General features: G+C 47.6%; 1 protein-coding gene and 1 pseudogene across 1 annotated transcript; both read right to left on the reverse strand.

The window, feature by feature from the left end:
- Positions 1–15008: 15008 nt before the first annotated feature.
- LOC130478232 (uncharacterized protein K02A2.6-like) lies at positions 15009–17721 on the reverse strand (annotated as a pseudogene).
- A 9935-nt stretch (positions 17722–27656) lies between these two features.
- TIPARP (TCDD inducible poly(ADP-ribose) polymerase) lies at positions 27657–51918 on the reverse strand. Its single transcript, XM_056849569.1, has 5 exons — positions 51007–51918; positions 33675–33849; positions 32099–32280; positions 29419–29697; positions 27657–28143 (listed from the first exon to the last, which is right to left on the reverse strand). The coding sequence occupies exons 1-5, from the start codon at positions 51903–51905 to the stop codon at positions 27696–27698; spliced, it is 1983 nt and encodes a 660-aa protein (XP_056705547.1). The 5' UTR covers positions 51906–51918; the 3' UTR covers positions 27657–27695.
- Positions 51919–71909: the final 19991 nt, after the last annotated feature.

Genomic DNA, 71909 nt, shown 5'->3' on the forward strand with positions numbered 1-71909 from the left:
TCTGCATTAATGCCTTAATCCTTTTTGCCAAGTTAATGAGGAAGTGGATGCCAGCCCTTTAGAGGAAGTGAGTGGTTGGAGGCTGGAAACGGAGAGAGCTGTAATTCTGGTATCCCTATGGGGTCTTTTCCCCATAATACTGAAGAGTTCTGTTACTCTATAATCCAGTTTGAAGTAGCAACTATTTCTGGATTGTTTCAGGATGGCTTTATCCCAGTGGTAAAATTGGAGCAACTAGGGACCTCCTAATTTGGTTTATCAAGTGACTCCCTGGGATGCAAAGGTTAGGATACTTTCCAACATCTCTAGAGACATAACAGAATTACAATAAATTGAAGGGACACACACAGAGTATCTCTCTGAGACCTAGGGTGAAAACACGTGGTCACTTTAGCTTCCTTTATTCCCTGTTTCAGCCAGGATTCAGCCAGGATCGAACACACATTTGGCAAAAACGCATGTGTTCAATCCTGACTGAATCTTGGCTGAAACAGGGAATAAAGGAGGCACAGAGTGAAAACGCATGGTCGCTTTATCCTCCTTTATTCCCCGTTTCAGCCAGGATCAAATGCAAGCGTTTCGCCGAACGTGAATCTTGGCTGAATCCTGGCTGAAACCGGGAATAAAGGAGGCTAAAGAGACCGTGCGTTTTCGCCCTCTAGCAACCATGCGTTTTCACCCCAGGATTCCATTTCTCGATCATGTTAGAGTTTGACACAGAAATTAAACATTACAGCTAATTTTTAAGGAGAAGAGCCGTGGCTTAGTAGTACAACATCTGATTCGTACACTGTAGCCCCCAGGTTCAATCCCTGGCATATCCCGCTAAATGGATCTGAAAGAAGGTGATGTGAAAGGCCTGAACTTGAGACCCTAAAGAGGCACTGCCTGTCAGAGCAGACAATGCTGACCTTGATACACCAATGGTCTGACTCAGGATAAGGTAGTTTCATGTCTGTCCAAGTATGATTTTATTAAGAATCAAGGGCAGTGTGCTAATTAGGGCTGTTGAAAAAAAAAATCGGAAAAGTTCGGCTTCGGCAAAATTCGGCCCTTTTAAATTCAGGACGTGCCGAAGGCCGAACTCCCCCGCTTTGGATCCGCAAACTTCGGCACGAGATCCGGAGTTCAGGGGAAAATTAGGGGGCCCCGCGGGCCTTCATGGGGCTTCCATGAAGGTGTGCGGGGGGGCCTTTAAACAGATCTGTGCCTTCCCGCTGGAAGGCGCAGATCTCTTTAAAGAGCCCCCCATGCGCCTTCAGGGAAGCCCCCTGAAGGTGCGCGGGGGGCTCTTTAAAGAGATCTGCGCCTCCCAGCTGGGAGGCGCAGATCTGTTTAAAGCACCCCCCGCCCGGCTTCAGGGAAGCCCCTGAAGGCTCGGGGGGGGGGATCAGATCTACGCCTTCCAACTGAGAGGCGCAGATCTCTTTAAAGAGCGCCCTGAAGGCGTGAGGGGGGGAACAGATCTGCGCCTTCCAGCTGGAAGGCGCAGATCTGTTTAAAGAGCCCCCGCACGCCTTCATGGAGAAGCCCTTGAAGGTGCACGGGGGGGGGGCGAACCCTGAATTTGCTGAATTTATTCGCCAAACACCCCGAAGTAGGCGAATTCGGCTCCCCCATTTCCTGCCTTTTTTTGAGTTTGGTTCGTCCTGAACTAAAAACCGCTGAATCGGGGGAAATTCGGCTGTTTTTCAGTTCGGGATGAACCGAATCGACAGCCCTAGTGCTAATTAGTTGGATTCAAAACAAGTAGGCCTTATGAGGGACTGTGTGAAACATATGGCCTCCATAACCAGTTAAAATCCCAGGAATCATTGTGTTTTCTCTGCAAAAACTCAAAACAATGGCTCATGGTGATGTACGGCTGCCAGCTCCAAGTTGGGAAATACCTGGAGATTTTCGGGGTGGAGCCTGAGAAGGGTGCGGTTTGGGGAGAAAGTTGGCAGCCATCACCACATCCTGGGGGACTTCCCAAGCATTCAGTTGTATGCTGCTTTTTTCCTAAGTCCTTTGGACAAATGGTTTCTCAAGACAGAATTCATTTTTATTGACTATATATATATATGGCACGCTCCCCTCTTCCATTTTTATCCTCAAAACAACCCCCATGAGTAGGGTTGCCAGGTTCTCTTCGGCACCGGCAGGAGGTTTTTTGGGGTGGAGCCTGAGGAGGGCGGGGTTTGGGTTTGGGTTGGGGAGGGACTTCAATGCCATGGAGTCCAACTGCCAAAGCGGCCATTTTTCTCCAGGTGAACTGATCTCTATCGGCTGGAGATCAGTTGTAATAGTAGGAGATCTCCAGCTATTACCTGGAGGTTGGCAACCTTACCCATAGAGTAGGTTAGTCTGAAAGAGAGGGAGTGGCCTGTGGTCACCTGAGCAGCTTGCTAGCAAAGTGGGGAATTAAATCCTGGGTCTCCCAGATCCTAGTCTGACTCTCTAACCGCGTTGCTTCGCACAACCATAGGACGGGTCATGACAAAAGGAAGAATGTGGAGCTATGTAAATACTGCAACCAGGATTAAGTTAGACTGTCATTAAGAGTTGGCAGAGCATGATGACCTGAAACAAGCTGACGTCACAAAGTTACCAAAGGGAGGATGTTCTTACATAATTAAAGTGGGTGTTCAAAATCAAACATTTAACATGCCTAGCCCTTGTTTTTTTGTGTCAGGCTTCAAATGGTTTAACTGGCGCCTCGGGCTACTCCCGCTGCCTAAAGACCTAAACTGTGGGAATAGGTCAAGATGATCTTGACATTCTTCTCTCAGCTTGGCGCAGGTACTCCGACCGCAAGGTGGATTTGTTCCTGACAACTTCTTGGCATGAGTCACTCACAGGCTGTTGACCTCCAGGCTTCGAGGGGATCACTGACTTTTATCAAGCGTTGCTGGCAGGCAGCCCTCACTCACTTACTCCTTTTTCTTTCCCCACACGCAACGGCTCAGGATGCAACCAGCATCACTCACCGTGGAACAGGTTCGTTCTGCCTGAGATCTCTACAAAGTAGCTATTTACAGGAGCAGGAACGGCTCCTGACTAGTTCCTTCCAGTTTGGGTGCCTGCAGGTGTTTGGGAAAGCATGTGTCAGATCTCAGAAGCTAAGTAGGGTCAGCCCTGGTTTGTACTTGGATGGGAGACCACCAAGGAATACCAGGGTCACTATGTAGAGGAAAGCAATGGCAGACCACCTCTGTCAGTCTCTTGCCTTGAAAACCCTATTGGGTTGCCATAGGTCGGCTGCGATTTGATGGTGCTTTACGCGCACATGTCTTGGGCACCAGGGGGCTTTGCAATAATCTTGATCGTCTAAATAAAGAGGACTATCACAGTGAGGGGCCCTTGAGAAGCCTGTATGGCCTTTCCCTAGGTTTTGCTGATAAAAAGAATCAAGGCTTCCCAGCGTGGGGTGGTGGTTAAGAGCGGTGGTTTGGAGCGGTGGACTCTGATCTGGAGAACTGGGTTTGATTCCCCAGTCCTCCACATGTGTGGCAGAATCTAATCTGGTGAACTAGATTTGTTTCCCCACTTCTGCACACGAAGCCAGCTGGGTGACCTTGGGCAAGTTACAGCTCTGTTAGAGCTCTCTCAGCCCCACCTACCTCACAGGGTGTCTGTGTGGGGAGGGGAAGGGAAGGTGATTGCAAACCAGTTTGAGTCTTTCTTAAGTGGGAGAGAAAGTCAGCATATAAAAACCAGCTCCTACTCCTCCTACTCCTCTTCTTCTTCTTCTTCTGCTTCTTCTCCTTCTTCTTCTGTCACATCCCAAGTTTTAGGATTCAGCATTGGAAACAGATTCCAGGCTGAGCTCCGATTTTAACTTTGGCTCAAATGAAGCTTTGAGTCCCCACTTGAGAGAAAGGCAGGGATAAATGAAATAAGTAATAAATAACTGGGATGTGCAATGGTATAGTGTAGCCCAATCTTGTCAGATCTCAGAAGCTAAGCAGGGTCAGTACTTGGATGGGTAGACTCTGCAGAGGAGGGAAATGGCAAACCACGTCGATGGAATCATTTGCCCTGAATACCCTATGGGGTTGCCATAAATCAGCTGCAACTTGACAGCACTTTAATATTAATCTATGGATTGCTAAAGAGGCTACTTGCTGATGCACTGAATTCTCTTGGAAAAGGCTGGACAAAAGGAGTAAACTGATTAAAATCCCATCATGAATAGGTACAATCAGTTACTATCAGTGCTAGATTTGTAAGTGGTGGGTTGCAGAGGGTAAAACAGTTTTCTCAGCTCTTTGCTGACCTTTGCCAAAGGTAAACTGCCTTTAAAGTTGCTATAAGAACCGGATTGTCTAGACTCCTTTCAATATAAACGCCTAACATTATTCAGGCTAAGGAATTAAAAATGTAATTAGAGAGGATGAGTTTTTTAAAAACTCAGAAAGACTAGGCTTGTTCTTCTCATTGTCTTGGAATTATGCTCCAGTACAACGAGCTATGAAAATTCATTGACCTTCCAAACATTGAAACCCAGATCCCTAGAAAGCAAATGGTATGCTTTGATAGAATGAGCCCATTCAGCTACGGCCAGTTACTCTTTTCCAAAAAGTAGATGTGCCTCCTCTTGAAAAACGCATAAGACTCTATTTGAAAAATCAAGAATTTGTTCTTCCTACACATTCAGTCACTTTGCTGCTGCCTGTCCCATCTCACACATTTTTTCTTCTTATAATAGCCCCATCCCACCTCATATGGCTCCTGTCTAGGACTGCCAGCTCCAGTTTGGGAAAGACCTGGAGATTTGGGGGGAGGATCCTAAGGAAGGTGGGATTTGGGGAGAGGAGGGACTTCAGTGGGGTATAATGCCATAGAGTCCACCATCCAAAGTGGCCATTTTCTCCACACAAACAGATCTCTATTATCTGGAGATCAGTTATAATAGCAAGAGATCTCCAGCCACTAACTGAAGGTTGGCAACCCTACTTCTGTCCATGGAGATCCCATAACCCCCAGCACAGCATTTTTGGGTGTTCAAAGGAGACTCCTTTTCCCTGTTTCACCCTCAGAAAAGCTATATGGATCCAACCTAGCATTTCTGGCACAGAAAATACCCACACATTATGTGGGGGAAGAATGGTACATGTTTCCCACATGGATATAAATGCATATCTCATTGACAAGGAGTTCCCCACACCAGGTAGCTTATCAAATTCCTTTTGAATACATGCTTTAGAAAAGAGGGGAGCACACTAGCCAGGGGGTACAGAAATCTACCGGGCTATGATTTAAAAACCATGAATTTGTATTCTATATTCTATTTTGCTTTGAACAGCCTATGCATAAAGCAGGGTTGCCAATGCCAACGTCCAAGTGGGGCCCTGGAGCTCCTGGAACTATAAATAATCTCCAGATGACAGAGATCAGTTCCCCTGGAGGGTGGGGCTCCCTCTATGGCATTATTCCATGGTGAGGTCTGTCCCCTCCCCAAACCCTGCCCTCCCCAGTCTCTCCCCCAAATCTCCAGGAATTTCCTAACCTGGAATGGTAACTCTATCCTGCGTATGGATTACCCCCCTCCCAGTTCTTTTTCTGAGGGGCCAACAGAAGGGCTCGGACTGATCTAGCAACTAATAAGGAAGGGGAAGGGCCAGAGCTCTGTGGCAGAACATGGGTGTGTGCATGCAGAAGGGCCCTGGTATCTCCATTTAAATGGATTTCGAGCAGGGTTGTGACAGATCTGCACCCTTGCATAGCTGCTGCCAGTCAAAGAGGACAGAACTGGACCAATGTTCAGTGTAAAGAAGTTCCACATGTTCCCATTATTTTGGCAAAACACTGTAAGTCGTATGAGTACCAGAACCAGAGACAGTCCCTCACTCCCTTTAAGAATCTCATTTTCGGGGTAGCACAAACCGCTACTTGATGCTGCTGTTTGAGTCTTTTTTTCCGTACTTTTCTGGAAGATTCTAGAAGGAAATCATGGCAGAAATGGAGACGCCTTAGCAACTTACCATTTTTGCTACAAACACACCAGCAAGTGGTTTTGTCATAACCTTTTGCTCTGACATCATTCTCTGAAATTATAAGTTACCTTAGCAACAGTGGGTGGAGGTTTTAAAACCCGGTATTTATTGGATCTGTGTGTTCTTTGTGCTCAGCTACCCTGCCCGCTCAGTTCTTTCTGCTGACAAGATAATAGAGACCACACAGTGTCAAAATACTTACACCAAAGAGTCGTGTTAAGCTGTGCATTTAATAGAACAGGTTGTTTAGTTCCAGAGTCTTCTACCAGACTCATTGTTCTGTTTGCCAAGATTACATTCTCTTCCACTTGTCTGCTCGTGTGACACAACCATCCCTGGGACCCATATTGCTGGCCCAGGGTTTAAAGGCGCTTCCTCAGTAGACCCTCTTTGTGAGACATTGGCACATTCTGTGTGTTTTTAATCTGTGTGATACTTGTTCTAGTTAATGGGCGTAGGAAGTTTTGCATACTTGTTGCACTGTTAGCTACCTTGAGTCCTAGGAAGTAAGGTGGGATATAATTATTATAAATAAATAAATAAATAAATAAGAGAGATGTCATCACCGACCTGTATTCCATTATGCAGTTATGAAAACCTAAGGGCCCTATTCTTGAGAGGGGGTAGCAGTTTTCACCATTATACCCCCTTCTGCAGCCACCTGTTGCCCCTCCCTTCAAATTTTATTCCTGGGGGGTTGGTTAGGGTTGCCAGGTGCCTGTTAAAGGTGGGGCAATTGCCTGCCAATTAACAGGCCTGCCTGTCACCCCTCAGCTGGCCAGCAGGGGAAACAGGCCAGCTAAAGGGTGGCACAATACGTCCCTTCCAAGGTAAGCCCGGAAGCAGTGGGGACACTCTAGCACGTCCTTCAAAAAATTCTATGGACGGGCTAGGGACATGCTAGAACATCCTCTGACACTTCCAGGTTTACCCCCCAGAAGGGACATTATTGTTTGTGTGCACCGGGTGCTCACAAATCGCCACCCCCCCCCAATGCTTCTGCCAATGGCAAGGGGGGACCTGGCAAACCTAGGGCTGGGGGACCCTCATGAACAGCACACTGGGCGTCTGCAATGGGAGGGGAGAATTGGCAGAAATTGCCACCCCTCCTAAGGGAACTTAAATGTCCTTCAGTCTTCAGAGTGCAGTTGGATACACACCATTGTTTTTAATGGGTATTGGCATTGCTAGGTAGGAGTAAATTAATCTGGCACAGTGGGTATCCAGCAAGTTTTAGATGGATTTGGCATTGGATCACTATTGGATCACTATTGGATCACTGGTGTTCTTGGGTATCATTAGGAGCTCTGAACAACCTATTCTAAAGTGAGGCTGAGTTCCAATGGGGAGATAAAAACACTTCAATATTACACTTAGCTTAGGGTTGCCAGGTGGGTGGTATTGGCGGGCAGTTGCCCGCCAATCCACCCAGCCACTCTGGAGCCGTAGCTGCATGTGTGAGCGGGCGCGCGCATGCGATGACAGCACTTCCAGTTTTACTTCCAAAAGGGCAGCATCGCTGTGGCTGCTTTTGCACTCAAACCCTGGGGGCATACACAGCTGCCCCAGACCCGCCCCCTAAAACCTCCCACCGATTGGGAGGGGAGACCTGACAACCCTACCTTAGCAGTAGGATCTTAGGACTGGAACAGATCAGACAGACACCTACGTAGGTTAAATGAAGAAGGTCGCATGACCCTTAACAAATCAGTCCCACAGTATGTCACAAACGTCCAGCAGAAGTGGGGTTGCCAACCTCCAGGAGGGGTTTGGGATTTTCCTGGAATTACAACTGATCTCCAGACTACAGAGATCAGTTCCCCTGGAAGAAATGGCGGCTTTGGAGAGTTGACTCTATGGCATCACATTCCTCTTGAGCTCCCTCCCTTTCCCAAACTCTCCAGGCTCCTCCACCAAATCTCCAGAAATTTTCCCACTGAGAGTTGGTAACCCTAAGTGAGGCCTTCAGCTTCACCAGTGCTAAGACCCACCATTAACCCCAACATGCATCACAGATATGGTTGCCAGGTCCCCCCTTGTCATCTACGGGAGCTTTAGCAGGGGGGCGATTTGCGAGCACATCGCATTCACGCACAATACTGTCCCTTCCGGGGTAAAGCTGGAAGAGACAGGGATGCTCTAGCATGTCCTTTAAAATTCAATGGAAACCACAGAGGTTATGGAGGAATGTGCTTGAGTGCCCCCGTCAAACTCAAAAGAGATGGGGCCGCTCCAACATATTCCTCCAAAAATTCGACGGTTTTCATCATTTTTTTGAGGGATGTGCTAGAGCGTCCCAGGCACTTCCAGGTTTGCCTTTGGATAGATGTTATTGTGCCACCCTTTAGCTGGCCTGTTTCTCCCACTGGCCAGCTGAGGGGCGGCAGTAGGGTTGCCAACCTCCAGATACTAGCTGGAGATCTCCTGCTATTACAACTGATCTCCAGCTGATAGAAATCAGTTCACCTGGAGAAAATGGCCGCTTTGGCAATTGGACTCTATGGCATTGAAGTCCCTCCCCTCTTCAAACCCTGCCCTCTTCAGGCTCCACCCCAAAAATCTCCCGCCAGTGGCAAAGAGGGACCTGGCAATTCTAGCAAAATCCCTACTTGCAAAGATTTTGTTGTACTTGTTCTTTGACTTCAAGGTTACGGGTCTTTTACTATGACCACCACTTTCTGGAGAAAGGAAAAGAGAAAGTGGGAAGAGGGGGGAGGAAACACTAGAATTACAGCTAGAACTGTGAATAAATGGATTGTCCAACTTACTTGCCTTGAACAAAATCTACAGTTTTGTTATAAAAAGGAACATTTCCTCCCTCTCTCCTGTTCAAGAAGTCTTGCAGTGCAAAGCTAAACAGGGTTACATCCTTCTAAGCTCATTGGCTTCTACTGACTTAGAAGTGCGTGGCTCCTCTTATGATTGCACCGTCAGTCACCCAATGAGTTTGACTAGACAGGGAGAGGCTGGGGCTCAGTGGAAGAGCCTCTTCTTTGCACGCAGAAGGTGTGAGGTTCAATCCCTGATGTCTCCAGTTTAACAAGGCCAAGAAGTAGGTGATGTGAAAGTTTAGGACTGACAACAGGAAAAACTTCTTTGCGCATACCATCTATGCTAGTGGCCATGGCTATATCCACTGGCAACATATTCCATAATTTTAATTATTTGTTGAATGGAGAAGTACTTCCTTTTGTTCATCCAGAATCTATTGCCCATCTAATGAAAAAATGTTGGCTTTCAGAATGATTCTTACTGTGGGAGTATAAAGGAGAACCTCTACAGTTGGTTCATGTTTCATGGTGTTGCTTTGTCCAACTGCTTAGGTTCGTGCTCAACACAACTGTTATCTATTCTGTCCTCTTTAGCCTCTTAGTAAAGGATAACATTTTAAATTCATATTAATAATAATAACTGTGCCATCAAGTAGCAACTGACTTATGGTGAACCCTGTGCAGTGGGGTTTTTAAGGCAAGAGGTGAGCAGAGGTGGTTTGCCATGGCCTTCCTCTGCATAGCCACCCCCAGTCCTCCTTGGGGGGTCACCCACCCATCCAAGTACTAACGTTGCCCAACTTTGCTTAGCTTCTAAGCTCTGATGGGGGAAGAAATAGTATTCATACTTCTAACTTATTATGTCCACATTTCTCATTGAGACTCAAAAACTGATTACACAATGTAAATCAGTGCAATCAAAAGAATAAGGCATCTGATAAGCAAAGTGATAGGGCAAGGATTACAGAAATCTGAAACAAAGGGTATTAGAGAGGATATGTTAACAATGCTGAAAAATGCAATTATACAGTTAACAATGTAGTGAAAGCAAAATAAAGCATACGGAGAACATATATACTATTTCACAGTGTCGTCCTCAGTCCCATTCCCTTTATTAAAGCACATACTTCTTGTGGTTATATCTTCTTCAGGTTGGCTTCTAAGAATGTAGCTTGTCTTTACACACAGTAAGTTTGACTGGGATTAGTAACAGGAAAACAAATTCCCCATGAATTGTGTCATTCTTTTATGTTACTGGGAATGTGGTATCAATTTTGCATGGGTTGCACAAACGTGCTAGCATAGCCCTTCAGATAGGCATTTACTCGTCATCCTAAAATTAGGCTTTCAATCATGGTTTTCCTAAAAAGGAAAGCCAAAACACCAACCCAATGGCATCATCCCCAGCTCCTCGATACGCAGGATGGCCCCATCAAACTGACATTCACTCAAGTTCTCCTGGGACCAAGCCTCTGGCAAGTATACACAGAGTTCTTCGTTTCTTTCAAAGTTTCCCACAATGCTGGAAATAGCTATTGAAGGCTAACTTACATGAGCACAGGCTTATTACACTGAAGCATGAAAGGATGATCTCTTTCAAGAATCAAAGAAGAAGAAGAAGAATCAAACCAGCTTGCAAGCACCTTCCCTTCCCCTCCCCACAACAGACACCCTGTGAGGTAGGTGGAGCTGAGTGAGCTCTAAGAGCTGTGACAAGCCCCAGGGTCACCCTGCTGGCTTCATGTGTAGGAGTTGTGGAAACCAACGGGGGTCATCAGATTAGCGTCTGCCACTCATGTGGAGGAATGGGGAATCAAACCTGATTCTCCAGATCAGACTCCACCCCTCCAAACCACCGCTCTTAACCACTATACCACGCTGGCTCTCTAATAATTTCATTGCATAAGAACATAAGAAAGGCCATGCTAGATCAGGGCCCACCAAGTCCATCATTCTGTTGACCCAGTGGCAGAACACCTGCCTCTAGGAAGCCCACAAGCAGGATAAGCATTGGCTTCCTCAGATAGTAAAAGGTTGGTTGTTGTTTTTTTTAATTAAGTCCACTGGAGCCAATGTCTTTGGCAATTGTGGATATCTTAACTGTGCAGGGCCATGTCCGCACTTACCATTTGCGGCGCCGGCTTCCGCGGGCTTTCCTTGCATGTTCCCACTGCAACTCACCCGAAGGATTCCGAGGATGTCTCCAGAGCACAATTTCGCCGCGTTAAGCGCATCTGCTTATACGGCAAATTTAAAAAATTAAACGTCCTCCACACCCAGTGCCTTACATTGGGAACATGCAAACTGTGTTCGATCCATTTCCTGCTGCCAGCCCACTTCCTGCTGCCAGCCAACCCCCGCGCTCCCCCCGCCTCCCTTACTCACGCTGGACCAATCACCGTCCTTGCTTGGAGAAGCCGACTGGGCATGCGTGGGAGCATACCGGTCTGGGCTTATCAAAAGCAGCGGACAAAGGCGGCGGGGTGGGAACAGAAATTTAAACTCGTTTTGGATGCTTTCGTGCTGGACGCGTGTAAATAGTGAGGTAAGTTGCTGGTGCGTTCATGGGCCAGATCTTGTTTTTGATCAGCACAGTTCTAAGGCAAAATACAATACCAGGATCATCCAATAAAACTGATTGTGATGTTACAAACTCTCCATGGGGCAATCACACTGTTGTAACTGCTGCGCGGGGCAAGTGAAAGGGAGGATTTGCTGAAGTCAGAGCACTACCCAACAAATACTGCCAAAGTCCTTATAACCTGCCATAAATAGATTTCTGGATACCAACTAGATGCTGGATAGGAAGGGTTCTTTTTCACACTCTTATTAATGAACAAGTTATTATTTAGATCTCTTATTTAAAACTATATTGCAAAACAATAACTGACTGATGTCTCAATGCAAAAAGTAGTCCAGCAAATCCCTGGCTACACAGATGTCTCTCCTAAGTTCTTCCCAGTGGAGAACTGGAGATGACGGTTCAAGTCAAGAAACAACAAAGTCCTGTGTGGCTGGGTCCGGCAACTGGGATGCTGCTTCAAGGAATAAAATGTCCAAGATGGCAGGTTTTCTAAAGAACAACCACATGTATAACTGAGACATATGGGCTATGAACACAGCAGCCTTTGCAAACACAGGATCTTTAGCGCCCTTCTGAAAAGGTTCCCTGATCAGAAGCAAATCCTACTAAAATAAAAAAAAGAAAGTCCAAAGGATTCACTTCAGAACATGCAGGAAACCTTTTCACCCTGTGTGCTCTGGACTGATCCCTCCTTCTGCTGCCGAGTGCTTGCTAGGGTTACCAATCTCCATGTGGGGCCTGGAATCCTCCCAAAATTACAACTGATCTCCAGACTACAGAAATTAGTTCCCCTGGTAGGGTTGCCAGGTCCCTCTTTGCCACCATTGGAAGGTTTGGGGGGCGGAGCCAGAGGAGGGCGGGGTTTGGGGAGGGGAGGGACTTCAATGCCATAGAATCCAATTGCCAAAGCAGCCATTTTCTCCAGGTGAACTAATCTCTATCGGCTGGAGACCAGTTGTAATAGCAGATCTCCAGCTAGTACCTGGAGGTTAGCAACCCTATGCCCTGGAGGAAATAGCACCTTCAGAGGGTGAACTCTATAGTATACCTTAGAGACTAGAAGAAGCAGAAGTTCTAGAGTGACATCACATCCTCTCTGTAGTCTGCAGATCAGTTGTAATTTCAGGGGATCTTCAGTCCCAATTGGCAGGTTGGCAACGCTAACCATAATACATACCATGCAATTTATTTTGCTGTCAAAAAAGACATACCGTGCAATTTACCATGCAATTTATTTTGCCGTCAAAAAAGGCACTAGACATTCAGAGGTGGTTTGCCATTGCCTGTCTCTGTGTCACGCCCCTGGTATGCCTTGGAGGTCTCCCATCCAAATACTTGCTAGGGTTGAGGCTAAAAGTATGCAACTGGCCCAAGGTCACCCAGCAAGTTTCCATGGCAGAGTGGGGATTCAAACCTGGGTCTCCCAGAACCTAGTCTGACACCTTAACCACTACACCATGCTGGCTCTACATACAATCAACACTGCAATAAAAGATTACAAATTCAGAAAGTACTGCAACTCCACCCTCTCTTTGGAAACTGAAACCAAACAAGAACCATTGCTAAAGCAAAGAGCCAATCCCAGGTATCCTCCCCCTCCTCAGTTCAAGAGGTGCTTGAAGAGCACAGAAGGAACCTTATTTGCATCTGCAGGAAGCTCCCATTTGGATGGTGCTGCCTCCACTATAGGTTGATGCTTGGCCTGAGACCTCTTAACAATATTTTGTGTTTGGCCCTTTGCACATGGCAGGCATTCTGCATTAGGGTCTACTGCTCTTCCTATTTAAAAGTTCCCACAGTATCAGCAAAATTGGAGAGCCCTGTTGAATATTACGGTGTGCAAGAGGCTAGTTGGAAACCGCCATTAGCAACTGCTGGTCAGCAGCCACTGAGAATTGGTTGAATACATGTCATTCGAATAGCAATCCTCTCTCTCTCCCCTTGCAGATTACACTGTATCCTTTTGAAGATGAATCCGTTGATCTAGATCCCATCTCAAACTCTGCAGTGTTCCACAACTAGGGTTGCCAACCTCCAGGTACTAGCTGGAGATCTCCTGCTATTACAACTGATCTCCAGCTGATAGAGATCAGTTCACTTAGAGAAAATGGCTGCTTTGGCAATTGGACTCTATGGCATTGAAGTCCCTCCCCACCCCAAACCCTGCCCTCCTCAGGCTCTGCCCCAAAAACCTCCCGCTGGTTGCGACGAGGAAACCCTATACACAACACACTGAAGTTCTAGAGAGCTGAAATGCGGTTCTTCAAGAGCAAATAATTGGAGGCACTCTTCTCCTACCTGGGACCTTCCATTAATTGCTGACCAGCTATATGTAGAGACAATTTGGAGTACGCTAATAATTTTGTCAACCAGATTTTCCAATGAAATCACAAGAGTGAAGAGTACCAAAGTTTTATGGTTGAAGTTGTGTAGGCTCCAATCCACACCAGGGTAAATTTGTCGCTTACTGTCAATGCAAGAGGCAACTTCATCTCTGTACTTGAACGCAGGGGTGGAACTTGGTTGCCATATGGTACGAGTTGCTAATTTGATAGCAGTTTGCAAGATGCTCCGTGCATTCCAGGGCGGTTGGTATGGAAACAACACAAATACTGCCACTATTTTGCAGTGCTTTTGCACTGGGTCTAGCCACTCCTATAACTAAAAAGGGACATTTTAAAAAAACAAACCAAAGCCACAGATACTTGAGATTGAGGAGAACTATATATTAACTGTGATTTACAATAAATGAAGAAATTGTCCATATACTTAAAGAGATGTATGGACGGAGTTTGTAACCATGAGTTTTGCATAAGGATGTTGTTCCCATATCTGGTCACAGCAACCTGGCAGTAAAGATTGTTAAGTCTGCGTGGGAAGGATTCACAAGGTCGGAATCGGAGTTCAACAACAACCGCGTTTATTGATTACAGGAACAGAACTAGTTAACACAATGAGCAACCCCTGTTTATATGCCCCCTTGGCTGCCTGCGGCCACTCTCCCCTTCATCCGTGATAGGGGGACATGCCCTTCCTGGTGACCAATGGTATATATTGGCTTAGAGCCAATGGGGTCCGTTTGCTTGACCAATAGGGTGAGCAGGGTTTAGGATCCTTCGTGCAGAACTCAAGCTCCTAAGTCTCCCTTGCTCACTCCCCAACTATATACATACACAACACCCCTCCCCCTAAGTCCGAGTGACCCTCACTGTGTACTGGGAGCACACAGTCCTGTAGGTAGCTCGGCCATGATTGATTCCGCTGGGAACGGTGCGGTGCTGGGATGGGGGACGTCGGGCGATCTGTCGTTGCCGGATCAGACTCACCCTCGGTGGCTGAGTTGTCATCCGCCGGGCTGCTGGAGGAGTCCGGCGCTGGCAGCAGCAACGTTTGCTCTAGTCGCTCCGGTTGTTCCGGCTTCCTGGTGACAGGAATCAGCAGCGGTGCTGGCACCGTGGCTGCTTCCGGCAAGTCGGCGGGATGGCAGCGTAGCTAATCAATGTGGTGCCGCAGGACGGCCCCTCCGGGGTGGTGACCCGATAGGATACCAAGCTGGTGGCGTCCTGGACCATGGCTGGAATCCAGGCGGGGCCTGCTCCATAGTTTCGGGTGAACACAGGGTCGTCCTGCTCAACGACCCTTGGAGTGGCGGTCGAGTCCTTGCGGCCCGGGTACTCAGGCGCCAAGTCGGGGTGCAGCCGGTCGAGCAGTTTTCGGCCGGCGACCCATGAGGAGTTCCGCGGGGCTCTTCCCGGTCACGGAGTTGGGCGTGGTGTGCTGTGCTAAGAGGAAATCCACCAGCCCCCTGTCCCAGTCACAACAGTCGGTGCGCCGCAACGCATCCTTGGTAGTCCAGACCATCCGTTCCGCCTGCCCGTTGGTGGAGGGGTGGAATGGAGCCGAGGTTGCATGGTGTATCAAGTTCTTGGCCAGGAACTCCTTGAACTCGGAGGATGTAAATTGGGCCCCGTTGTTGGAGACCACGCTGTCCGGCAAGCCGGGGGTCGCGAAGACCTTGCGCAGCTCTCGGATGACCGTACGCGAGGTCATAGAGCCGACATCGACCACCTCCAGCCATTTAGAGTAGGAGTCCACAATAATCAGAAAAGTCTTACCCTGGAAGGGTCCCGCAAAGTCTATGTGGATGTGGGACCAGGGTGTGTGTGTGTGGACTCCCAGTGCTGGGTCGGGGCACGCGGCATCTCAGGGCGTGACTCCTGGCAAGGTCAGCAACGGCTCACCCACTCCTCGACAGCAGCATCGATGCCTGGCCACCACACGTAGCTCCTCGTTAGGGCCTTCATGCGCACGATTCCTGGGTGGCAGACGTGTAGAGTCTCCAGGACCCTTGTGTGCAGCTTCGCCAGAATCACCATGCGGTTCCCCCAGAGCAGGCACCCCTTGTTGAGTGATAGCTCGTGTTTGCGCGTGGCAAGTGGCTTGAATTCCCCATCCGGCTTGGCAGCCAGCCACCCCTTCCCAACCCAGTTGAGAACCCAGGCGAGGGTGAGATCCTTAGCCATGTGCGCGGCGATGTCCAATGCTTGGAGAGGGGATTCCGGCAGCAACTCCAGCAGCTTGAATTCCCCATCCGGCTTGGCGGCCAGCCACCCCTTCCCCACCCAGTTGAGAACCCAGGCGAGGGTGAGATCCTTAGCCATGTGCGCGGCGATGTCCAATGCGTGGAGAGGGGATTCCGGCAGCAACTCCAGCAGCATGATGTCGTTGTCGGGAAATGGGTCCGGATCGCAGACCTCCAGCAGCAGGCGGCTGAGGGCGTCGGCATTGCCGATGGACTTCCCGGGCCAATGGGCGAGCTGGAACTCATAGGCGTTCATAAAAATGGACCAGCGGAGCATCCGGGGTGACAGGATCTGTGGCGTCTGGTGAGCTGGAATGAACAACCCCAAGAGCGGCTTGTGGTCAGTCACAATCGTGAACCAGCGGCCGTAGACGAAGTCGTGGAACTTCTTGACGCTGGCCACGATGGCGAGGGCCTCCTGGTCGATCTGCGCATAGTTCCGCTCGGCCGGCATGAGAGTCCTGGAGTAAAAAGCAATCGGGGCTTCCCGACCATCAGGCAACCGGTGCTGCAGGACCACGCCAACACCGTACGGGGAAGCATTGCAGGTCAGCACCACCGGCAACTTCTCGTTGAAGTGGACGAGCAGGCTGGACGAGGAGAGGAGGCCCTTAGCGGCATCGAAGGCTTGCTGCTGCGGCTTGCTCCATGACCATGGAGCAGACTTGTCCAGGAGGCAGTAGAGGGGCTCGGCGACCAACGCCTTGTTGGGCAGAAAGGTGTGATAGAAATTTAAAAGCCCAAGAATGCCTGGAGCTCCTGCTTGCACTTGGGCGGAGGGGCGCTGTGGATCGCCATGACTTTCGATGGGGTCGGGTGGATCCCAGCAGCATCGATGAGGTAGCCCAGGAACGCCACCTTCTGAAGGCCCAGCTGGCACTTCTCGCGCTTGACGGTGAGGCCCGTGGTTCTGAAACGGTCGAGCACCTGGCGGACGTGGTCCAAGAGTTCCCCCTCGGAGGCAGCTGCAATCAGGACTTCATCGAAGTACGGGACAACACCAGGCAGGCCTTTAAGGAGGTCCTCCATGATGTTCTGGAAGATCCCCGGGGCCGTGCTGACCCCAAACTGCAGACGGGTCACCCGGAATGCACCCCGGTGAGTGACGATGGTCTGCGCCTCCGCCGAGGCCTCGTCCACCGGCAGCTGCTGATATGCCTGGGCCAGGTCTAGTTTGGCAAAGACCCATCCCCCGGTGAGGGAGACAAGAAGGTGGCTCACAACCGGCACGAGGTAGGCATGAGTCTGCAGGGCCCGGTTCAGCATGCAGACGTCCCCGTTCGGCTTCAGCGGCGTGACGATCGGGGTTTCCCACGTCGCGTTGGGTACCGGAACCAGGACGCCTTGGGCGATGAGGCGATCGAGCTCTGTGTCGATCCGGTCCTTGAGCGCAAAGGGGACGTGGCAGGGCTTCAGTCGGATGGGGTGGTGGCGGGGTCAATGAGGAGGCGGACAGGTGGCCCCTTGTAGCAGCCCAAGGGGCCAAACATCCTCGTACTCGGCCCACACGGACTCGAGGGACGCTCTGTTGAGGTGGTGCAGGCCTGTGATTTGCAGTTCGAGGGCCTTGAACCACTCAAACCCCAGGAGGCTGGCGCGGGGCCCCTCGACGACGACGAGGCACAGGCGGCTCGTACGGGACCCGTAGCGCACGTTCACGTGGGTGACACCCTCGACCTGAACGCGGTGGCATTGGAAGTTCATAATGATGAGGCTGGAGGGCTGTAGCTTGGGCATTGGGGCACGCTCGGTCAGGATCCGGAAGGTGTCCGTAGATATGATGGCGGACCCGGAATCCACTTCCATCTTGCAGGGCGTCCCCTCAATGAAAACGGTGGTTGAGAGCTTGTCAACGCCGTGGACCTTGTGCAGGGCGGGGCTGCGGAGTGAAATGGCTGCCCAGAGCCTTCATGATGGCGTCGAGGTCGGTCTCCTCGAGCTTTGCGGGGGCCACGAGGGTCTGGGCCAGCTGGAAAGTCCAGGGTCCGCAGACGCTGAGGAACACCCCCCGCTTCTGCACGGCGTCCATGAACTTGTTCGCGACCATGAAGAACGAGACACGGGAAGCATAGCTCTCCCAGTCGCCGGGGTTGGAGATGTCGAAAGCTTCCAATGACCCGGTGGTGGCCATGAGTGTGGTGTGTTCGTCTCTCCCGAGAATCCAAGTGAATCAGCAGTCGGGCCGGGCTGCCTACTGGACACAGCAAGGTCTCGGAGCGAGGCGGTAGCTTTGGGACAGCCGGTGTGTGAATCAGCAATGCGGATCAGGCTGCCTACTGGTCACTGTGAAACGGCGGAGCGGGAGTGATTCAGCAGGTCAGCCGGGTCACTCTCCAGTCTTCGTTGCCACTGTTAAGTCCGCGTGGGAAGGATTCACGAGGTCGGAGACGGAGTTCAACAACAACCGTGTTTATTGATTACAGGAACAGAACTGGTTAACACAATGAGCAACCCCTGTTTATATGCCCCCTTGGCCGCCTGCGGCCACTCCCCCCTTAATCTGTGATGGGGGACATGCCCTTCCCGGTGACCAATGGTATATATTGGCTTAGAGCCAATGGGGTCCATTTGCTTGACCAATAGGGTGAGCAGGGTTTAGGATCCTTCGTGCAGAACTGAAGCTCCTAAGTCTCCCTTGCTCACTCCCCAACTATATACATACACAACAAAGATTCTCTTTTTCTTCTCTGCCAGCCCCCAATCAGTATTTGGATTTCCAGGGCACATGTAGGGCACTGTTTTGAATGAGAGATTCAAAACAGATAAAAGGAAGTATTTTTTAACACAACGCATACTTAAATTGTGGAACTCCCTGCCCCAGGATGTGGTGATGGCTGCCAGCTTGGAGGGGTTTAAGAGGGGAGTGGACATATTCATGGAGGAGAGGGGTATTCATGGCTATTAGTTAGAATGGATACTAGTCATGCTGCATACCTGTTCTCTCTAGTATCAGAGGAGCACGCCTATTATTTTGGGTGTGGTGGAACACCGGCAGGATGGTGCTGCTGCAGTCGTCTTATTTGTGGCTTCCTAGAGGCACCTGGTTGGGCACTTTGTGCACAGACTGCTGGACTTGATGGGCCTTGGTCTGATCCAGCAGGGCCTTTCTTATGTTCTTATGTAGGGTTGCCAGGTCCCTCTTCTCAACCGGCGGGAGATTTTGGGGGCGGAGCCTGAAGAGGCCAGGGTTTGGGGAGGAGAGGGACTTCAATGCCATAGAGTTCAATTGCCAAAGCGGCCATTTTTCTCCAGGTGATCTGATCTCTATCGGCTGGAGATCAGTTGAATTAGCAGAAGATCTCCTGCTACTACCTGGCAGTATGTTCTTGAATGTTGATTGTTTGTAACCCATAGAATCACTTAGCACTTTGTTGTCTTAGTGTTGTAATGATGACACAGTAAACTGTTATATGTTAAATTGAATACTTGTGATTTTGTAATACCATTGAGAGCCCCTTACTATTCTTTATTACAACTACCTGGCAGTTGGCAACCCTAGGCACATGACAGTATATGTGCCTGCCACTCAGTCCCCTATTTCTGAATTGGTACGGTGGTGGTAGAAAGGGGTGTCAAGTCACGGCCAATATATGGCAACCCTGTAGGTTTTCCAAGGCAAGAGACGTTCAGAAATGGTTTGCCATTGCCTGCCACTGCATAGTGACCAAGAAAGAAGAAAACTTCATGCCCAAAAATAGGAAGATAGCAAAGCCATAGCACTGTGGCTAAATAAGGTTACATGAAAAATCAGATCCTATATTGATATTACAATCTGATCACTATACCTCAGTGGGATATAATGCCATAGAGTCCACCTTCCAAAGCAGCCGTTTTCTCCAGGGGAACCAATCTCTGTCACCTGGAGACCAGTTGTAATTCCAGGAGATCTCCAGTCACCACCTGGAGACTGGCAACCCTAGATGTTGCCCTATTTGAACAAAATGGCAGCTGCACATATTGGGAGGGTTCAGGTCGCATGCTCTCCCATAAATGACGTAAATAAATTACATGCGTTTGGAGAGCCAAAAGCATAACAGCTGAGCGTGGCTAACTGGTCAAAGGACACCTGTTCATTTTCATCGCTGAGGAGGGATTGGAGTCCTGGTCCCTCCGATCCCAGATCAACTGTCTACCCGCTACACCACAGTGGTTCTATTAAATTCAGAGTTGTACATAAGCTCTGTTCCCAGGGCAGCTGTCTTTTGGTCTTTTCTCCTGATACAGTTTTTTTTTCATAGCCAGATTCAGCACAGTGCTTTATTAAATTTTTAAAAAGAGTTTTATAAGAGTTAAATTCCCCTTAAACCTTTGACAATCTTTGCTAGGATAAATATTTTCCCCGCAAAGGTCTAGCTCTCTTCCCTTATCTCTCGCATTTGCAGAAATCACGCCCTGTGAACAGTTGTTTCCTCTTCTAGACGTAGAGCATGCCCTTTGTGTGCAGGAAATGAAGATAAGAATCATTACAGATGGTGGTTTACCCATCAATCACACGGTGTTTTCTGTACTGAGGAAATAGAGTCCTATAGTTCAGGTGAAGCAAAGAAGAGTGAAATGGACTGAAAAACACACACGCTCGATGAACTATAAGCCAGGTGTTCGGCAATGAATACTACATACATATTATGCCTGGGAGGGACTGTTCTCAGAAAAAATAATTTCAAGTCAGTTTCCCCAACGTTAAGGAACAAGTACAATTGTTAAGTAAAGCATAGGTAACAAATACATTACAGGTAATAAGAATGAGCAACAATTGGCTTGTGTGCATGTGTGAAGTTCTCTAGGTACTGGAATGGTGTGGCAGAATGTGGATGATTGCTAACACAGTCGAACAATGCATGTGTGCTTGATGGGAAACAACATATAGAAAATGGCCCTGGTCCAGCTCTCCTGAGCTAGCAGCCAAGAAGAAGAAGAAGAGGAGGAGGAGGAGGAGGAGTTGGTTTGTATATACCGAATTTCTCTACCACTTAAGGAAGAATCAAATCGGCTGACAATCGCCTTCCCTTCCCCTCCCCACAACAGACACCCTGTGAGGTAGGTGTGGCTGAGAGAGCTCTAAGAGAGTTGTGACTAGCCCAAGGTCACCCAGCTGGCCTGATGTGTAGGAGTGGGGAAACCAACCTGGTCCACCAGATTAGCCTCCTCCGCTCATGTGGAGGAGTGGGGAATCAAACCCGGTTCTCCAGATCAGAGTCCACCGCTCCAAAACACCGCTCTTTACCACTACACCACACTGGCTCTCCCACCACTATCCACATCAACAGATATGTGTAGTAAGTCCAGATGTTTCTTTGTACATTGCTCAAAATACAAGCTTAGTGATAGTATACACTTTTTTGCACATTGCTCAAAATAGTATATACATAGTGATAGTATACACTTTTTTGCATTGTTGCTGTTATTTTATTATTAATATTATTATTTAAACTAGCTTCCTCAGTGCTATAGCTGTACTGGAAGCTGCTGTCTCAACACTCCCTAAGAAACAGACAAACAGATGGCAATAATGCTGCTTGTTTGTGTGACGTACACAATTCCTAAGAGACTGGTGAGCTGTTAAGACTCTAAAGTCAGTGACGTACAGGCTCTGGCTCTCATTTGAAACCACTTTGGGAGGGGAGGCAGATACTGATGAAGGGGGTGCTCTAGTTCCTCCTCTCCGTGGTATGTCCTACATGTCATCAATCATTAATACTAGAACCCGAGGTCATCTGTTGAAGCTGGAGGGTGACAGATTCAAAACAGATAAAAGGAAGTATTTTTTCACACAACACATAGTTAAATTGTGGAATTCCCTGTCCCAGGATGTGGTGATGGCTGCCAAATTGGAAGTCTTTAAGAGGGGGAGTGGACATGTTCATGGAGGAGAGGGGTATTCATGGCTATTAGTTAAAATGGATACTAGTCATGCTGCATACCTATTCTCTCTAGTATCAGAGGAGCGTGCCTATTATTTTGGGTGCGGTGGAACACAGGCAGGATGGTGCTGCTGCAGTCGTCTTGTTTGGGGGCTTCCTAGAGGCACCTGGTTGGCCACTGTGTGAACAGACTGCTGGACTTGATGGGCCTTGGTCTGGTCTAGCAGGGCCTTTCTAATGTTCTTATGTTCTTATTACCCAATTACTGTGCTCAACTAAGACCAGGAAGTATTCACAACCAATCAGAACATAAAACACTGCCCTAGCAAATTGCTACCAATACGAAAGGCAAGGTCAACTGAACACTTAAAAACAACAATAACTGTAGATTACATTTTTGTGGGACTTTCTTGCTGGACCAGCCCAAACTACTAGACTCAACCCTGGATCTATCTAAGGTTGCAAACTTCTAGGAAATGGCTGGAAATCTCCTGGGATTTCAACTGATCTCCAAGTGGCAGAGATCAGTTCCCCTGGAGAAAATGCTTGCGTTGGATGGTGGACTCTTGGATGGTGTTCTTCTAAGGGGTATTCATGGCTATTAGTTAGAATGGATACTAGTCATGCTGCATACCTATTCTCTCTAGTATCAGAGGAGCATGCCTATTATCTTGGGTGCGGTGGAACACAGGCAGGATGGTGCTGCTGCAGTCGTCTTGTTTGTGGCTTCCTAGAGGCACCTGGTTGGCCACTGTGTGAACAGCCTGCTGGACTTGATGGGCCTTGCTCTGATCCAGCAGGGCCTTTCTTATGTTCTTATGACTCTATGGCAGCATACCCAGCTGAAGTCCTTCCCCTCCCTAAACCCTGCCATCCGCAGACTCCACCTCCAAAATCTGCAGGAATTTCCCAACCCACAGCTGGCAGCCCCACCCCTCTCTGGACTACAGGGCTGCTTCCCAGACCTCAACAAGTACCAGAATTTCTGATTTCCAAGAGCCAGCAACCTTGTCTCGAGCCTTTAATTAGTACTTGGGGGGGGGGGTGTCCTAAGATGAAATCATAAGATGGTTCACTGCTCCTGGCAGCCCAATTTCATCCATTTTACCTGGACACATTGCACTTCTATGCATCCTCTTTCATCATCTCCTTCACTCAAGGCAGCAACTAGGTCCTCCCGGTGTGCACATACGGAGCTCATAGTCCGAAACCCCCAAGCTTGTTGAGCTTGTTGATGCATTTAGAATGTCGAGGAAGGGCAGGGGGACCCCCTGACAAAATGGCTGCCTTGGCAGGAGGGATCAAGCACAAAATGGCTGCCCTGTGAGCCAAGACAAGGCATTCTAAGGCAAGCGTCCTCCTATGATGGGGGCAGCTATTTCAGACTTGGTGCTCCCTGCAGAACCAAAGGTTAGGCCTTCTGCCTTGAGGCACCAGTGAGGTAGAAGGAAGTCAGGATCGACTCTCAGGAGAAGAGTCTCAGGATTGAAGTCAGGAGAGGAAACAGGTGGGCAGCAGGAGACACAGCAATGGGCACCACAATGTGGATTGCTTAATGAGCTCCTGGAGGGGCCCGCTGCTTCCCACACATATAGCTCCCAGCTCTCTCAACAGTTAAATAACCCTAAATGGTTGTTGGTGCTTTGTTCTCTTTGTTCTTTGTTCACCCCAGGTTCCACAACCACAACAGGACTCCCCTCCTGCTGCTGTGAAAATCTAACCCTGGGCCAATGAGTAAATGAAAGTAAATTGGCTCTTTTCTTAATCCACTCCCCCCAGTCAGTCTGGATCCAGGAAGCAGCCTCTCCGAACAGGCATGAAATATTTGGACCACTCGGGTACAGCGTTTCCATTTTGCCAATAAACACCCTTGCCATCCCTGAGCTTTGCCAGAGATTCTTGTGCATTACAACAAATTTACGAGGTAGGCCACCCTGAAGTGTTGTTCCTAATCCCAGATGAAGGGGTTGAAGCAGAGTAAGTCAATTGCCTAAAACTAGCCAAGGGTTTTACAACGAAGCTGAGAGTCACTGGGGACTTCCCAGTTTATAGCATATTCTTTTAAATCGTTCACTAGAGATGTTATCTGTACGGGAGGCCACTTCCTCTTATACCTGGCGCTAACAGTTAGGGAAGTTTGCCATGTGAATAGCCATAATAAATATTGTGGGCAAAGGTGGAGTGGAGAGAATGATGTAGTGGTTTGTTTTTCAAGGCTTGGGGTTGAACACTTTCAGTGCAACCCTGTGTTCATGGGACCAATTTAAAGGTGGAAGAGCATCTGCTAGCCATGCAGAAGGTCCCAGGTTCAATCAGTCCTGGAGATCTCCAGTTAAAAGGACCAGGCAAGTAGGTGATGTGAAAGACCTCTGCCTGAGACCCTGGAGAGCCACTGCCAGCCTGAGCAGACAATACTGGCCTTGATGGACCAGTGGTGTGATTCAGGACAAGGCAGCTTCATGTATGCTCATGTAAAAACCACCCATGGGACTTCTGTATTTGCATAGCTTCTCATTTAGGCAGCCCGCTTGCCTGCTACTTATACTTATTGCTAAGGTTCCGCTGCCACTACTCCAGTGATCTGCTAAATTGCATGCCAGCACAACAACCTCCTGGGCTCTTGCCGGGGTTGCCAAGAGGCCTGGGGGGGATGCCCTGTTCCTTTAATAAAGGCTTAATGTGTGAAAATGGGCTTATTCTCAGGGCAGGGAAGTACATAACACCACCTGGTAAATAGTTGCCCATTAACTTTCCATTAAAGGGCCAGGGCATCTTTTTCCAGGCCTCTTGGCAACACTCGTTTTCTAGCGACTTTCTAGGGCACAGTGTTGATTCCATCCTAGGTGGTCCCAGATCCTAGTCCAACCTCTAGCTGTCATATTGGCCCTTCTCTGTGTGAGTACAAAGTCCCACAGGTGAATTCTTTGGCATTGCCAGAATCACATTTCAAGCAATGTTTATGTCTTCTGCACTGCTACTTATACAGCTGCTCCGGTATGCACATGGGGTGTCTGCATGTGTGTATAAAGTGGCGTCAAGTAGCAGCCAACTTATGGCACCCCTGTAGGGTTTTCAAGCCAAGAGACATTCTGAGGTGGTTTGCCATTGCCTGCCTCTGCACAACAACCCTGGCATCCCTTGGTGGTCTCCCATTCAATTACTAACCAGGGCTGACCCTGCTTAGCTTCTGAGATCTGACTAGATCAGGCTAGTCTGGGCCATCCAGGTCAGGGGCATGCACACAGTAGTCTGCAATACAGCCAAGGACATGGCTAGTCCTAGTACATTAGTCCTCATGGGTTGAGAAATGCTTTCTATGCATTAATCCCTATGTAACTTTCAGCATTGCTGAAATGTAGGGTTGCCAGCTCCAGGTTGGAAAATAGATTTTGGGGGCAGTCTGAGGAGGGTGAGGTTTGGAGAGGGAAGGGACTTCAGTGCCAGAGTCCAATTGCCAAAGCAGCCATTTTCTCCAGGTGAACTGATCTTGAGATCAGTTGTAATAGCAGGAGATGTCCGGCCACCATCTGGAGGTTGGCAACCCTACTTAAATGAGATCGCTCCATGAAACAGCAAGGCCACAAAAACAGTGCAGAACTGCTAATTACAGCATAGAGCAAGCACATTACTCAGCTGGGGTACATGTTCTAGCTTCTACAATGCTGACTAGCTGACTCCTTTTGCGGCACTAGGAATATTATCAAGCAACCTGAAGGTACCATAGCCCAACAAAGACTTTTAGAACAAGTAAAAGAAGGCAGCTAAATGCCACCTCATACTTTCAACTCTGTATTTTTAGAGTTACCGACTTGAACCTGGATGATGAAATAGTTCCCATTCCTAGATCTAATGGGCTCAAAAAACAGAAGGTGTGGCCAAGTAAGAAATTCTCTAGCCATAGTTGGTTTGTTTTTTGCAAAGATTTGAATGGCATTTACTTACACATTTTCAATGAGGCAGGCACTGCATTTGCATTTTAGCTGCATGTAACATCACACTCTTGTGCAATAAATAGATTTCTGTTGTGAGAGCAAAAAGCCTTAGTACCGTTTTGATGAAATAGAAATGGAGTATGTGGACAGCCAATGGTGGACTCTGATATGGAGAACTGGGTTTGATTCCCCATTCCTCCACATGAAGCCAGCTGGGTGACCTTGGGCAAGTCACAGCTCTGTTAGAGCTCTCTTCAGTCCCACCTACCTCACAGGGGGTCTGTTGTGGGGAAGGGAAGGTGATTGTAAGCTGGTTTGATTCTTTCTTAAGTGGTAGAGAAAGTCGGCATTTAAAAACCAACTCTTCTTCTTCCACTTCTGGGAGACATCCCAAAGCATACTGGAAACAACTAATGCAGTCTAAACAAGGAGTCCATATCAAGATTATAACGTGGGAAAATAAAAGCCTAATTAAAGCACCAGTTGTCCTTGGAGTGAAGTGCATTTCTCCTGCGTGCAAGCTGTGCCCTTGACTCCTCATTCCTGGACTCAGGTTCTCACTATCAGAAGTCTGCAAACAGCAGTCCCCAAAGTTTGTGATTTCCCAACCGACGCACGCAACTGCAAGGTGGCATTTAACAGCTTAAGGGCCAATAGAGAAAAACCAAATACTTCCCAGTGTAAATGTCTTTCTCCTAGCATTTAATATTATTGCCTTTGGCTCTTGGCCAGTGGTTCTCGGTCATAAACACAAGCCCAAGATTACATTCCAAACAAAACGCTGCAGTTTAAACCCAAGGCATCATGGGAACTTCTTCACCCTTCTGTCACCAGACTCTTCCCGATAAAAGAACGCTTTACACCCCACCTCCCTCCACCCTTTACTGCCTTGACCAGACTGTGTGCACTGGAACGTGGTTTTTCAAATGCAACCAAGCAGGGATTATTTCACTCTGTGACTATACACTCTGCAATCACCCACGCAGGTATCATTAGAGTTCCCAACACGGCCTCTGCAAATGCTAGGAGATATTGAGGGTGGTGCCTGAGAAGAATGAGTTTGGTGACAATGTGATATCACTTCCAGGTGACGCTCTAGGCTGTATCCCATAGTACCTGTGGTCTTCACCACAACGATATGGGGACATTTTTATGATTTTCACCTACTCACTATGGAGGTCATTTTTTTCTCCTGCTCCTCAGTTTCTCGAGGGTGGAAAATTGTGTAACCAGCCACCAGCCCCAACAAGCATTGTATGATGGTAAAAGAGAATGGTGGCTTGGAGTCAGCATCAGGGAAGCAGAAGAATATTTCTGGTCTGAGCTTGGCTTCCTGGAAAGGCTGGTTTTTCAAACCATTTGCACATGGGGGTTTTCCTTCCTATGAAAGGGGTTACCAAAGCAGACATTTTAGGGTTGCATAGAACCCAATGAATGATGTAGAATTGCTCAGTGACCTGGAAAAAACCCCCCAGAATGATACTTTTCCAGCTCTACCTACACAAAACAGAATGATACTTTTCCTTTTGCATCTGGATTAAAAGCAATAATCCATATTAACACCTGCAGATAAAGCTACTTTTTACACACATAGCAGGCAGAGACTGGGAAACAAATCAGCAACCCTGGGAAGAAGTAAATTTGGTATTCAGGCAACCCGACAGCAAACATCCAAAGCAACACTGAGATCAAATGGCAAATGTGTTTTTTTAAACATTTAGTTTACTAACATAAATAGTGTTTATAACAAAAGGCACAGGCTTTTTTCAGCTATAAACAATGGAAAATATTTACAATTTGCACATAAAATAGCAAGTGCACAATTGGTCTTTTTTTTCTTTTTTTAAAAATCATCTCTTTATTCCACTTCCCAAAACTTTTTATTTAAAAGTTTCACAATTTCCCCTCCCCTTCCTGCAACATAGTCTGTTCTACAAATGTCGGCTTAGGTTCGTCATGACAAATAATTTACCAACATGAAATACTTTCAGATTACGACAGCGTTGCTAACTTCTTCATACTGGATAACAAAATAGGGGTAGCTCTGGTCATCGTTAAAAATGACAAAGATCTGAGGTTCGAAGTAATTGTCCACGCATGAGTCATACAGGTCACTCGTGATGCTGCCGGGGTTCACTGGAGGGGGTCTCCTCATGGTATGGTTGCCTACTGTGTATTTTCCGGTCAGTACTTTAGCCAGAAACATGTAATGAATCCCTTTGGCTGAGCGCTTGGAGAAATTGTGCGAGTAGCTTGCTTTCCGGGCAAAGTAACTGCCTTGCCCGAACATGGTGGCATGCTTCCCACACACCCGCGGGTCGAAATTGTGCTTGCAGATCCCGTCAACGACGTCCTGGGAGGTCCCATGGAATAAATGTCTCTCGTTCATTATCCTGTCAACTCCTGTCATTTTTTTAGACATGTATTCTTTTTTTCTGGAAACAAAAATACCAAAATGAAAACAGGTTAAACTCCCCAAAATGTTAAAACTCTTGTTGAGAAGACTTGTACACGAGATCACATGAAAATGCCTTATAATGGATCAGGCCATTGGTCCATCAAAGCCAATATTGTCTACTCAAGACTGGCAGGGGCTCTCCAGGGACTCAGGTAGGGGTCTTTCACATCACATACTACTTGTTCCCTTTCACTGGAGATGCCAGGGACTGAACCTGGCACTTTCTGCGTGTCAAGCAGAGGCTCTACCACTGAGTCACAGGCTCTACCACTGAGTCACTGAGCTGAAGCTCAGTGGTACAGCATCTGCTTGGCACGCAGAAGGTCCCAGGTTCAATCCCCGGCATCTCCAGTTAAAGGGACTAGGCGAGGAGGTGATGTGAAAGACCTCTCTGCCTGAGACCTTGAGAGAACCGCTGCCGGTCTGAGTAGACGATACTGACCTTTGATGGACCAAGGGTCTGATTCAGTATAAGGCAGCTTCATGAACAAGTGCTCATGCTCTATGGCCTGTCAGCAGCCCTGCTCAGCATTTTGGCTGGTATACTTAATGCTAATTGACTACTGGGATAGTTTTTCAAGTTTGCAGACTCAACCGAAGGAAACCACTGCCAGTCAAATTGTAGTACTTGTCCAACAACAGGACATCTTATCAGCAAAACCTAAGTACTGTCTACACCCACATTAAAGTACCCGACCACTGCAGATCATTGGGGGCCCTGCTTCAGGGGCCCAGTCATCTGATGCTGGATGGGTGGTGAGCCGAAGGGGCCTTCTCGGATGTGGCACCAAAACTGTGGAATTTCGATTCATCTGTACCCCACTATCACTTTCTTCCATCCTTTGTTTCATTTGGCGTTCCAGTTTGTTTTACTTGCAGGTTTGCGTATCGTTTTTAAGTGGATGTTAATGTATTTTTTACGGACGGCCCTAATCGGGCGGGAAGATGGCATACAAATGTTTAAAATAAATAAATAAATAAGTTAAGTGAAACACTGTCAGAACTTAGAGAGAGTTCTTTGCATTCTTACAGGGTGTTCTGAGCTTATTCCAATATTTCTTTTCCACGAACCAACACAAAACATAAGCTTCCACAAAAGATTAGGAGTTACTTGGTACGATAAGTGCACTTATCTAAGAAAAGGGTTCTCTCAAGTGCATGCTTTACTGTCTCATTTGCCAGCTGGACACCACTGCTTCCTCTCCCAAGAAGAGAAAGCATTACAGTTAATAAGGCGTTTATGTTGGCTCACCTCTTGTATTTCTCCCATAAAAACTGGTTTTGAACTCGCAGGATTTTCAGAATTCTGTATTTGGTCTCCGGCACAGTTTTATGAAAGAGATTATAAATGGTTCTGTAGCTTTTGTCTTCCTTCGAGACAGGCACTTGAATGAAGTCTTGTACTGGATCCATGTTAATCCACGTTTCGGGATAGAAGTTTGGAGAGGTAAGAGCAGCCGCTGGCGATAAGATTTGCGAAGAAATGGACTCTGTGGATGGCGGAGGGATGGAAGCGTTGCCACCAAGAGTCCTGGTTTGGTGAGAAAAAAATTTTTTTTGGGGGGGGAGAAAGGAAAGAGAAAGGAATCAATGATAAAAAATAATCTAAATGTTTGCATGTACTGTATTCAGAAGACATCAACTTATTTTGACTGGAACCGTTTCTGCCCAGAGTAAACTCTTCTGTTTACTACAGTGTACTCTAATTTCAACTCCCCCCCTTTACCTCTCAGATGGGGAAAAATGATACATGTACTGTGGTAACATGGAGTGCACCAGTTTGGCGCTTCCTGAATCAAATACTGGGAATATTTGAAATTTTGCTTAGAGAAAGCTAAGGCATATATATATTTAAATGCCGAAAATGACAAATGGTATAATTTTATGCTACTTTATAAACGATTGCTTTTAGGAAAGTATTGCAGGTTTAAATGTTTCCCAACATTCCTCCCCCCCGCCCAAGTTTTCCTTCTGACAAGATCAGGCTAGCCTGGCCCATCCTGGTCAGGGCAACTAGCTACTAGGGCTGCCAATTTAAGCCCAAGAAGACTCCTGCTACCTTGACCTTTTCACAAAAGGGAAACTCTACCCAGGGTAGCTTCTCCCCTCAATATAGTACTATGTCTGTATGTACGTGTCATGAAGCCACAACCGATTCATGGTGGCCACAGCAAGGAGATTACGAGGCAAGTGATAAGCAGAGGGGGTTTGCCATCAGTGTAGCGCTGCAATGGGGGAAACTACGATCATCTTCAGTAGCTCTCTTAGGCACAGGAAACCCAGCAAGACCTGGCAAATTACCCAGTGCTAAAAGTGCAGTTGACATTTTTGCTGTTATTACCCCCCCCCCCCCCAATTAATCAGACTGTTGTAAAGCGGCTCACCACACTGACCCCTGACTGTCAGCACCCGGGCAAGTCAGCAACGTAAGAGATAAGAGGCAATGCCTGAAGCTGACTCAACTCAACTGCCGCTTAAGCCATTTGTGGATGCAGATTTACACCCACAACGTAATGCTCTTTTCATGTAAGGAATGTCTCCAAGCCCAGTTTAAGCATTTATGGTTTTGTGTTTTTATGGTCTCCCCCTGCCCCAGTGAGCAGTAAAGCCAAAGCAATTCTCCCCCCATGGGACAAAGGCACTTTTGAAAGTGGAGCTTGCTGTAGAGTTGGGGCGGGGGAGTGGACTATGGAGGAAAATTCTAATTGTCCCCAAATTCTTGGGCTTTAAAAAACTAGACTTAACATTGCTAATTTTTGCTTTCCCCAATGCACTTTCACAGTAGTGTGGTGAGGGAGAGAGAAGGAAATCCTTTTTTTTGCTTGAAGGCTGTCTTTTAAAAGGCCACTTCTCTTAGCTTGCAATATTATTGCAGTGTTGTAATGGTCATCGGCCTAGAGTCCTCCCTAGCAGCCCTGTTGCCAAGGGGACAAATGGGCATTTTGACCCTTAAATTAAAAGGCCTGGAATCCCCTGCTTAGCTAAGGGTGTCAAGCTAAGAGGACAATATGATCCCAACTACAGGATTCTGATATTTCCAGCTGTGTTGGCTCGATTACACAAACACAAAAAGGCCTTTCTATGGCATTCCAGATACAGAATTACTGCATTATCTTGGTTGCCTTTGGTAACAATCTTCCCCCATATGTTGTTTGCAAATACTACACAGTGTGCCCATGTATAGCTGTGGAGCAAACAATGAGAACCTTTTCAATAAAACTGGGGCGCAGAGCTGAGGGCACAGTAAGCAGTGAAGAGCTAGCTACAGAGATGTTGGATAAAACATGGTTCTGAACACGCAGCCTTGGAAGATACAAAGGTCACTATGGAACCATTCATTAACATCTGGATAAATCCAAGAGAGTTCACACATGAACACACATGAAGCTGCCTTATACTGAATCAGACCCTGGGTCCATCAAAGTCAGTATTGTCTACTCAGACCGGAAGCTCTCCAGGGTCTCAGGCAGAGGCCTTTCGCATCACCACCTTGCCTAGTCCTTTTAATTGGAGATGTCGGGGATTGAACCTGGGACCTTGTGCATGCCAAGCAGATGCTCTACTTCTGAGCCACGGCCCCTCCCAATGACAGTATAATTTTATTTATTTATTTACTTTATTTATATCCTGCCTTTCTCCCCAATAGGGACCCAAAGCAGCTTACATGGTTTTCCTTTCCTGCGTTTTATCCTCACAACAACCCTGTGAGGTAGATTAGGCCGAGACTGTGTGACCGGCTCAAGGTCACCCGTCAAGCTTTCACGGCATGAGCGGAGATGCAAATCTGGGTCTCCCAGATCTTAGTCCAACACTCTACCCACTACACCATGCTGGCTCTCATGGTACTCGGTCACAGTGAAGATTATCCTCCGTTATCGTCCCGTCGTAATTACTAGACCTCCCCATCATATACAGTGGCTCTCGTTACTTACTGCAAGTATGGCATGAGGATCACGCAGGAGCGGAAGAGCGGCCTCTTCTTGATTTCTCTTCGAATGCACGAGTTTTGCTGAAAGCCATCTTTGATGTTCAGAATGTAACGGTTGTGCCAGGTGACAAACCGAACTTCCTGCAGGCCTCGGCAGTTGGCCTCTTCTATCAATCTCACCACAGGCTGTTTTAAACAAGAAAAAGGACAATCCATTTGACCGGTGCAAATAAGGCTGATTTTCAGCGGCTTTGGTCAGGGTGCGCGTGTGAAAATACAGCCACTCTTCCCTGCAGGGGATGTGAGGCCCTGATCTACACATAACCCTGCAAGCGTCTGACCTGCAATTGCTTTTCCTCAAACGATCTTGACAAAAATGGATTAAGAGGTCTTTCTAGCCTTTGGCTTCCCGATGCTAAATATAGGGGGCCCTCTCCACAGACTACATATATGTTTACATCTTTCATGAAAAATCAATTTCCATCATTAATGTATGTTTCTTAAAGTGCCATCTGTGTACAACAGCACAATGCCCTGCTTCTGCGGAGACACTTTTTAGGCTTATGTGGTTTTTGCCGCAATCCTTCCATCCACCTTGTCATACTGTAATACGCTACAGGGTTTTGTAAAGAAAGTTTTGGCAGTGATGGGTTCAACCACCACAATGTCATAAGGGGGAAAGCAGGTAGAAGGCCTTCTGGCTGCCATTGGCATACCTCCTCAAGTCCTAGAGGGGAAGATTACGCAAGCTGAATCTAGGAAAGGAGACAGCAGAGGACTGTGAAGGTATCCTTCCTTGGAGGTTTTTAAACCGAGGCTAGATGGGCATCTGACTGCAGCGCTGATGCTGTGAACTTAGACAGGTCACGAGAGGGAGGGCCGGAAGAGATGAGCCAGTGCTCAGTTCTCATGACCCTTTCTTACATGCCCAGGGTAATGCCGATCACCACTTTGGGGTCAGGAAGGAATGTTCCTTCAGGCCAGATTGGTCAGAGATCCTGGAGGTGTTTTGCCTTCCTCTGGCATAGAGCAGGTCACTAGGGGAGTGGAAGGACGAGGTAGTTGTGATTTTTTTGCATTGTGCAGGGGGTTGGACTAGATGATCCTTGAGGTCCCTTCCAGCTTCATGTTTCTATGTATGTTCCAAGGGAAGAGAACTGGAAGGAGGAATTATCCAAACAGGGAAGAAATTCAGAGAGAAAATGGGTAGAGATGAAAACAGCGCATGATCTGGGACTGCAGAGAGGAACAACAGACTGCTGTTTATACACTCATTGGAAATAATCAGCAATGTCTTTAACGGCAGCCCTATGGTCTATTTTTAAAGTAAGAACTTTGGGTGAGGAGGGAACACACTCGCCTATGTCACTTTTCAATGGACAAAACACTTTATAATCAACCCTTTCCATTCATCCTCACCACAACTTTGCAAGGTGGTTCAGGCCCATTAATAAGGGAACCCAACCTAGATCACCCAAGTGGGATGGACATTTGAACTAAGGCTTCCCATTTAGGTGTCCCCAACATCACACCCCATATGCGGGAAAACATTTCAAGAAATAAATTGCAAACCACGCTACCTCTGAATATTCTCTCCAGCCGAAATGATCCCTACAGAAGTATTTCCAGACTGTATAGTAGCTGAAATTGGAGCTGGCATCTGTACACAAAGGTGTAGACAGTCTCCTTAGTTGGTCGAATTCCGCTGTATCGTAAAGCTTCATAGCATTCAAGTCTACTAAAAACTCATGTCGTCTGGGGAAGAAAAAGAAGTACAAAATTCATGTATTTTCACCCGTCCATTCAAGAACAGATTTACCAATTCAGCCTTCTGCATATTGCAAGTGACAAGGTTTTGAGGTAGGGAGAGAGGCAGGAAAACCGAACAGCCAATGATAGGGAGAAATGAACACAGACTAGGCTAAAATACAACTAACAAGACAGTGGTGGTGGAAAGTGCCATCAAATCACCATAGCCAGTGTGGTGTAGTGGTTAAGAGCGGCGGACTCTAATCTGGAGAACCAGGTTTGATTCCCCACTCCTCCACGTGATGCCTGCTGGGTGACTTTGGGCTAGTCACAGTTCTTTCAGAACTCTCTCAGCCCCACCTATCTCACAAGGTGTCTTGTTGTGGGAAGGGAAGGTGATTGTAAGCCGCTTTGAGACTCCTTAAAGTTAGAGCAAAGAGGGATATAAAAGCCAACTCTTTTTCTTCTTATGGTGACCCCGGGGGTTTTTCAAGGCAAGAGACATTCATAGGTGGTTTGCCATTGCCTGCCTCCACATGGGCTGAGAGAGTTTTGAGAGAACTGTGACTGCCCCAAGGCTACCTAGCAGGCTTCATGTGGAGAACTGGCATAACCCTGACAAGAAATGCTTTTTTCCAGGTCTAGACTGAGCAGCTTCCTTCTTTGGAAAATACACCAGGGAGAACTGTCCTAGATTAATACATTCCTTCCCTGTCAGTTCTCATTCACAGCCTGCTCTGGTATTACACCACGGTCCCTCTGCCCTGCAGTCATGTAGAAATTCCACTGAGACTCAGAGCTGCCCTTGTGTTGTCTAGTTATCCGTCAGGCAAAGTACTAATTAGACAGGAACCAGGTGTACAAGTCCCCACCAACCTCCATGAGCTGAAAGAGCTCATTTATTAAGCCATCCTTTTTTTTTTGGCAGGGGAAGGGAGGGAGAGGGAGAACGTGAACTCCAAGCGTTAATAGCCAAGTCTTTTATTTCACATCAGAAGAAGAGTTGGTTTTTATATGCCGACTTTCTCTCCCACTTAAGGGAGACTCAAACCAGCTTACAATCACCTTCCCCTCCCCTCCCCTCCCCTCCCCACAACAGACATCCTGGGAGGTAGGTGGGGCTGAGAGAGCTCCAAGAGAGCTGTGACTAGCCCAAGGTCACCCAGCTGGCTTCGTGTGTAGGAGTGGGGAAACAAATCCAGTTCATCAGATTAGCCTCCGCTGCTCATGTGGAGGAGTGGGGAATCAAACCCAGTTCTCCAGATCAGAGTCCACCGCTCCAAACCACTACAACCATGCTGGCAAAGAATGCATTCCTGACACTATGTACCAGAGCTGCCCCACAGATATTTGACCCCGCTCACTCATCACCTTGTGTAAATGGTTGGTGGTTTTGTACAGGGAAGTGAACCAGAGTTGCATGTTGCTGCCCCACTGTCACTGCAACAGCTCAAGCACTTATTTGTCAACAGTAAGGACAAGGGGCTGTGGCTCAGTGTTAGAGCATCTGCTTGGCCTGTAGAAGGTCCTAGGTTCAATCCCCAGGACCTCCAGCTAAAAGGATTAAGTGGTAGGTGATGTGGAAGACTTCCGCCTGAGATCCAGAAGAGCTGCTGCCAGTCACAGTAGACAATACTGCTCTTGGTAGACCAACGATCTGCTTCACCATAAGGCAGCTTCATGTTTTCACAGTGCTGAAGTGGGGGGGGGGGAGATTGGATTCTAACATGCACTTTGGTATAAGAGGACAGTTCATTCTGAATAAGTCATTAAGTGGCTAGTGATTCAAGCTAACTCAAAGAAAGTAAAAGAGAGGATGGGTATCCCTCTATGACCATTCCTTATAACGTTGGTCGGCGTTAGACAGGGTCTCAGTCAGAGACAGTTCTTCCCCAATGCCTCAGTTTCTAACTGAGAGATGTCAGGAATTGAACCTGGGACCTTCTGCTTGCAAAGCAGATGTTCTTCACTCTGAACCTCCCTAGGTTTTCACAAATTGGGATCAGGAGTAAATAGTGTTGGTCCCTATTATGGCATGTGGTGTTCCAGCGACCACCTGCTTCCTCTGATTCACAGAGCCAGAGACCCTGTCAAACAAATGCAGCCTTTCCAAAACAGAACACTGTCTCAAGCTGAAACAGGTCTGTGCCCATCCAGGACAGAAGGGGGTACCGTCCGTAGGTCTACTGACAGCCATATCATCTGGCCGTCCCATTAATATGTGACCCAGTGCTATCTGCAAACCTCATTTTCTGGTATGCCTGTGCTTGATGAGACAGCTTAACTTGACTGAAAAGGTTCTCTTTTGTAAGACGTGGTCTTTTGCAAGAGGGGAGATGCAAGTGTGGCTGAATTAGGTGCCACGCAGCTGACCCATGTGTTAAAATGTACCTTTCTCCACATGCACAGGGAAAAGATGATAACCCCCTGGCAAAATTCAAAAAGGGCTATTGATTTTCTCCACCTGTGACATTTAAACCTCTTTGGTTTAAAAAGGGTTCTGTTTGCTAGCCAAACATCTTCCAACCCTTCCCCTTTGGTACAAGCATGAAGTAGTCTAGAGCACCTGTTCTCCAGTTAATTCAGGAACAAAATGCAAAAAGCAGCTTCAGCCGAGGTTTGGTTTAGTGTCAAGTGTTGAGAAATGCAAGCTGTACCTCCTCGTTTTTGTATTGTTGAACAAATCTCATGGGACTGGGCAAATGGGACTGCCATACCAATTTCACACTGGGACTACCAAGAGTTCAACGAACTTTTCACACTGAAATTTTCCAAGGCATACAGGAGGGCTGGGGCAGTGACCTTCATTTGCTTCTCAATAACCACTGGCAACTTTTCACTGTACGTGTTCCATGTCATCCTTTTATTTAAACCAGGGGGGGCTGATCTTTCAGAAGGATCGCAGATTTTAAAAAATAAAAAGCCAAATTCCAGTTACAAGAGAGCTTTTGAAGACGGTACAGAATGACTGAGCCCCATACGTTACAAGTTCTCATTTATCCAGATTTTAAACAATCATTCACAGAAAGTCTGGAGGTGTGAAGCATTATACTGCAGCCACCAAAAACAAGGCCTTTCAAAAGTTGAGATCCTATTATCTAGGTCAGATATGTTGTTTAAGCTGCTTCCAAGTAGGGCCAGTTTTATAGAAGTTGTTCCTACTTATAAACCAGCTATAAGTGTAATCACAATAAGGGAGTTTGGCCCTCACTTTATGGAATCTGAAGTGCTACCTATCACTAAAGAATTATCTCTAACATATTAGCAGCAACCACAGATCTGGGAGAACATGGGTTAGATCTAACCAGCTTTTCCCACTGGGAGGGAGGAGGGAATTGTTTGACCACCAAAGAACCACCCATCCATATGGGCTGAGGGCTGTAGTAAGGTGGGAAACTGGCAAGGTTAAGCCAAAAAGAAAAAGCTGGTGGGAATCCAGGCCCATATATGTGTAATGGAGCATCTTCTTAACAGATATAAATAGGGTTGCCAGGACCCTCTTCACCACCAGTGGGAGGTTTTTGGGGCAGAGCCTGAGGAGGGCAGGGTTTGGGGAAGGGAGGGACTTCAATGCCACAGAGTCCAACTGCCGAAGCGGCCATTTTCTCCAGGTGAACTGATCTCTATCAGCTGGAGATTAGTTGTAATAGTAGTAGATCTCCAGCTAGTACTTGGAGGTTGTCAATCCTAGATCTAAACCAAATATTGTATGAGCAGCACTATCACAATCCTGCACGTATAACATGCAAACACAAAGGGTTCTTAGAATTACCACCAGATTTTATGGCTAGTTTTTATGTTGACCCGATGACACCATAAACCGAATTCATTCCATAGTTCTCACCAGAAAAAAGGCAGCCACACTCATGTTCATAAAACAGGGCTTGCCTGGAATGTTTGTTGTTGTAGCTGTTACTAAGAGAGACAGTAAAAAGTTTGCTCCATGTCTCATAACCTAATCAATTCACATCTGCGATATACATATTATGCACATCTGAGCCTATTGACATGCTGCGAAATTGCTTGAGAGCTTATTGCATTCACACTGGTTTGAGTACCCAAGTGAGCTCTTCCAAGATTAGCTACAGTGTCGGTCTTTTTTGTTAAATTAAATCCAAGTAAGAGTTGGATGTCAGCGATAAGACAATAAAACAGGCAACACTTGCCACCTTAAATCTTTATTTCAACTCTGCAATGTTGAAAGCTTTTTGTTGCCAGCTCACCAGCACATATTTGCCTGTGCTTGCCATCAGTCTCAAAGCAACACCCTGATAAACACAGATCGCGTCCAGCTTCAAAAGGGTCCCTGCCTGCTCAGCTTAATAATTAGCCTTAATTGCCACAAGCAAACAGTTATTTATAAGTCTGTGTTCTTTTACAGAGCAAACAAGAGAAGAGTTCCATTCTCAGTGCTACTATAAAGCTGCTTCCATAATATGAAGTCACATAGCTTTTAATATCTTAACTTAAAAACAACAACACAGTAGATCCTTGCCTTTGCAAAATTACTTTCATGCTAACTTCAGTATGATGTGCTCATAAACCCAGCAAAAGCCACTTGGAACACTGCAAACAGAAAGCGTACAAAAGATTTTATTTTTCCATTTGCTGGCAGCCAGCATAGAAATAGCTGAAGTCTACATATTTTATGAAGCCACTGCGTGTTGAATGGGATATTCAAGAATTTAATCTGACAACTGCATTAGAGAGACTTGATAAATATTGATCCGCTTGCACATTCCAAGGGAACAACTGCAGCTTTTATTGTACTCTTGCAATTTATGCTTCCATCTCCAGGGAGTTTTTTCCTCCTCTAAAAATTTTTCCATAATGTCATAAGAAATGCATCAGACACTTTATGAGCTCACCTACCATTCCAATCCACTGGAGTTGTGACTTTTGGTTCAACTGCCTTGAGCAGAATTTCCCAAGTACTTTAGAGACATCCAAGGGACTTAGATAAGCGTGGTAAGACAAAAGACCCAGAGAATGTCTCCACTAGACCTTCTGGTTTAGACAGTGGAAGGGCAAGATTAGATGAACAGGCTCTACTGGAGTCGCTGTGAAGCTAAACTAGGTATTTAACCGATTCCGGTGTTCTGTTTATTCATTTGTTCAAAGGCAGGGCCCACTTTTCAACCCACAAGAGGCCTCCCAGCTGCTTGAGGACTAAAAACAAACACAGTAAATCAATCTTAGAAAACCAGCAAGCTGGACCACCTATTTTGGGGGTAGCCAAGGCCAACACATAGCGCCTATTTTTATGAAGAGAGCTAAATTAGGACGAACAAGATTGGTTACAAACAGGAGAGTTACTGTCAAGGCATTTGACACCCCCCCCCAAAAAAAGACAAAGTGCATTTGAAGAGACAAAAGGATTGACTTCCTTTTTCTTCTGCAGTGATGATACAGTTTTGCAATTTCCCATCAAGCTATAACCCATGGGCCACAATCTCAGCGTGGTGTAGTGGTTAAGAGTGGTGGTTTGGAGCAGTGGGCTCTAATCTGGAGAACTGGGTTTGATTCCCCACTCCTCCACATGAGCGGCGGACTCTAATCTGGTGAACCGGGTTGGTTTCCCCACTCCTCCACATGAAGCCAGCTGGGTGACCTTGGGCTAGTCACAGCTCTCTTAGAGCTCTCTCAGCCCCACCTACCTCACAGGGTGTCTGTTGTGGGGAGGGGAAGGGAAGGTGATTGTCAGCCCGTTTCATTCTTCCTTAAGTGGTAGAGAAAGTCGGCATATATTAACCAACTCTTCTTCTTCTTGATCTGTGGTGGCCCAGGATGCTGCTGTTGTACAGGGGATTGTTCTCTCTTACCACAGATGGAGCGCGACTTTTGGTGGACGGCTGTTAAGAGCCCACAAGCCTTGTTGGGTCCTGGTCTGCTGCTGGGAAACAGGTGGCTGTGACATAAAAGGCTTTGTTCCAAGGTCACTTGCCGTACAATCCTAAAAGAATGTTTCCAATGAGTAAGCCCCATTAAGCAGACCTGCTTGGGATTGCGCTGTTGGGTAGGACGCCAGCCGACTCCCTGTTTGGAGACATCTGATCTGGCCACGCTGAGCACACTTCAGGCCAGACGACTGTTACATGCAGTATTTTAAAGGATCCTTTGGGAGAAAATGGGCCCAGAGGAAGCCCGTCTAATAGCATGTGTTCTCACAGTCCTGTCCACTTTGTCTCTCTCTCTCTCCTGAACCGCAGGAGGTAGGTTATCAAACTAGGATTGGGGTATTTGAAGCTTGGTGTCCCCAACTCAGCCGCGAGGCTCACTGGAAGTTCTTAGCCAAGCCACGTCTTCTCTAAGTCTAACATACCTCTTGGTTGTTATAAGGATAAATTAAGGGCGAGCCACATGCGCCAGCCTGACTCTGTGGAGGACAGCTCGGATAGAAGTATGACAGATACACCCTTTCAGCTGCAAGGGTTTTCTCCTCCCCCACCTTGCAACCTAAGAAAGCATGGTGTGTATGTGTGGGAAAGAAGACAGACAATGTATGCCCTCTCAATTCAAATCCTCCTCCTCAGGCTCCAGGCCAAAGGAAGCACGTGGCAGGCAGATTGTTTCCATGTGGCCCCCACAGATTTCATGGCTTCCTGCTGTTCTCTGCTTCCAAGGGTCCACAGCGGCTTGAAGGCAGACCTTGTCCTCAGCTGGTTTGGAGCGGAGAGGATCTCTTGAAAACCCCAAGATTCTTGCAGAGACCCTCTCCTGTCCTCACTAGCTCCTTGTTAGTTGAGACCACCTGAAAAGCCGTAGTTTACTGAAAGGGCAATGATTCTGAATGCACTTGGCAATGGCACAGAAGAGTGGAAGCAGCTCTTTTAGAACATAGCACTCCTATGGGTGGAGGGGGGGCATTGTCACAATGATGTGGCACCATTTCTGGGGCAAACCCAGATGTGACATTATGTCACTCTAGGATTATGCCAGCACAGAGGGGGTTACTGCACTTTGTATTTCCAGCGATTTATTAAGAGTTTGAAAATGTTATAAAAAACATCGCTTTAAAAGAGTATTTGGATACTACGGCTTATAAATGGTTGGAAAACGTCTTCACAGCTAAAGGGGCCAAAGTGCGAACAGTATTTTTTATAATGTTTTCAAACTCTTAATACATCGCTGGGAATTCAGGTGTGGTAACCCTAACTGTTTCCACTGAATCCTAGTGGTGCAAGGTCTCGCGTTACAACGGGAGACCTGACAACCCTATCTACAGCAGAGCCACGGCCTCACTTCCATTCAGCTTTCCCAGGTTGCATTTGGAATCCCCAAAATTTGCATTTCATGGAAGGCTTCCTAAACCAGGAAGCTTTCAAGTGCACTCTTCACATGAAGGGGAGAAAGAGGGAGACCAAGAGCAAGCAAACATACAGAGGTTTATTCTGATGTCTGACTGTGGCCTTGGTTTCCCTAGCTATTGACGTGGTGCCCTGACCATACAGGGCTTTCATAGGGTTACTGCCATAAAGCACGGGCTCAGTGTGAAAGAGTACAACAGGAGAGCCAGCGCTAAAGCCCACTTGCAGATGCAACCTAAACAATGGAGGGTGGGCCGGGTGTGTGTCTTTGGAGAGGCTGTGGCTCAGTGGTAGAGCATCTGCTTGGCACGCAAAAGGTCTCGGGTTCAATCCCCGGCATCTCCAGCTAAAAGGATCAGGTGGTCGGTGATACGAAAGGCCTCTACGAGATACCCAGGAGGGGCACTGCCAGGCTGAGTAAACAGTGATCTTGATAGACCAATGGTCTGACTCAGGGTAAGGCAGCTTCAGTGAACTGTATTCCTGTACTCTGCCCAGGGGTTAGGGTGTGAAATTTGTACTCCACACCCTGTGGGAACAGATTGCAGAACCAGCCCCCCCCCCCCCCCGTCAAACAGGCGGCTAGGCACTTGCAACATCTCACCACCTTGTGATGGCTGGAATGCTTCTGATTCACCGGCTTCTGCAGGCCAGAAGGGCACCTCGCCCCTCAGCTGTGGTCTGAAACCTGAGCTCTCACATCCCTGACTGTGCATTGATTCGTCAGCCCTGGTCAAGAGGCGTGTACCCAGGAAGAGACTGAAGTTAGGAAGAAAGTGGGGGGGACACCATTTGAAGTAAGTTTTTGCTTACTCACTCTTGGAAACTGGAAGACAAAGCCCTTTGTTCCCCTTTTGCCTAACCTTTGTGCCCTGGCAACGGTAGCTATGTATACAGGCAATACAAACCAGCTTCTCAACCAGTGTACTCCCCGTCTACAAACTTATCATTCAATAGGGAATCACCGGGAGGGATGGGCGTGGGGGTGGAGAGAGTTATAAGCCCTATCTACTTTCCAAGGCACTGTGAGCAGGCAGCCTATGGTCCTCTAGCGTGGAACTATCAGCAGACTTCAGTACCAAAATACTTGTCACGCCTATGCTTCCAAGTCAGTGAACTGAACGCCTAATAGCCCAGCTTCTACCAGCTCTGGGCTTGCAATACTTGATATGTCCAGCAAAACAAAAAGACTACAGAAGCTCTGATCTTTCTGGTTTGGATAGAATCATAAGAGTTGGAAGGGACCACCAGAGTCATCTAGTCCAACCCCCTGCACAATGCAGGAAATTCACAACTACCCCCCCACCCCCAGTGACCCCTACTCCATGCCCAGAAGATGGCCAAGATGCCTTCCTTCTCATCATCTGCTTAAGGTCATAGAATCAGCATTGCTGACAGATGGCCATCTAATCTCTTCTTGAAACCCCCCAGGAAAGGAGCGCTTATCACCTCCTGAGGAAGCCTGTTCTCTACAAGCAAAGAGCTCTGCATTACCAATCTTTATTTTAAAGCTTCGGGCTCCATAAAAACAGTGGCATTAGTAGCACAACAGTAATTCCAATCTGGTGCTGGTCTACAACTAATTTTAATAAAGACTGATTGATTAATTCCAATCTGTGGAAGTTCACAGCTGCTGTTGTAAGGTATTATTCGTAAATAGAATGCAAACGAGACAGCCAAACACTGACTCCACTAAACCCCACTGCAACTAACTGGACTACCAGTTTTAGTTACCATTCAATATTCAGGTTGGATTAGAGAAGGCAGATAATGTTTTCAACCGGAAGGCATTTGATTGCACCTATGAAGAGCTGTTTCAGGGTAGAGATGCTGCAGTTGGTTCTTTGCTCTAGGATGTCATGTTCACCTCTAGATAGCATGTATTAGGTCACCATGACATATATAGGCCACCATGATCAGTAGGATATACATTTTACTATGTATAACCTGCTGTGTGCCCTGATCTGGATAGCCTCAGGCTAGCCTGATCTCATCAGATCTCAGAAGCTAAGCAGGGTCGGCCCTAGTTAGTATTTGGATGGACAACCTCCAAGGAATACCAGGGTCATGACGCAGAGACAACCAACGGCAAACCCCCTCTAAACATCTCTTGCCTTGAAAACCATACGGGGTCGCCCTAACTCAGCTGTGACTTGACGGCACTTTACACACAAAAAATGGCCTGCTATAGAAGCCAGATTTTATTTAAGAGATGCACATGCCCACTATTTTGTATATCCAAGGTGAAAACTAAGATAACAAGACATATTGCAATACAGAGCAATAAAATAACTAGTACTCTCAGAACCACCGTAAAGGTTAGAAAGCGGAAGCTTAAGGTCCAATTTTATACGCCAAAGCTGGATGCAGACCCCTGTGCCAACCTGTGCTTATTTTCCTCTAGCTTCCCTTCCTACATGCGGCATAGGGTCGCTATTCTCCAGGTGGTAGCAAGAGATCTCCCAGAATTACAACTGGCCTCCAGGTTACAGAGATCAATTCTCAAATGGCTGGTTTGGAAGGTGGACTCGATGGGATTATACTCCACTTAGGTCCCTTCCCCAATCCCCACCCATAAAATCACCAGAATCTCCCAACCCAGAGCTGGCAACCCTAAAATTGCTGCACCCTCCAGAGCAGAGTTCAGCTACCACAAATGACCCTAGCTAGGCAAAAAGTCCTTGGACAGCTACGCACAGATAAACTGCAGGCATAGGGAGGATCCAACCATCACTTTGTTAAGCCAGACCTTTTAATGCTCCTAGGCAGTTTTGCATTTAACCATATGGAACATCTGCCATCCCATACAGCTTGACTCTTGGATTAAGCAGTATGACTCTGGCATTTATTACTATTTTTTAAAAGCAGTAAAATACAGTCAGCAAACATGCTATTGAGACTGCCTGGGGTGGAGAGCTCTTTATAACAGTTCAATTAAATTGCCAGATTTACCTATATCGCTTCCCATTCAAAAGGCATGTTTTATTACAGGGAACAAGCTGACCTAGACCTGAAACCAGGTGACAGCTGCTTCCTTGGGTCTTATCTACATAGTAACAGGAATAAAGAAGAGCCCTGTTGAAAATTCATGCAACCCCTCTACACATGCCTCTCTCAACTTTCCTAGATCTGCACAGCAGATAAAGGCAATTAGTTTTGTTTCATATGTAAATGGGAGTGCATAAAGGGGGAACCAAGAATCTGCTGAAACACATCAGCTATCCTTTCACATTCTTTGTGCTGAGGAGGGGGAAAAATTCTGAAAGCTCAGATCTTAAGAATTACCCAGCTGAGTGGATTTTGAGAACTGCCAAGCTAGTCAGTCACAAGACAGGAATTCATTTTTAAAAAAAACATATAAATGGGTTCTTTCCTTTGCAGAAACACCTGGGCAAGTCACCTTGGGACTACTGGGGGGGGGGGCAGCATCTCTGAAGTCCAGGAAGGTGTGGGAAGAAGTGAAAAACTTGCATCTGGAATTTTAAAAAGCATTTCTTACAGGATTAAAGTGTACACTTCTATCCTTTAAGCCAGATATACATTGGGGGGGGAGAGACGTTTCTGGTGATACAGGCCGAGTCCCATGGGCGGAGGAGGAAGAAGGAGAAGTCAAAGGGAAGACAATTCCACTCGGAGTCTTCAATTTGATAGTCCTTTACAGAGAAATTCCACCGTGAACGAGGCGGCCTTTCTGAGGGAGCCATCAGAATGCTTGCGGCTAAGCATCACCGTCTCAACGGGAGTGTCTGTCTGGGTTTTATGTTGCCAGAAAATGGAATTACTACATTTAGCTATGAAAAGCCGATTAGTACAGGGCCTTTGAAGTCCCTGTTATAGAGCAACAAATTATTTACGGGGCACTCACAATAAGGCCGGAGGGTCCCAAGAGTGATGGGGGCGGTAGAGAGACAGTAGCAAGGAGAGCACTGGGCTAGGTATCCTCAACCCTTCTGAACCTGTGGTCATTTTGGAAATTTTGAGAATTCGGTGCACCATGACAAAATGGTTGGCCCAGTCACAAAACACAGAGTTCCACATGGTTCCAGGCATCTTCCTGTGATGGAGGGAGCCATTTCCCTGCAACAAAGGTGAAGTCTTCTAGTTTCTTCTGAAGCAACTCCGATGGGAGTGGAAGAAAGCCAGGACTGGCTCTTTGGTTTGGGGAAAAAACAAACCAGGAAACACATCAGCTGATGCCATAGACACTGAGTTAGGGGAGAGTGGGCTGCTCCATATGTCATAGATAGTCTGAATACTTATGTGTTTGGAGCCCGCTGATGGACCCATGCCGTGTGAATGAGTAATCACTGACCTACACAAGCACAGATACAAGAAATAAAGTATATTTGGCTGCCAGCTAAAACAGTAGTGACTGATGTTATGAACCCTCACGACAATGACCAGAATGCAATTTAGCAAGATCTCTTCTTGTAAACACATTATGGAAACAAGTTAATCCCATATGAGTTATACAGCTGCTCAACCTCTATTTATTATTGTCATCGGGCTCAAAATGAAAAGGGAACAAAATCCTGAATTAGAAAGGAGAGAAGGAAGGAGTCACATATATCTTCCATAAATGCATACCTAACTTTAGAACACAACAGCAGCGAGAGGAACTATTTGCAGACCACACAGTTGACATTCTTTAGTCACCAGTTGGGCCAGTGGCCCAGAACTGTGAACATATTGGAAGGACAGAACAATGAAGATTTTATGGCTGAAGAACGCAAGGATGGGTCACCGTGCCACGCAAGCTATACTCAAAACAAAGGCGAAACAAACAGATACCCCCTGCTGGTTGCCATACAAAGCTGGCTTCTGCTTGTCTATTCTTGGCGTGTCCCAACTGCTGGAAGTGACGTTTCCTCGTTGCATGCAGTCTTATACAGATAGACTTCTGAAGCTAGTCTGACCAAAAGAAATGAATGGCTTTAGCCAAATAGGAGTGGTAACCATGCAAACCAGGAGGCACAACACCCTCAAACCATTCATAGCAGCATGTTGGGACTGGAGGCCATCTGCTTCTTGTTGCCAGGAAACACAGCACTGCCTTGCAAGAAAAGGCAAACCCAGGTTGCGGTGACCACTGGTCCAACGCCATAAAGAGCTGCATTGGACCAAGACAGCTCCACATCCAAAAGCTCAGAATTCACAACTATTTTGACAGGAATAAGTCAACTTGACACACATTAGGTACTTTCAAGCAAGATCCCCAGGGTTGATTAAGCTCTGGGGGACTTCTACAAGATGTTTCTCCATGGGAGGGCTTGCCCAGTCACCAGACTGCAAATAGCCAAGGCCTGTAAGTCTCCTCGAGTATCAATGAGAAAGGCCAAAAATAAATGAAATAAATAAAGGTGTTGGAGGAGAAGACAGCAAAAAAAAAAAAAAAAAAAAAGGGGGGGGGACCCCTAGAATCTTCACAGCTGAAAGTATTTGGAAGTTGGAACTTCTGCCCACTCCAGAAGACAACCCTGAGCAGCTTTGCTGGAGAAGGCCAAACCCACTACGAGAAAGAACCCGGCATGCATCCCAACACAGAAGGGAGGGGGGACACACGGCCCTTTCATTTCACCTTAGGATGAGTCATGCCTTGCTAGATGCACCAGGTGACTGGATGGCTTCTAGAATTGGGAGTTCTTAAGCTTTAGATGTTTTGGGGAACTTAAGAAGCATCTATGCAATGTGGCCAAACTTTACCAGGCCTCTTGCATTCATTCGCCAGCCTCACTGGAGTCAGGACTGCTTATGTTCTCGACAGCTGCAACTCTGCTTCAGAGTTTTCTCCTCCACGTGCACAAGAGTTCCCCATGATTCTATAGGACAAATATGCAGTTCTGAGTTCATAAGTACAAGCAGTTGTATCTACCTGGCGCCTTCCGCAAGACTTTTAAAATGAATAAGTTTGCACCCACTAGGTTTAAATTTTATTATTCCACCTATCTGGAAATCTGTTCATTATTCAGCTATGTTTTAGGGCAGGGGTGGAGAACCTTTTTTCTGCCAAGGGCCATTTGGATATTTAAAACATCATTCGCGGGCTGCGCATTCTGGCCCTGCCCCCTATAACCCCTCCATTGTCGCCACTTCCGTCCCCAGCCCTCTTGTAGTACAGAGGGAATACGTTTCTCCACGCCCTGGGTGGGAAAGGGTTAAAACAGTTTCTTGGGCTAGCAGCTCCATAGCTAATGACTCTTCTGCAAGGGGGAAAGAAGGTTTCTTTTCTCGGCAAAACAAACTCACATCCGCCTTGACTAGAGGCTATTCCTGTCCGTGGGAGGGGGTGGATCGCCAGTTTTAGATCCTTCTGAGCTAGAGATCTGCCAGGACCCACAAAGGGCCAGACCAAATGATTTCGCGGGCCTTATACGGCCCCCGGGCCTGACGTTCCCCACCCCTGTTTTAGGGCAATATGACAAGATGTTCTATATGGCTTAGATTGTATAAAGATCACATTTTGGGGTGGGGCCAATGTCTTCCCACGAAATGTTTAACCAGACAGGAACTCCAAGTACAGATGACGGACATTTATAATCCTGTACAGTTACTCCAGTTTAACCCTACTGAAATCAACGGGCTTAGACTGGAAGAACTCTGCATAGGTAGACACTGTTAAGTGTTGTAGAACACAGCACAAAATGCTGCATTTTAGGATCGCTTTCCTACAAAGTTTTCCTACATGGAAAGAATTTTGACAAAGAGAATGCATGATAACTACGTTCTCCTCAACATGGTGATGACCTATAGTGGTTCACATGTAACATCTGTCCACATGTGGCTTTTTTGTTTTTCCCCCTGAGCACAAGTACTTCCTGTATAGGAAAAGTTTAACATCTGATGTGGTGTCTTTTGTGTCCAACAAAATCTGCACATTTGTGTCAACAACCACATTCTGTAACTGGAATAAGCCCACTGCGTTTAAACGAGGCCTTACCCGGAGGCAGAACTACCTCATGTGTGTGGATGCAGAACTTGAGAGATCAGTGTGACGTGGAGGAAAAGACATACACACACACTCCCTCTTTCCCCTTCTGGTATTGGCTTGCTTTCAAAACCAAAAACCAAACCAAAACTCTTAAAAACACAAACAAAAAGTTGCTATTTGAATCGTCTGTCAGGGCTATCGTAGCCAACAGTGCAGACTTGGGACTAGGGAGACGTAAGAAACCACCGGGATCCTCATTTCCTGCATCCACATTGGTAGATTCTCCAGATCTCAACCATCTGCACCAGATGTTCATTCAGCTTCTCCCAAATGTGTGTGTGTGGGGGGGGGCACGCGTAAAACAAGGTTCCACAACATCCTCAGGCAACTATTCAGTCAACCAGCTGTTCCAGCTATTATAGGCCTTCTTTCCCTCCCATCTCAAAAAACCTCCTCTGCATTGCTGCAACTGGAAACCACAGCTCCCTCTTGCCAAATAAAAACACGGTGCCGTGAGATTTCCTTTGCCACTTTTGCTCAGCTGCCCATGCCAAGATTCTCAGATCTACTCACTAGCCTGTAGGACAAACGCTCAACTACAGAAGCAGTTCCTGCATCGGCTCAAGGAGGCGGCACCAAAGCAGTAGTGTGCAATACAACATCCATTGTGAAGTCGCAGTGAATTTCAGGATGCAGCTTTTGTGGGGGGGTCATACAATGCAGTTATTTGGGGTAGCCAGATGTCCTGGGCTTGTGCCAAACATCTTCCAAAGGGGCCAAAGAAAGCATCTGTTCCCCACGCACAATTCAGAGCCAGTGAATCCGTCTGTTCTGCACTAGCACCCAATTCTGAATTTAAGGGAAGGGGGACAAACACGGCCCCCAGAACAAACAGCACTGCTGCTCTGACAGGGAGACGGCAGCAGTAGCAGAAGAAAACACGTTTGAGGAAAATGAGAGCTGACGCTCGTTTAGCTTGAAGGGGTTTCTCTTGGCATCCTCTGCCAACTGGCTAGAAAGAGACATTCCATTTCTCTTTCAGCTGTGAGAAGGAGGGGGGAAATGCTGATACATTGACATTCTGTTCCCCCCCCCATCCTACCCAACAACTGGCACACAAAGAGAAGAATCCAAGAAATGTTTACCTTCCGTTTCCAAACATGCCCTGTGCCAGTCACTCCTCAAACCTGTGGAGTGACTGCCCCTCCCAGTGGGTATTCAGCAGGCATTGGGGCCATTCACCCTGGGACTGCCTTGACCCCAGAGCCCTGCAACAGGCACCCCCCCCCATTTACTGCACTGGCAAAGAGTGGCTTGTGCTGATCACCATCTCTGTGGGAATCGGCTAGGCTTTTGATCATGCACTGCTTAGACTCAAGTAGCAGGGCAGTCTAGGTGAACATGCATTTATATCACTTAATGTGGATTCATCGTCAACCCCCTACGCCCTTTACTCTCCCTGCAACACCCCATGAGGTGGACATCTTTCCCTTCTCAGTATCTTTTCCATACAGAGTTCATTTTAGCAGTGATAAGTGTGGAAACTAGACACGGTACATGCTCTGGGGAGCCAGTGTAATGTAGTGGTTAGAGTATCGGACTAGGATCTGGAAGACCCTGCTTTGAATCCTCACTCTGCCATGGAAGCTTGACTGTGGGCCAGTCATATACTCTCAGGCTAACCTACCTCACAGGGTTGTCGTGAGGATAACATGGAGAATTATGTAAGTGAAGTAAATAAAAATAAATAAAAGCATTAAGTATTTAAAGCCTAGCATGAAAGGTCCATCCTATTTATACAACGCTCTGTTCACACAGCTAAGCAGACTTTTATATCGTCAAAGCTTTAGTAAACCAAACACAGACAACAAGAGTCACTGGAAAAGACAGTCATGCTAGGAAAAGTTGAGGGCAGCAGGAAAGAGGAAGACCCAACAAGAGATGGATTGACTCAATAAAGGAAGCCACAGTCCTCAATTTGCAAGATCTGAGCAAGGCTGTCAAAGATAGGACATTTTGGAGGACTTTCATTCATAGGGTCGCCATGAGTCGGAAGCGACTTGACAGCACTTAACACACACAAGCGCCACACAAAGCCCTTTCCCACTTGCCTTCCCTTAATCCAGCCCCCAAATCTGTCAGAGAGGGGGACTGTGACTCAGTGGGAGAGCATCTTCTTGAAATGCAGAAGGTCCCAGGTTCAATCCCCCGCCTCTCCAGTTAAAAGAATCAAGTAGGAAGTGATATGAAAGACCTCTGCCTGAGACCCTGGAAAGCCACTGCCTGTCTTGAGTAGACAATAGTGACCTTGATGGACCCATGGTCTGACTCGGTATAAGGCAGCGTCATATGTACATATGTCATGTTACACATTAACCCAGGGGTTACAGCATTTACTTTCAAAACACACAAAAAACAGGATACTGCAGTTCTGTAACACCCCCTTGAATTAGCTGGACAGTTTCCATTTATATCCACCAAGTTTGGCCCTGGGTATGTGAATGGGATATCCCATGAATGAAGCAACGCCCAGCATCAAGGTGTGACTTGGCCTTTCCTAGCCAATTGCTGTCAACAATCACTGCCAACAAGCCTGACTGGGACTGAACTCAAAAGCTTGAAGATTACATCAATCAACACAATTTAGTTGCCTCCCACTGCAATTGTTTCAGTGATTTCTAGCACAGGTTTTATGTTTGCAGAATTCCTTTTTACTTGATCGGTTTAGGTCTACCTGATATTGAACAGATACTTTGGAAAAGAAAGGGAAAGCCCTCCCCCTGAAGAGCTACTACCTGAAGTAGGCAAAAGGGCAAAGATGTAGCCCCGGGTCAGAGAAACCATGCAAGTACACATGCATTTGAGAAACTCTGTTTCATCTCTGAGCAATTAGATTTCCATTTCCACCTTGGCCTATGTATCACTTACCGATATCTGACTTTGACCTTGTCGTTGTCCGGATTGCAGTACAGTCTCTCCAGATGTTCCTGTGAGTCGTTGGTCACGCTCTGCCACAACTGGCTAGCGGTCCTCCTGACCTGCCAGTGATAGGGAAGGACTGTGTGATGCTGGGGACAGTCGCCACCCAAAACACAAACCCCTTGTAGAAAATCCACACAGATGTCGACCCCGTCCTTCTGATGGGTGTGATACTGCAGCTGGTTCAAGAGTTCAAACACGAGGTCGAGAGAAGCCTCCTCGCTTTTGTCCTGGAAGAGCCCAGCTCCGAATCTATCAGTAGGCTTCGAGTCGCACGGGACCAGGGAGATGCTACTGTCCTGGGGCACCCCAGGAGGGTAACCTTCAAGTATCTTCTCAGGGCTGGAAAGAAAGGCAGCAGCAGCATCACTGGAGGCAGCATGCGAAGAGCGATCCTGGAAAGGCTCGCTCACCGGAGAGGTGGCCGAGGGGAAGACCTGCTCCCCAGCCTGGGCATCCTGCCCATCGGATATCTGTCCCTGAACATCGGGAGTTCCTGGCAGCAACACAGCTACGCTGTTGTCCGGTTGTGGGCACGGGGTAGTGACCCCCACGGCCTTTTGGGAAACAGGTTCGCACAAGTTGCCATGGACGCCGTTCTGCCCCCGTGGCACAAAGATCCCATCCAGGGTACCAGCCCCAAGCAAACTGGTGAAGATGGGCCGCAAAGCCCTCAGCGTGTCCGTATCCAGCCTCTTCTGCACTTGTGTTTTTTTTTTAAAGCAAGGTTTGATGGGCGGGATCTTCTCTGGAATCCTCAGCGGTGGAGCAAAGACCTCCGAAGGAGAGCACTGCATCTCCTGGCAGTGAGGCTGCTGCGCGACACACACGGGCTGCTCCGTCTCCATCGGCTTCCAAGGTGCCTCCCCTCCCTCGTTCGCTTCCCAAGTTCCTACAGTCCTGCAGTCGCCAACCTAGGGCAAGACTAAGGGGGAAATGGCCATTAATATCTACGATTGCACAAGATTGACATGGGGAAAAAAACCCAAGCCCTTCCCCAGCTACACACAGAGAAGCAACCCCCACTTCCTTTCTTACTGGTTTTGTGGGTAGCCCCAAAGCACATGAGGTCGGCTAAAACCCACACTTATTAATTCCCAGAACACAGGTTCAGCCTTTTCTCACATATATGGTCTTTACAGATGACAGCTGCCTCTTCTTATGTTTCCATTTACGGTATTTGACTGGATCTTTTGCAGTCCCCTGTATGCATACACACCTTAGTTGCTCGTACTCTCCTCTGGGAACTCATGTCACTGGGCGCATCACTCCCACCACCCCCTGACCGCACTCTTCCCTCCTTCTTCTACATTTCACCCCACCTTTCCATGCAGGAAAATTCTCCTGCGCTCCTACACCCAGGATTCTTTCTCAGTGCCCAAAACGGAATGACCAAGAGCACAAGGGAAGGTGGCGCCCGTCTGAAGACGCTCAGACTAGTAGTGAATTAGGCAGTTCGAACACTGGGTTCCTTAAATGGGCAGATAAAGTTGGAACCCGGCCATTGCAGATATGACTTGGCAAGTCTCAAAACTGCTTAGTCACCCCTCCTTTCAAGCCTTTGGTTTCGCATTTCCACCCGCTGTCATTCAGTCAGAATCACGCACCCCAATCAGTGGTTTCCGAGTGCCTCAGCGCATGAACTAGCCTGCCCCCCACAGGCCTAGATAGCTACAGCAGCACTCTAAAGGAGTGGACAGAAAAGAGAGGCAAACTTGGGGGTCAAACTGCTTTCCAAATCCACCCCCCTGCCAACAATACCGTCCCGAGGGACAAATTAAAATGTCAATTGCCACACAGACAAGTCTTCCCTGGTTTGAGAATGTTTGCCTAGCTAGAAATATCTCCAAAGTCATGTGGTGGAAAAGATAAGCCTAGTTCTGCATCAAGAATTAATGATTTTGTAAATATTGTTTATTGGGTTTAGTTTCTAAACCCTGCTTGCCCCCCCCGCACAAAACTCCATAAAGCTGCTTTTCTTTAAGAACTGTCTTTATGACTTCACTCGTCATGAAAACAAACTCAGCAGTACTAAATATATTTCAAACAGCCCCCCTTAAATATCAGGGCCAGTATTGTACATTGTCATGCAGGAGCTCATCTTTATTATTTGACGTCCTCTCGACTGAACAGCATGTTTCTCCCCAGTCATAAGACATACCATTAGGGACTTATTCCAAAGGGCAGATAGATTGATTCCACATCCAGGAATGTTCCCTTAAGTAGGCAGCCAGCAAAGAAACGGAGAAACAGCCGCCTAAACTGCATTCTCCCCCCAACCCCAGGCAAACATCCTGTGCGGGACACAAGATTATTCAATAGAAGGATGACTCGTTCCAGGAACAAGGAGGGAACAGGATCACTAACTCCTAAGCCACATTCCATACATTCATCATGCATCACGCTTCCTGAAACTTGTATAATGCTTGGGGGTGGGGGGGGGTGGAAATATGAAAAGAGGACTTTCAGGGGGGGTATCTCATTCAAAGAGGATGCAACCTGCTTAAGGCATTGGTTCAGTGCAGCTAGACTGCACCGGGGAATTTTAGTGTTTTGGGGGTGAGGCCGGCCAGCCCGCAACTTTCCAGGCCTTCGGACGATACGGATAAGACTCCCTTCCCCTCCCCCCGAGCTGCGCCTTCCAGCTGACTGCGGCCCGTCCTTTGGGGAAGGGCGGCCAGACCGGCCAAAGACGGCGGCGGCAGGGCACGCTCACCGGGAAGCCAGCCTGCTCCGGCTCCCTGGGGCTTGGCTCCGGAGGAAACGCGCCTCCGCTCAGTCCACTGGCCACCCGCGTCAAAAGCAGATACTCTCTGGAGTCCACCACCATTTATGCAGGGGAGGTTTTGCCTCGGATTGGCCGCTCTCCCGAGGCGCATTTCCCCCACCCGAACGCGCAAAACTCTGCACGGGGGCTGATTGCGGAGTTTGGAGAATGTGGATGGGGAAAATGTGCCTCGGGAGAGCGGCCAACCCGAGGCAAGACCCTCCCAAGCATAAAGGGCCAACGCGACCGGGCAGGCTCGGAGCGTCGAGAGGCTTCGCATCAAGCCAAAAGCTTAGCCTGACCGACACAAAAAGCCGGGTGGGGAGAGATCCCTCCCTCGACGGGAAACCCGGCGCCGGCTTGCTCCGTAGCCCAAGCCGAGGCAGGTTGGCTCCATCGAAAGCAACGGGGCTCGGCTCTCCGGGTAAGCGCGCCCCAGGAAGGCCGGGCGTTGCAAAAAAATAAAAAATAAATAAAAATAAAGATAAAAGAATACAAACCCCGCTCGTTTTCACGCGTGCACCCTTTCAAACGCTGCAAAGAGACGCGCCGAGAAGTTACCCGAGTCCGCCGCCGCCGCCAGGACGCAAGCAGCTTCCCCCAATGCGAAGCGGAGCCCGGGAAGGGGTCTCGGTCCCGCTCGCCGCCCCGCCCGTGACGAAGCGCCCATGTCCTGTCCTGTCCTGCCCCGCAGCCCACCCGCCACTACCGCCGCGCGCTCCGCCGCCGAGCCCCTCGCACGATCCGCCGGGGCGCTTTTAAATAGCGCTTCCTGGGCCGCCCGGGGCCAGCTGCGGCACGATGCGGGGCGGGGCCGAGGCCCGGGCAGGCTCCGCCGCCCGTTCCCAGGCAAGCCCCGCCCGCGCTCCCCCACCCCTCCTTCGCCGCCCAAGCCCGGAAAGGCCTGCAGGGAGGGCGCTCCCGGGGGGGGGGGAGGCCTGGCACAGCTGGGAGCCGGCGCCTTGGCGCGCCGCTTGGGCTCATCGAGACCCCCCGGTTGCAAAGGGGGTGACCTTGCTCCGCGGGCGGCGAGGACGACGCGGTTGCAAGGGGGGGGAGGAGGAGGAGGACTTTCTCCCTGGACAATGCGAGTTTCGGGATAGGGGGGGAGGAAAAGAACAAGGGGCGCAAGCGCCCGGCCGCTGGAGCCTCCTTTCTTCCCTGTTCCAGCCAGGAGGCAGCCAGGCTCGAGCCTGGCTGCCTCCTGGCTGGAACAGGGAAGAAAGGAGGCTCCAGCGCCCGTGCGCTTGCGCCCAACTCTCTTTCTGGCCGGCTCCGAGTTGGACCCGCAGCGCCCTTGAAACAAACCAGCCCGGGGGAACGGGGCGCGGACGGGGCGGTCTCCCGCCGGGGTTTTGCGCAACGCCAGCAGCAGCCCCGGGAGGGGGGGGACACTTCGGGCCCAACGCGAGCCGCATCGGTTTCGGTTTCGGGCTGGGAGGGAGGAAATGGGAACCGGAGAGCGATCGGGGTGGGGGGGGAGGAGGGGGGTAAGCGGGGGGTTGCGGGTGCCAGCTGGCCGGGAAACGAAGCGCGCGCCCTCGCCCTTTCCCCCCTCGAGGCTTCGCGATGCAGCCTGTCTCGTTTTGGGGAAAGAGACGAGCGAGAAACTCGAGCCCAAAAACCAAAAAGGGGGCGGGGACGAAAGTCGGAGCGGGCGGGTGGCGGGGCGGGGAGGCCGCTTCCTACCTCTTGACGCCCCCCCCCCCGCTCCTCTGCCCCTCTCGCGTTCGCGATCTGGTCCGTGGCCGGGTCGGGTGGGTTGGCTTTTGCCTTTGCCAAGCGGCCTGGCCCCTTTTATTCCCCTGGCTGCGCGTTTGCCGGCCATGCTCGGGACCCGGGGCCGGATTTTTGCGCCCTGGGCAAGGCTAACTGCTGATGCCCCCCCCCCTCCACCCCCACCGCTAACCAATTTTGGAAAACAGATCTCTTGTCGGAACGAAAGAAAAGCACAAAACGTTTCAGGAGGTATTGTCGAAGGCTTTCACGGCCAGAGTTCGTTGGTTCTTGTAGGTTATCCGGGCTGGGTGACCGTGGTCTTGGTATTTTTCTCTCCTGACGTTTCGCCCGCAGCTGTGGCCGGCATCTTCAGAGGAGTAACGCGGAAGGACAGTGTCTCTCAGTGTCAAGTGTGTTGGAAGAGTAATATATACAGTCAGAAGCTCAAACCCAACCCCCTTCTGACTATATATATTACTCTTCCAACACACTTGACACTGAGAGACACTGTCCTTCCGTGTTACTCCTCTGAAGATGCCGGCCACAGCTGCGGGCGAAACGTCGGGAAAGAAAATACCAAGACCACGGTCACCCAGCCCAGATAACCTACAACAACCAAGTTTTAGAAGATGTTATAACTAATTCTGTTCCATAGCACTGTTTCGGTACTTATCTCAAAACAAAAAATTTATAAATTGTCAGCTGCATTCCCCCCTCCCCCAAGAAACTAATTTGTTAAAAACTGGGCCCCTCCGGCCAGTTCTGCACCCCTCTGAAGTCTGTGCCTTAGGCTACCGCCTAGTTCGCCTAATGGTAGCACCGGCCCTGGCAATACTCACCCTCCCGTTTTACATGCGAGGAAACGGAGGCTGTGGCGGTCTAGCTTTCGGACGCTTCTAGCTGTGGAGGCTCCTGTTTAATATGACAGATCTGTGCCATTTATGCCTGGGAGGTTTTGCCTTGGATTTGCCGCTCTCTAGATGCACATTTCCCCCATCCAAATTCTCGAAATTCAACAATCAGCCCCCATGCAGAGTTTTGAGAATTTGGATGGGGAAAAATGTTTATCTAGAGAGTGACAAATCCAAGGTAACACCTCCATGCACAAATGGCCTCCGTTAACAATAACCAAAAAAAAATGCCTTTTACCAAATCACATTTCTTATTTGCTTCAAGTTGCAGCTCTTGAGCTAGGAAAATGTATAACATTTTGGCCAGATGTGTTGGTGAAACTTGATCAAATGCCAAAAATTAATAGGGGTAGCTCTCACTCACCTGGATGGCCCAGCCTAGCCTGATCCCACGTTAGATCTTGGAAACTAAGCAGGGTCAGCCCTGGTTAATACTTGGATGGGAGACCACCAAGGAAGTCTGAGGTTGTTATGTAGAGGCAGGCAATGACAAACCACCTCAGTTCTGCTCTTGCCTTGAAAACCCTATGGGGTTGCCATAAGTCGTCTGTGACTTATGCACTTTCCACCACTGATAAGCGGGAGTCGCCCTTTCAGCCCTCTTGATCTACCCTCTGATTGGACCTACCTGAGTCAAGAGAAGTTTGGAAACAGGAAAAAATAATAATATTGAGGCCATGGTAGCTCACAGTATAATGCTTAGCCTGAGTTAAGAACATAAGAGCATAAGAAAAGCCATGCTAGATCAGACCAAGGCCCATCAAGTCCAGCAGTCACACAGTGGCCAACCAGGTGCCTCTAGGAAGCCCACAAACAAGACAACAGCAGCAGTATTATCCTGCCTGTGTTCCACAGCACCTAATATAATAGGCATGCTCCTCTGATACTGTAGAAAATAGGAATGCATCATGACTAGTATCCATTTTGACAAATAGCCATGGTTAGCACTATCCTCCATGGACGTATCCACTGTCCTCTTAAAACCTTTCAAGTTGGCAGCTATCACCACATCCTGGGGCAGGGAGTTCCACAATTAGTGAAAATGAGAGATGCGCTTGCACATTTGGGAACTGTGAAAATAACACTGTATTACCTTTTCCATTATCAGTCTTGTGTCTATAAGTCAGTGTGGTGTGATGGTTAGAACAGGAATCTCCAAATGGTGCCTGTGGGGACCTTGGTGGCTGCCATTACCTACTTTGGTGCCCACTAAGCTGTTGCAAGGAAGGACTGGCTGTCCTCAGTCTGATGAAAGGGTTTTCTATGGGCTGAAACAGCAACCAGAGCCACTGGAGGATCAGGAGGGTTGGGACGCACCCAGACTTTTCTCAAGTCAGTGTGTGGTCCCATTCCACCTTCAGGCTTTCCTTCTTTCTATTCACCCTTCTCTTTTTCCTTTCTCTTTGTGTTTTCAAGCGAGGTTGCCACACAGTGCTTTTACAAAGCAAAAGTTATTGTATTTGGCTGTGCCTCCTGCAACACTCATTTTTGGGGTGGTCCCACCATGACCACCTGTCAAAATTCCAAAGGTGCCCATGGGCTCAAAAATGTTGGGGACCCCTGGGCTAGAGTCTCAAGCGTGGTCTCCCCTGCTAGCAGCAGTAAGGGGTAGAATCATGAGGCGACACTGCTATACCACTAAAGACTGCAGGTAGAGTAAATAACATTTTTATTGCTACCCATGGGGAGGGGGGGGGACCTCCATGCACATCATAGAGAAAGGTTCTTACCTAGCGCTTTGCATGCTGTGCTGGTTTCCCACCTGTGGGGAATTAATGTAAGGGAACTTAAAAACATATAGTTCCTCCATTGCAGTCTGAAGTGGAACAGCCCTTTCTACTTCCTCAGACACTGTCTGCTCAATACCGCCTCATTCTGCCTCAGACTAAGTCCAGGGAGATGTAGGTTTCAATCTCTGGTCAGTCCTGTCGCTCCTTGAGGAAACTTAAGCCGATCACTCTCATTGAGCCTAATCAACCTGCTAAAATTAGTGTGGTGTAGATAAAATATGTCCCTGAAGAAGGAAAGAATGGGGGGGGGGAGTCTGAATTTTTTTGTGATAGTCAAAAATCAAAATGACAAAGAGTCTTGTTGCACCTTAACAACTTACAGATTTGTTGTGATATAAACTTCCTTGAGCCAGAGCCCATGCATATCCTATGCATGGATTTTGGGGATAAAAGACAAAAGGGAGGGGGTTATTACTAATTCAGCCAGAGGCTTGATTTTATCTGGACAAGGTGTGTTACCTTGGAGAGTGCAAACAAAAACAAGATCCAATCAAAGAGTCAAAGATCGACTCAGGATGGTTGTGGACTACTCCCAACTGCTAATGAATCTGACTAGTGCACATAAACTGTAAGGAGGAGGAACAATTACTTTTTGGAACGAGCTAACCATCCCAAGTACCTGTTAATTCCCAGGCTGATCGTATCAAATCTGCTTTTCAATTCCAACTCTTTCTGGAGATAGTTTCAGAGGGTTTAGCCATGTTGGTCTGCAGTAGAAGAGCTACATTCAAGCCCCATAGCAGCTTAAAGACGAACAAGATTTTGGGGCATAGACGGCTTTAAAAGAGGGTTCGACAGATCCATGAAGGATATGCCCACCGGTGGCTACTGCCACTGCCAGGAAGGCCTCGGCCTCTCTGCCCTGTTGTTGGACCTCCAGAGGAATGTGTTGGCCACTGTGTGAGACAGGATGCTGCTCTAGATGGACCACTGGTCTGATCCAGCAGGGCTTTTCTTATGTTCTTATGGGGTATTATCTTTTGAGAGTCAAAGTTTCCTTTGTCAGATGTCAAAAGCTTATACCCTGAAAGTCTTGTTGGTCTTTAAGATGCTACTGGACTTGAATCTCTCTCTCTCAAGAGTCTTCCTCCTTCTGAAATACTGCCCCTTTTAAGCCTAATATGAAATATCCAGGAGGCTGAAGTACTTCTGTTTCAGAGAATTGCTTCTGAGTAAAAAAACAAAACAAAAAACATTACTATGGTTAGAAATTTAATCTCGTGACTTTTGTTGAGTGCGTTAGAATTTTGAAAGTCCAAATATTATGGCACTGCAGGAATGTAGCCCAACAATAAACTTTTTTGGGAAAACATTCCTCCAAATGCAAAAGTACGCTGTGGACTGTTAGAAATAATATTTGCAAGCCAATATTTCAAAACATCTTTGGCCGGGCATGGGAGGCCTGTATGATCTTTGCCTTGCTCACTATCACCACCATGAGGCCCTTGAGCATCTTAGCACCAAAAACAAAAAACAAAATGCATATTTATCTCTACCCCTTTCAATGAAACACATGTTTTCCAATGAAAGCCAAAGTGGCTGCAGGGGGCTATACTGGTCCAAAGCAAGATCCAGAACTAAAAACCACAACCTTTTTTAGGGCCCGAATGACAAAAAACAGTATGCAAGCTTTCAAATTCGACAGAACTTACCAGGCCGCATGCATACTTTGCCATTTTCCTTCACTGCTCCCTTTCTATCCTGTTCCTCTGTGGACGCTGATGAGCTTCTCTCTTGGTGCTTCTAACACCCTCTGTGTACATGACAGTGACATTTCAATGGGCATGTCAGATCAACGCAGCGTTCCAGTCTTATGAACTGACAGGCCGTGAGGGGTGGAAAGCAATAATACTTGGGGAGTTCATTCAAATATCTCTGTCAAGTACATTGTGGATGGTAGGTAGGGTTACCAGGTCCTTCTTTGCCACCGGTGGGAGGTTTCTGGGGGCGGGGCCTGAGGAGGGCGGGGTTTGGGAATGGGAGGGACTTCAATGCCATAGAGTCCAATTGCCAAAGCGGCCATTTTCTCCAGGTGAACTTATCTCTTTATCGGCTGGAGATCTGTTGTAATAGCAGGAGATCTCCAGCTACTACCTGGAGGCTGGCAATCCTAATGGTAGGTATCCAGCTTTTGGAAAAGTAGCTCGCCTATAAGCCTGGGAGAGTGACAGCTGTACAGCAACGCCTGTTTGTGTGTTTGACATGGAGTTGGGAAACCCTCTCTGTTCTCTGTCAAGAAGTGTGGAAACCACCAGCCCTTTCGGAGATTTCAGAAAGGGACTGAATGAACATGGAGAGGGGGCTGAAAGGGGTACACTTTAGCACGGCCATGGGATCGGGGGAGCCTAGCCTGAGCTCCCACGTCCTCTGTTGCAGTAAGAGTCTATTTCTGTTACTTTAGAAACTCAGTAGCCATTACTCATTTGTGGGATGTGATTGGAGGGGGCAGGCATGATACCGGTTTGTACTGGAAGTGATGCTTTGGCCCTAGTTTCTCAGGCGATCTGTCCATTCCCTCTGCCTGCAGTGATCAGTCGGCAGAGGAACTGCCTTTGGCTTAGGTAGGTTTGGGTGAACAACTTCCCTCAACAACCAGGCAGTTTCTGCAAGGAATACCTGCATCCTCTTAACTTGTGAAACAAAATGACAATAGCGTACAGGGAAAGGGAACTTCACACTGTCCTTGGGCTCCCCCGCCCTCGCCAGTAAATCCTGTAGGGGGAAAACACACAGTCTCTCTGCGGGAAAAGGAACATGTAGTGTTTATTGGTTTAGTAATACACCAGTGGTTTACAGAACTTCCTCTATGACCCACTGTAGCGCAATGGCAAAGAGTGTGACCTGTCAGCTGTGAATAGATCATGGCTCAAATCTTGCCCCAGCATTCGGCAAGGTGTGACCTCTCCACCTGCACCGTGGAGATAACAATATTGTCTTACAGTGCGGTTGTAAGGATTACCCAAAAGCATTTTTGAATATGGGGTGTAAATACTTTGGCATCTATAGCAAACTGGTTTTCCATTTATTCTCTGAGGTAAATAGGGCTCTAGCAGGAGGACGTTTCTGGGGTTGTTTGGGTTCTCCTCCCACCCCCCATCAAGCTGCAGTCGACTTATGGCAACCCCGTGGGGTTTTCAAGGCAAGAGACATTCAGAGGTGGTTTGCCATGGCCTGCCTCTAAATAGGGCTCTAGCAGGAGGAAATTTCTAGAGGAGAAACAACCACTGTGGTAACAGATTAGTATGACTGGCTCACATGAACACATGAAGCTGCCTTATAGATGGACCCTTGGTCCATCTAAGTCAGTATTGTCTATTCAGACTGGCAGCGACTCTCCAGGGTCTCAGGGCAGAGGTGTTTCACATCACCTACTTGCCTAGTCCCTTTAACTGGAGATGCCGGGGATTGAACCTGGGACCTTCTGCATGCCAAGCAGATGCTCTACCACTGAGCCACGGCCCCTCCCCTCTATGTAGGGATCATAACAAGAATTACAGAAGTAGAAGTTGCAGGTTGATTTGAAACAATTGCTTCTTCACCTTTGGGGTGGGTGGCAAGGAAGAATAGAGAGTATGCGCTTACTTGTGTGTGTGGGTACCCCATAAACTGCTTGGGGGACAAACATCTCTTAAAACTGGCATGGCACACTGTTCAGAATATTAGGCTAGCATCTGGGACAACTGGGTCTGAATCCCTGCTGTGCTGTGGAAGCTCGCTGGGTGACCCCTGGGCCTGGTCACAACCTCACCTACCACACAAGGTGGATGTTGTGGGAATAAAATAGAGGAGGGGAGAATGATGTGATAAGCCCTTTGGGGTTGTGATTTGGTAGAAAAAGCAGGTTTTTGCCCTTGTAAATGTTATTTTGTGGTTTTGGCCCCCTTGAGATATACCTATTCTCTCTAGTATCAGAGGAGCTTGCCTATTATTTTGGGTGCGGTGGAACACAGGCAGGATGGTGCTGCTGCACTCGTCTTGTTGGTGGCTTCCTAAAGGCACCTGGTTGGCCACTGTGTGAACAGACTGCTGGACTTATGTTCTTATGTTGAGATGTTCATGGAGAAAGAGGAGCCTGTGGAATGGCAGGAGGGAGATATATCAGCAGTCCTCAGATTACAATAAGGGCCTCCTATCACAGACCTGTCTACCACAACCCCCTCCTGAAAAGGCTGTGTTAACACACAGCTTTTCACAGACGGCTGTTAGTGACAGGGACTTGCGTTTGGAAAGTAATCAATATCTGGCCCAAACGTGTCTTGTTTGTTAATCTCAACGGGGGGCAGTCAGTTCCAACTGAAATTTCCTGTGACGTACGGACACAAACCGATTTTTTGTTGCTGTTGTGCGTGTACGTGTGTTTTTGTGCCTATGTTCTGTTTCCATTTCTTCGCACCATCCTTAGGTTTCCATTTCCCAGACTGGAGGAGGGGGCCAAAGAGTAGGGGAGGAGCAGCAAGGGGAGAGCAGGATTCAGTAGACATGGGCTTGCCAGGCATCCTGTCCAACCAGAACACTTAGCTCATGCTGACACCACACACCATCATCCCTGATTGGTATTTCTGTGCACAGCATTCCCCCTCCTTTCCCCCAGCAGGTCACATTGCTGACTCACTGGCTTGGGGAGACCTCTCATTCTGTGTAAACTGGAGTGCTCTTGGACTGAGGCCTTGCAGCGTTTGGGAGTTTACCTAACTGCATGAGTGGGTAATTGCTTTGCTTGCATCTGCTGGGAGAAGCAGGGTAGTGGCAGAACAGATTATCAGCAGAGGTTTTGCCAACCACCAGGTACTAGCTGGAGATCTCCTGCTGTTACAGCTGATCTCCAGCCGATAGAGGTCATTTCACCTTGTAAATGGGGTTGCAAGGTCCCTCTTTGCAACCAGCAGGAGGTTTTTTTGGCGGAGCCTGAGGAGGGTGTAGTTTGGGGAGTGCCATAGAGTTCAATTGCCAAAGCAGCCATTTTCTCCAGGTGAACTGATCTTAATCTGCTGGAGATCAGTTGAAATACCAGGAGATCTCCTGCTACTATCTGGAGGTTGGCAACCCTACCTGGAGAAAATGACTGCTTTGGCAATTGGATTCTATGGCAGTGAAGTCCCTCCCCTCCCAAGGCTCTGCCCTAAAACCTCCTGCCGGTTGTGAAGAGGGACTTGGCAACCCTAGTTTTGACCCATCTGTAACAAACCAGGAGCACTCAGCTTTCTGTAAGGAATTAGGAGTGGTGAGATTCAAAGAGGCAGTCCAGACTGAAGTCAAGGAAAAATTGGAAGTATACAGAGTCACTGAGGTGAAAAGCTGTTGGGCCTGATTGTGGAAGAGGGCAGTTTGTTCCCTTGTACGCATTGGGAAAGGGGGAGGGTGGGTAGAGACAGAGGTTTCAGTTTTATCCAGTTTCCAGTTCATCACCTGGTGCTTTCAGGGAAAGAGGCATCTCTGTAAGGTGGAAGGGTTGCCCTACTGCTGGCGGAGGAGGAGGCCAAACTTCCTGGGCTCCTTGCTGTCCCTTCCTTATTGACAGCCCCCCCCCCCCACACACACACACCGCTTTGCAGAGAAGATACTAAGGATTCCATCCTCTAGCACTAAAACACACCGATCCTGCGTAAGATGAGAAAAGGACCCGCTGTTTCTCTAGTTATTTAAAAGCAGCTTGTGCTTTTGTGTGATGTCATGGTCCCTCTGTCAGACTAGGACCTGGAAAAGCCCCACTTTGCCATGGAACCTCGCTGGGTGACCTTGGGCCAGTCACATGCTCCCAGTTTAACTTAATCTGCAGGGTTGTTTTGAGGATAAAATGGAGGAGAGGAGAATGATGTCTACTACCCCCCACCACCTTGGATGAAGAGTAAGACAAAAATGTCTTAATAAAGTGAGATCTATCTTTTGCAAGAGCAATGCATGGAAGCAACAGAAGGCAAGCCCTGCACCCCCCTCCCCAATTATTCTGCACCGAGTACTTGGTTGTTTGAAGCATTTTCTCCTTTCCCAGCCTGCAAGCGAGAATTATAGTTGTCTAAAATGAAGATGCTTTCTCCTGTCTACCTAAAATTTGGACACAGGAGATGGGTACAAATCCCTGAGCGTTTCATCTCAGTTGCCTGGGAGGCAATAGTATCAGAAGTGGGAGTTAGTTTCCCACTGAAAGCAAATAGAAAGTACCAATTAAGTCATCCGAAGTCATGCCATAGCAATATCAAACCATCTGAACTAAGTTTTTTTTTTGTCTTTAACACAATGGGTAAATGGTAAGAGTCCCTGTGCAAACACTGAATCATTACTGACCCATGGGGTGAAGTCACATCGCACCATTTACTAGGCAGACTTTATTTATGGGGTGGTTTGCTATTGCCTTCCCCAATCATATACACTTTACCCCCAGCAAGCTGAGTGCTCATTTTACCAACCTCGGAAGGATGGAAGGCTGAGTCAACCTTGAGGCGGCTACCTGAAATGTACTTCTGTTGGGAAGCAAAGCTTTGACCGCAGCTTACTGTTCTGCACCATGGGACTCTCTTTAACATAATGAGCCAAATGTACATTTGTACATCCTTAGTTCAGAGACCTGCTTCAGCTTGCAAATGATTTATCGTATACTCATCATATACTGGTCGTGATTAATAGCAAGACGACCCTCTACAGTGCAGGGCAGAACAAAAGCACGGGGGAATGAGCAACCTCTCTTCTGTCTGCCTCTGAGCCTCAAAAAAGCCCTGTCTGCTGAACAGTTACAAGGGAGTAGATTGGGAAAATGATTAAGAAGGACAGCACACACACGCTTCACAGATAATGACAGCTGAATATTTTCATGAGGGTGGAACGCAGAGCAGGTTTGAAAGATTAATTCAAAAGTCACTATCAAGTACATCAGTCACACTAGGAGAAGAACACAGAAGGGCGGGGTTGGTAAACCTGACGATGCCTTTAAAAAACAAACAGGGTTCACACTGGAAAGACAGCAGTAAAACCTTTGCAATGGGGGGAAAAACATACAGGGTTGGACTCAAGCTGCAGTTTCCATTGATTCCAGAACTGGTAACCCTACCCACAGTGAACCAACCCTTCCTCAAGTCTACGGTGGACTCTTGGGATCAACTACATCAATTGTTGCATGAAAAGTCAACAATACTCAATGTCTTATGGAGTTTAGCAGACACAGCGCATGACAACAATACTCAGTGTCTTATGAAGTTTAGCAGACACAGCACATGTGCAGAAATTCCCATTTCTTTTTATGATTATTATCCCTGGACACATTCCTCTGTAACAGATATCCTTCTACCTACTGTTCTTTTGCAAAGCTGGATTATCCAGAAAATCTCCCTTCTAGACCCTGATTAGGAGTGAGACGTTCTGGTTGTTTGCAAGATAACAACAGTACACTGTGCTTTAACACACCTTTGCCTTAAGGTCTGTCTCTGAGGACACATGTCTTACTGTTCCAGGGGATGGGCCCTGGGCCTACTTTGCAGGCAGGGCTTGAGCACAATCTATTCCTGTGAGAGTCTGAATTTACAATGTGACCCGCTTGCCCAATTCACACAGGGTTGAACACTTTGATGTTCCTTCCCAAGACGGTCCGTAGAAAAGCATATCAAGACATGTGGATTGGAGGTGGGCTGCTGATTAGAAAAAAAGAAAAGAAAAAACCCTGCCTGTTTCTCCCCCTTGGGGATCAAACCTGGGACCTTCTATGGGCAAAGAGGATGCTCTACCACTGAGACATAACTGCTAATGCCTCCATGTCAAACTCATGTGAAAGGGATAGCTACGGGGCCCCTAGTTCAACAGCTTGCAGCCTGACGAAGAAATAAAGAGAGGAAATATTTGTTTATATACTATATTTCTAGGGTTGCCAGATCCCTCTTCGCCATCAGCAGGAGCCTGAGGAGGGCGGGGTTTGGAGAGGGGAGGGACTTCAATGCCATAGAGTCCAATTGCCAAAGTGGCCATTTTTCTCCAGATGAATTGATCTCTATCAGCTGGAGATAAGTTGTAATAGCAGGAGATCTCCAGCTAGTACCTGGAGGTTGGCAACCCTATATATTTCAATACTACTATTCCTTGCTCCTCAAAGCCATTTACAATAAAGTCTTTCTGTTCTGGCTCTTACTCCTGTGCGGATAATAAGGGCATTGCGGCTTTATATAAGGGCACAATCTGGACTGCTGGATCAGACCAAGGGTTATTTTATTTGTTTTTATTTACTTCATGTATATCCTACTTTTCTCCCCAATGGGCACCCAAAGAGGTTTACAACATTCTCCCCTTCTGTGTTTCGTCCTCACAATAACCCTGTGAGGTAGGTTAGGCTGCGAGTGTGTGACCGGCCCAAGGTCACCCAACAAGCTTCCATGGCAGAGTGGAGATTTGAACCTGGTCTCTTGGATCTTAGTCTGACCCTTTAACCACTATACTACACCATCCTAGTCCAGCATCCTGTTTCCAGCAGTGACCAACCTGATGTCTAGGGTTGCCAACCTCCAGGTACTAGCTGGAGATCTTCCGCTATTACAACTGATCTCCAGCCGATAGAGATCAGTTCACCTGGAGAAAGCAGCCCCGTTGGCAATTGGACTCTATGACGTTGAAGTCCCTCCCTTCCACAAACTCCACCCTCCTCAGGCTCCACCCAAAAAATCTCCAGGTATTTCTCAACCTGGAGCTGGCAACCCTACAGATGTCTCTGGAAAGGTACATGCAGGGTATGGAGGCAACATGTGAGAGTCAGAATGGTGTAGCAGTTAGACTAGCACAGTTGACGCTTGGATGCAAATTCCCACATTTCTATGAAACACTGGAAGGCCTTGGGCCAGTCACTCTCTCTTAGCCTAATGTATTTCTCAGGGTTGTTCAGATAATAAAACGGAGTTGTACCTTGACTGCCTTAGAGGAAAGGTGGACTAAAATTTAATAACAATAATGAGTTCATGCGTGTGGTGGTGTGTGAAAAATGGGCTTATTCTCATGGCTGGGAAGGGAAGTACATAACATCACATGGTAAATAGTAGCCCAATAACTCTCCATTAAAGGGCCAGGGCATATTTTTCCAGGCCTCATGGCAACATTAGTCCCTTAGCAGGGCACTTCTAGGGCACTGTGTGGATTCAATCCTGGGTGGTCCTCCTAGTCCAACATAATAGCCTCTAGACATCATGCTGGCTTTTCTCTGTATAAGTGCAAAGTACCACAGGTGAATTCTTTAGCATTGCCTGAATCACGTTTCAAGCAGTCCTTATATCTTCTGCATTGCTACTTATACAGCTGCTCAGGTGTGCACATGGTTTGTGCGTGTGTATGTCTGTAAAGTGCCATCAAGTCACAGCTGACTTACAGCAATCCCATAAGGTTTTCAAGGCAAGAGATGTTCGAAGGTGGTTTGCCATTGCCTGACTCTATGGGCTGAGAGAACTGTGACTAGCCCAAGGTTACCCAGCAGATGTCATGTGGAGGAGTGGGGAACTGAACCCGGTTCTCCAGATTAGAGTCCGCAACTCTTAACCACTACACCACGCTGGCTCGTCAAAACACAAAAGTTGCATTTATAACACACATTTATAACACACAAAAGTTGCATTTATTCATCTTTTGGCATATTTCAGGGGGGGAAATGTTTCCATCACAGATTGTGCCTGTGCATAAACATAGATATGTGTGTGGTTTTAAAGAAACTGCTATTAATTTAGCTTTGGTGCAACAGCTGCTGGTTAACCATGCTGTCTTCTTCGCTGCTGCCCTCTGTGCGTGCGTGCCAGAACACGGCAGGTCAATTAAGTGTGTCGGTGCCATTGGCGGAGATGTTTCTCTGTGTGAGTCATGTACTTATATTTGATTAGTGGGTTTCAGAGGAAGGTGAGGCTCCACGTCCATCAATTTTAAGTGAGCCGAGAGTAGCGTAATTTGGTTCATCTCAGTAATTAACACCCTCAAATGAGTCAATTGTGCTGAACTGACTAATAAAGCACAGAAAGGTGGTCACATGACACGCTCCCTTGCCAGTTATTGCGACAGGAAATTTAGCTGCAAGGAAATGCACGACGGTGCACCGAAAGTGTTAGCAAAGGTTGTAAGCCTAGGTCATGACAATGTTTTGAACGGTTGTTATACAAAGGGCTTATCTGAGCCATGATTATGGTTACTGATATCTTTATATAAACACATATAAACACATAAAGCTGCCTTCTACTGAATCAGACCCTCAGTCCATCAAAGTCTACAGTCCATCACAGTCTACCCTCAGTCCATATTGTCTACTCATACTGGCAGCGGCTCTCCAGGGTCTCAGGCAGGGGTCTTTCACATCACCTACTTGCCGGGGACTGAACCTGGGACCTTCTGCATGCCAAGCAGATGCTCTACCACTGAGCCACAGCCCCTCCCCACTTTAAATAGTGCCTTCTGCTCAGTTCCACTGCAGGACCCTTTGCTCATTCAATTTACCGAGCTGCACTGGCTAGCAGGACTCTAAATGTATTCTAAAAAATTTTTAAGGAGCAGATGTTTGAGTGACAGGACCAATGGACTGATGGGGTGGGATGACCTTAGGGCCTCCAGGCGGAATCTGGAGATCTCCTGGAATTACAATGGATTTCCAGAGTTGAGATCAGTTGCCCTGGAGAAAATGGCTGCTTTGGAGGCTGTACTCTATGGCCTTACACCCTGCTAAGGCCCCTCCCCTCACCAAACCCTGCTCTCCCTAGGCTAGGTTCTGCCCCCCCCCCCCCCCGATCTTCAGGGATTTCCCAGCTTGGAGCTGGCAACTTTACTGCTGCAGCCTTGGTCGGGTTGCCAACTTCCAGGTACTAAATACAACAAAACCCTATGCTGTAATGAGAACTACTCACAAGAAATAACAGCACGTAGCCCAAACTTATCTCTATATTTCACAAAACAGACATGCAATATATACAAGATAAACAAAAGCACCTCACTATAACTGTGCACATTGTATTGTTGTATTTGTACAATTGATTTTGTATTGTGTAATTAGATAGTTATAGTGAGGTGCTTTTGTTTATCTTGTATATATTGCATGTCTGTTTTGTGAAATATAGAGATAAGTTTGGGCTACGTGCTGTTATTTCTTGTGAGTAACTTCCAGGTAGTAGCTGGAGATCTCCTGCTATTACAGTTGATCTCCAGCCGGTAGAGATCAGTTCCCCTGGAGAAAATGGCCGCTTGGCAATTGGACTCTATGGCATTGAAGTCCCTCCCCTCCCCAAACCCTTCCTCCTCAGGCTCCGCCCCCAAAACCTCCTGCCGGTGGTGAAGAGGGACCTGGCAACCCTAAGCCTTAGGCATAGTTTAGAGTTGTCAACTGGACTGAAGAAAAATGCCCCACCGCTTTAATAGAGGCTGAATGGGATATCACTTACCAGACGATGTTATTTACCTCCAGGCCATGAAAAGCTTCACCTGCCCATTTCCAAACCCTGGGGGGTCCCAGCATGTGGTGGGTGAGAGAGCCACCCCTGATGCGAGGCGGCAGTCCTTGCTTTTTGCAAGGTGGGCGGGAGACATCACAAGCAGCTGGCCGCCTCATGTGAGGCAGCTGTTGAGTTGCTGCTGTTGTGAGTCAGCAGCTGCTGTCTTGTGTGAGGTGGGTGTGAGTCTCCTTTGCAAGCTGGTGGCCTCTGGCCCATGAAAGGTGGGAGGGAGGCCCTAGTAGTCTGCTTTTCCTTCTTCCTTTCAGCTCTATGGGAGGTGGGGCCAGGGGGCAGGACCCATTCCAAGGCTCATAGTTTGCTCCTGGTACCCCCTGTCTTGTTAGTACTTGGATGGGAGACCACCAAGAAAGACTGGGATTGCTATATATACGATGAGTAGCCGTGTTAGTCTGTCAGTAGCAGTAGAAAAGAGCAAGAGTCCAGTAGCACCTTAAAGACTAACCATTTCTGGCATGATATGAGCTTTTCTGACTCACAGCTCACATCTTCTGATACAACTAGAATGTGAGTCCATCTATCCGTAAACAGAGAAGAGTGAATTAGACACACAATGGCAATGTAAATGTCAAAAGCAAGTAAATGACATTAGCAGGCATGATTGGATTAGGTGTGATATTCAGAGGGGTAGTAGGTGTGGATAAATTAGCATTGCTAATGAGACAGGAATCTCAGATCTCTGTTCAATCCAGGAAAATGCATTGTCTTGAGCTTCATTATGATTTGTAATTCAGCAGTCTTTCTTTCTAATCTCCCTTTGAAATCCAACTCAAACCAGTCCAATGTATTATTACCCTACAACCAGTGCTGAATCGTGACACTTCCCTCGCTAAGGTACTGGGGGCCCGACCCTTTCTTGCTTACAGATAGCCTGCTAACCTAAAACAACTTCTCACCAGCAATGATAAACTACTTAACAGTAGCATGGACTCTGGTACCAAGGCCCGCAACAAACCAAGGTGCCAACTTTGCTCTCATATAGACCCTAGCAACACCATCAATGGGCCCTGCAACGTCAGCCATACTACCTCAGGTTCATACTCATGTTCATCTTTTAACATGATTTATGCCATCACATGCCGACAATGCCCTTTCACCTTTTGCATTGGACAAATAGGCTAGTCCCTGCAACAAAGATTAAATGGACATAAGTCTGACGTGAAAAACCACAACATTCAGAAACCAGTGGGGGGACATTTTAACCTTCCAGGCCATTCAGTTGTTGATTTAAGACTAGCAGTTCTCTTACAAAAGAATTTCAAAGGGAGAAAAGAAAGAGAGGTTGCTGAATTACAAATAATAATGAAGCTCAAGACAATGCATTCTCCTGGATTGAACAGAGATGTGGAATTCTTGTCTCATTACCAATGCTAATTTATCCACGCCTACTCCCCCTACTCCATATGCCATTATGCCCAGGAAGAAATACTTAAGTACTTCCTCATTACTGGAAAATGGTACTGGATAGCATGTCTGTCTCTCTGATTGCAAAGTTACACCTGTATGATACATGTTTGCAAACACATCTGTTGCTTTCATGCTCTTTTGTCTTAAATCATGCACACTTAAAAAGATCTTAGTCTTGAGCCTAAAAATGTTCTGTGTGAAGAGGCCCTTCAAGATATCAGATGAAATAGAGCAGGCAGGCACAGACTCCGGCCATTGTTTAGGAAGGGGGGGGTCTAGGGGAGGGAGAGATGTATTCAATTCCTCCTAGCCTTGAAAAAGAGAAAAGCATCAGCCTGAACTCAGCAGAGAGGATGACAACACTGTATTTATGCATATGCGCATGCACACACACAGCCTGTTTGAATGTAACCTTTGAGGTTGCATTCTCATGGGAAATAATGTGAGAAGAATGTGAAGTCATGGCTTTCCACAGATATGTATGTTTGGACATATCTGGAAAAAAATTCTTAATCTGTGGGTTCATTGTTCATTCTGTCAACTGTGTCTTCAGCATGTTGTGAAGAGAGTTTGGTATCCACTTAGAATCCATGGGTGCTCTCCTAGCTGTGCAAGATATCAAGTGGAATTCCAGTGGTTGATAACGATGATGCAGAGTATCTTTCACAGGAGAACCACTTACATGTGTAATGTGGGTCTTGTCTATAAGCATTTTAGAAAGAGCTGTGGATGTACAAAGAACCGTGTGAAAATCGGGGTGGGGATGAAGGAGATCTTATATTTGAAGTTACATCACAGCAAAACTTCCTTTATTGTT

The sequence above is a fragment of the Euleptes europaea genome, chromosome 5, assembly GCF_029931775.1.
Source record: "Euleptes europaea isolate rEulEur1 chromosome 5, rEulEur1.hap1, whole genome shotgun sequence".
Classification (NCBI taxonomy): domain Eukaryota; kingdom Metazoa; phylum Chordata; class Lepidosauria; order Squamata; family Sphaerodactylidae; genus Euleptes; species Euleptes europaea.

Coding starts and splice junctions, on each gene's coding strand:
- TIPARP (XM_056849569.1), bottom strand. CDS start 51,905: ATGGAGACGGAGCAGCCCGTGTGTGTCGCGCAGCAGCCTCACTGCCAG. Junction 29,698..32,098: donor ATCCTCATGCCATACTTGCA/GTAAGTAACGAG, acceptor TCACCAAACCAG/GACTCTTGGTGGCAACGCTT. Junction 28,144..29,418: donor TTATGGGAGAAATACAAGAG/GTGAGCCAACAT, acceptor TTTTGTTTCCAG/AAAAAAAGAATACATGTCTA.